At 33.7% G+C, this 72089-nt stretch overlaps 1 long non-coding RNA gene and 1 other non-coding gene across 3 annotated transcripts; both read right to left on the bottom strand.

The window, feature by feature from the left end:
* Positions 1-45618: 45618 nt before the first annotated feature.
* On the bottom strand, positions 45619-47447 carry LOC139864841 (uncharacterized). Of its 2 annotated transcripts, XR_011764512.1 has the most exons (5): positions 47389-47447; positions 46956-47219; positions 46661-46737; positions 46210-46353; positions 45619-45788 (listed from the first exon to the last, which is right to left on the bottom strand). It is a non-coding gene; the product is annotated as an uncharacterized lncRNA (long non-coding RNA). The 2 variants fall into 2 exon arrangements; XR_011764511.1 differs by having other exon boundaries at positions 46210-46737.
* A 23108-nt stretch (positions 47448-70555) lies between these two features.
* LOC139865479 (small nucleolar RNA R71) lies at positions 70556-70662 on the bottom strand. The gene has a single exon (XR_011764997.1). It is a non-coding gene; the product is annotated as a small nucleolar RNA R71 (small nucleolar RNA).
* Positions 70663-72089: the final 1427 nt, after the last annotated feature.

Here is a 72089-nt window from a genome sequence, read left to right as displayed (position 1 = left end):
TGATTATACTCGAGGTACAGAATGAGATGTTGAGTCATGAATTGTTGATGGTACTGGTATTGATGTTGATGGTACTGTTGGTGTCGTTGATGTTGCTGAAGTTGGTACGTTTTGCACTATATTTTTTAAGGCTACAACTCGGGCGCGTAGTTCGTTGACTTATTACTCAGGGATGATTGTCTGTAAGAATGGGCGAATGAATAATGTTTAGGATTTTAGATAGAATATAATCGTGGCGAGATATTCGGGAAATGAGGGTAAAAATGGTGTTTCGTACTGGTTCACCAGTAAGTACTTCGGGTTCTTCGTTAAGAGGTAAATTCGGTTGGCGAAAAGGATCGCCTTCTTCGCGTCTCCATTGATTAAGTCGACTACGAACCCATCAGATGAATTGGGGATGACTGATTGGTTGATTCATTCCGGTGACACTGTTTTCGGAGCTTGAGTGAAACTCTATGTCGGAATAGCTGTCGAAATAACTATCGGAATAGTTATCAGAATCTAAGGGACTCGAACTGGTTGAGGGACTCATCTCGTACGATCAGATGAAGGATTTTCGATAAGGAATAGAATAGGATGTAGATTAGTACCGTGCAATACATAATTTACATATGCATATATAATACTAAAATCCCATAAGTTACGGTGGAATCTACGGAATCTATCAGGCAAAGGTAACAATAACAGATACGCTAAGATATGAATTAGCAGATACGCTAAGATATGATTTTTTTTATACACTATTCATGTAATCATTGCAGTATGATGTGTCTAGACTAAGAATGATAAGCAAGTGATTCCCTAAGATTGATAAGCAGGTAATTTTCGACACGAAATGATAAGCAAAACTTTCGACATGCAGACACGGTCAAAGTCCAGACTCACTAACGCATCTAAATAACTATCAGTTAGACACACTAATGCAAGACCTGGTTCGCTAAGACCACCGCTCTGATACCAAATGTAGAGACCTATCCTAATCCATCCGGACGAAGTCCATATCGATTATAAACGATTCACAACAGTTGATTACATCGCGAGGTACTTGACCTCTATATGATACATTTTACAAACATTGCATTCGTTTTTGAAAAGACAATCTTTCATTACATAGAAAGTTGACGGCATGCATACCATTTCATAATATATCCAATCTATAAATGACTTAATAATAATCTTGATGAACTCAACGACTTGAATGCAACGTCTTTCAAAATATGTCATGATTGACTCCAAGTAATATCTCTAATATGAGCAAATGCACAGCGGAAGATTTCTTTCAAACCTGAGAATAAACATACTTTCAAGTGTCAACCAAAAGGTTGGTGAGGTCATTAGTTTATCATAAATAATCATTTCAGATAGTATAATAGACCACAAGATTTCATTTTCATAAACATCATTCTCGTATCAGGCGTTTCGCAAACTGCATAGAGATAAAAATCATTCATATGGATTGAACACCTGGTAACTGACGTTAACTTAATTAATAGAATATCCCCAAAATAGAACCTCTCGTCTGTATAATAATCTCGAAGTACTAAAGCATTCGTACCCCGAATGGGACTTGTCAAGGTCCATAGATCTATCTTTAGGATTCGCGTCAATCAGGGGCCATTTCCCAAAATTCTTAGGTTACCAGACTTGATGGGCGATATTCGGTTTAATAATCCAACCATAGAATGTAATTTTAAGTACTTGTGTCTATTTCGTAAAACATTTATAAAAGCAGCGCATGTATTCTCAGTTCCAAAAATATATATAGCAAAAGCATTTAAAAAGGGAGCAAATGAAACTCACAATACTGTATTTTGTAGTAAAAATACATATGACGACATTGAACAATGCAGGGTTGGCCTCGGATTCATGAACCTATATCATTTGTATATTCATTAATACATATAACCGTACTCAAACAATTTCATATACTATCTTTTTATATATTATTTATTTAATTTGTATATATTTATATATTTGTAAATGATTATTACTTATATAGTTATATATATAGTTATGTTGTATATATATTTAAAATGATTAATATCTATATATATATATATATATATATATATATATATATATATATATATATATATATATATATATATATATATATATATATATATATATATATATGGTTAGTATAATATCTAAAATTCATTAGTTTGTTATATATATAAGTATTTATGTAAATAATGTTAATATGTTTTACATATAGGTATATAAACTATTAGTACAATTATAATATATATGTTAGGTCAAAATATTATCTATAACAAAAATGATAGTTTTGAAAATTATGATTTAATAATAATAATAACTTTCTTGATAATGATAAAACTAATAATAATAACGATATTGTTAAAAAAATACTTATATTAATAATAGTAGTAATATAAATAATTACGAAAATGATATTAGTACTAATATTAGTGAAACTAATTATAACTTGTATTACTTTTATAATAACAATAATAATTATAATTCTAGACATAATTATAATAATAGTACTTAAAATGATAAGTTAGTAAACATAATAATAATATTATTCATAGTTGTGTCTATAATCATAATACTAATAATAAATGGTAACGTAAGTAATGATTTTATTATTAATACTTTTGTTGATAATAATAATAATAATACTAACAATTTTATAAAATGATACTAATAATAATATTTACAATGATAAATTGTATTATGCTCATAATATTGATAATAGTAATAAAAATGATCATAATTATAATAACAATAATACATATGTAATATTAGTAATAATAATATCAATAATACCAAGTAATAATAATAATATTAGTAATAATAGCAATTTTTAACAATACTAATTAATACTAGTAAGAACAATAACAATCATAACAATAATAATAATAATAACAATAACAATAACAATAACAATAATAATAATAATAATAATAATAATAATAATAATAATAATAATAATAATAATAATAATAATAATAATAATAATAATAATAATAATAATAATAATAATAATAATAATAATAATAATAATAATAATAATAATAATAATGGAAATGGGAATAAAAGATATACCCCAAAAAAAATGCACCCAACGGGACTCGAACCCAAGACCTCTCGTTAACCCGCACACCCATTAAACCATTCTGCTATCACTGCTTATCTGAATTAATCAAAGCTTTAATCTACTTATTCTGTTTTCTGCTTCTTACCATCTTCTTCTTCTCCATCGGCACAATTCAATCTAAATCCTTTCTAATCTTAATAACTATTACATGATCGAGTTTAGAACTTAATATCCAACATATAACTATCTACTAGTGATTAATTGATTTGAAAAAAAATAAAAAATAAAAGAAACAGCAGCTATGCTGTTCGACGGTATAAAACAAAAAAAAATTTGAATTTCGATTTTTATACTGATTTGGAAAATCGTTATAACATGAAACACGTTTTAAAACATCTATAGAAACTATTGGAATCGTTTATTTAACTTATATCATAACATAAACTTCGAATTCGTTCAAGAACAAATGTTTGACTTTTGAATTTAAAAACTTTGACTCCACAATTCGTCTTTGATTTCGCGAATTAAGGTTTCAGATTTTGTAGATAGTTTGATTGACTGAATTCTAACAACGCTACATTTCTAGATTTTGAAAAAATGATTCGAAATTGGGTTTTGTTAAAAACTTCACGTACAGGGGAAATAAAAAAAATAAAAAAAAATAACCTGTGTTCTTCATTTGTTTCACTCGCAAGTAAATAATGATAATTGATAATAGAGGTTGAAGGTGTTAATTCAATTTACAACTGATTGAATCGTATATAATGAATGTTTGAGTGTCAACATATGTTTACGAGTGAAACAGAAGGCAGGAAAAAAATATATAGAATTGATAGGGATATAACAAAATCACGCGTAGTTATCTGTCTTAAGGATTTTTATTTAATTATTATAAAAAATTAATAAACATATTAATAATTATAATACTACTAATATTATTAAAAATACTAGCTACAATAATAATAGTTGTAATAACAATAACAATACTTAATTCAAATAATAAAATGATAAAATTGTAATAATAATTATAAAAGTAATAATAATAATATCAATGTTAGTATAACATTTATATTTTAACTTGTACTTATGCTTAATCTATTAATGTTACATATTACTAATTATGTAAATATTATAATATATATTCTATAATAACATATATTAATATATTTCATATTTTTACATTTTAATATAAAAATATATTATTATATAATATGTGTTTGCATATTAATTACTCTATATATGCAAATATGAAAAAAATTATTAGTAGTGTTTTGTATATATAAGTATCATATATATATTTATTTACAATATTATGTTATTTCATAATAAAAATAAATATTATAATTTTGACATATAGTATTTATACATTTTATATATATACAATATACATATAATAATAATCATGTTTTAAATATCATGTCTTATTATGTAAATAATTATATTAAATATATTAAGACAAACAAACTCAAAGTATACGTTCAATACTTTGTTAACGTTGACAATTATGCTCGAAATCCTTTACATTCAATCAATATACTCTTTGTAATTAAATATACAGTTTTAAATAACAAGTTTTAATTATCTTAGGTTATCTTTCATAATAACTACATTATATAATAGTTTATTAATATATATAATTATTTATATATATATTTCAATTTACAACAGTTGTTCGTGAATCATCGGGAATGGTCAAAGGGTAAATGCATTCATGTAATCCGTTCCAAAGTTTTCGAGACTCAACATTACAGACTTTGCTTATCGTGTCGGAATTATAATAAGATTAAGTTTAAATTTGGTCGGAAATTCCCGGGTCGTCACAGCCGAACTCTTTCGGCTTTTTCTACCGGCTTGTCAACCCGGTGGACGCCGGATTGCGTCTTCCCCGAATAAAGTAGTATGATCGGGGTTTGGATCAACCCTTAAAGGTTGATCGTCCCCCAAAGTGATCGGTGCTTCGGGTAATGGACGCCTACAGGATGTCATTATGCCATCCAGGACAGAAAACTTCGGACACCTTCTGAGTACTTGCCCTGCTTTGTAATGCATAAACACGGCACTTTGATGCTTCCGATATTCATCATGCGCCGCTTCAATGATATCCGCATCATTAGCTCCACTTGGCCAATTTTTTTTTTAATTGGTTGTAAATACTAATAAAAACTTTGATATCTCTTGTCATTTTCATCCATTTCCCGGTTATTTGATCGATGTTTCTACTTCGATCGGTGACTTTATTATAGTTGGATACAACCGTAGTCCAAAACGAATCGACCGATTGTCAATTTCCAATTTTCAGATTTTCCGTCGCATCGAGCCAACGTTCGGCCAAAATTACTTCTTCTTCCGCAGTCCAATGCATTAATTGACGTTTCGGCTTTTCGCTTCCTTCGGCTACTTTAGCTTTTCCCTTTCTTTTAGCTTTTTGTTTTTCGGTCTCGGGTTGTGTTTAGGGTACGCTTTCAAGCGTCGGTTGTGTTATATGTTGTGACAAGTTGTATGGAACTTGTTGTTGTTGAGATTGTGAAAAGAATTGTTGTTGGGGGATAGGAAATTGTGGTTGTGTATAGTATGGATGCATGTTTTGATATTGTAATTGTTGTTGAAATGGTAGTGTCGGTGGTTGAACAAATTGTAATTGTTGTTGAAATGGTAGTTGTTGTGATTGGACAAATTGTTGTTGTTGAGAAAAACTAGTTTGGCTTGGAGACGAATTGCTAGCTTGGTTCGATGATGAATGATTCGATGACGGCATTGGATTGTTTAACATATGGTTAAAGAAATCGTTGTTATTTTGTTAAGACATTTTTTTTTGAAATGGAAGATTGGGAGTGTATAAAAGTGTTTGAGTTTAAATAAAGATTGAGAGTGTTGAGTGGGTTGAATGGTTTTGTTTGTGTAGTATGTATATGTATATATAGATAAGTAAATAAATATGTAAAAGAAAAAAAATAAAAAAAACAAAAAAATCAATTATGTAGCTGTGACGCCCCGTACTAAATCAACATGTACGGACCATCAACAACAGGATCATTACAAGGTCAAACACTATATGCGTTTTCAAAACAAGTTTGCATTCATGATAAAAGGTGACGTCATAACTAACGTCGAATGTTTTACATCAAAAGTAAGCTTCTATGAATAGAAGCAAAGATAATAGTGCGTGACCCTTAGGTCGTTACAAATCATAGTTTCAAAAGTAATAATGTTTATGAATGCAAGATAAACGTTCATGCGGTGACATCTCTAAAGCAGCGGGTGTCTACAGCAAGACTAGTATAACAGCGGAAGCGGCTAACCTTAAGTACCTGAGAAAAACATGCTTAAAAACGTCAACACAAAGGTTGGTGAGCTATAGTTTAAGTATAACAGTAATGTAAGGTAGGCCAAGAGATTTCAGTGCTACAAAGAGCGTTTCAAAACAGTATGATAAAGTATATGTTTAACCGTGGGCACTTGGTAAGTAACTTAATGTTTATAACCCCCTGAAAGTACACTTGGCGAGTGCGTATGTTTACGAAGTATTAAACACCCGTTAAATGCTAGCGCTACTAGCCCGAGTGGGGATGTCAAACCCTATGGATCCATATCTAAGATTCGCGTTCACCAGTTCAAAAACTAATGACTAAACGTTACCGAGCTAAAGGGAATGTTTATGCCGTTGTATAACCCACACATATATAAAGTTTAAGTACTTGTGCCTAGTATGTAAAATGTAAAATGCGCATGTATTCTCAGTTCCCAAAATAGTTAAAGTAAAAAGGGATGCTATAACTCACAGTGGTAAAGTAGTAGTAAAGTTGAGTCGGAAAGTAAGCAAGTATGTAGGTCCAGAAAGTCCTCAACCTAAGTTAAATGTTACTAAGTCAGTAAATCGTCTCAATAGGTTTAAATGTATGTAAATTAGGTCTTAAAGGTCATCATCATTCATCATCAAACAAAAGGTGTAAAGTAAGTTTCGTTCAATAAAAGAGTTTTAAACAAGAGTTGACTTGGATCAGTCACCACGGCCTCTATACCTACTGAAATGAGGTGAGACTAGTGGCCATGGCTCTGTATATGAGTCCTTTAGTTGTGGTAAAATTTACAGAAGCAAACTCGTCTTCGTTTGACCGTGGAGACGGTCTAAGTGCGAGTAGGTCAGAATTTTCAGCACAACGTTAAAAGGACATAGTGACGTTCGGAGGGCCATAGATCCTAAACCGTAACTCGGATTAAGACGAGTCTTAAACGAAAAATTATCTACTCGAACAGAGATATCTGAAAATTAACTTTACAGTAGCCCAAGTATTCTGATCAGTTCCAGAAAACAGTAAACAGTATATTTCGGTGGGTTCTTGGTGCTTGACGTTCATCACGGTTCTCATCCTTGATGCATATAGCTTCAAGTGTACAACTCGTTGATGTGTTTAAATCATCTTTACCAATTTTTGACCATCATAACACTAATGCAAGTCTAAGATATGTAGCACAACTCAATTAAGTGTTGTACGTAGTTTGATGAACCAAAGTTACATCAAGATCTTAGATCCGACACATACATGAACTATAAAAGTAATATTGAACTACAAACTTGAAAGTAAGCTAACTAATCAAGATCTTAAGTTGTAGAACATAGTTTTTAGTTAGATCTTGAAGATCCAAGACTCAAAAGTCTAGATCTAAAGTTATTAAGTTAAATCCTAAGTTATAACACTTGAATCTTTACTTTAATGAAATCATAAGTTATAAAACTTAGATTTTCATCTTGTAAAGAATATGTAAGCTTACAAGCTTTTGTTTATGACAAAATAAGTAGACCATAAGCTATAGAAACATAGATCTTTCATATGTAAGTGAAGTTGTAACTAGAAAGTTAAACTTCCATGTTCTTGAACTTATAAAGTTAGCTTTTTGTTCAAGAAAGTATGAGATCAAGATTAACTAGTAACACTTGACCAACAAAACCATAATCACGAATTTAAAGTGCTAGGAAATGAAGTAATAAACTAAATAAACAAGTAACTAGTTCATTGTTGTTCATACTTTAAAGATTTAAGCCAAAATCTTGATCTTTTAGAAAGTAAACTTTAAGTTTACAAACATGAATCACAAGTATGATTTTACAACATGAACTTTCAATCTTTCAAAGAATTAAGTGTTGAACCATAAACTAGTAAGTTTAGGTTCTTGTGTGTTCTTGTAAATACAAGATAATATGAAGAATTAAACTAGATAGTTTGATTCTTGTAACTAGTAAGTAACAACTAACAAAGACAAGTAACTAAACAACAACCAAGAACAAGTGATAAAACAAACAAACAATTGATGATGATAAGTTTGGGATTCGGTTTTTATGAAGAAAAAAGAAAGAAAAGAAACCTTGTTACTTACAAGAATTAGAGAGAAAAATGAGAGAAATGGAAGTATGAAATGAAGAGTATGTGAGAGTGAAATGATACTAGTGAATCAAGTAGTAAAAAAAAAAAGATTTGAACTCCCCCATTTACCAAGGTGGCCGACGGTTAGGGGTTCCAAGGGGGGAAGGAGAAAGTCCACAAGATCATGCATGTAATTGACTAAAAAAGGTGGTTATAAGGTTGCATGGTGTTGGAACATGGTGTAACTAAGTAAGTAACTAGATTCCTTCCACTTAATCAATCTAGTTAAGTCTTAAGCATAATTAACATAATGTTGGGCTCTTAATTAATCCATTTAGATAAGTAGGGTGGGCTTATAAGCCCATTAACACAAGCCCAAGTCCAACTAAACACTAATCCAAATAAAAGTCCATTAACACTAATAAAGGCCCAAGTAATCAACTAGTAAACTTAGTTAATTAAAATGATTAATAAAAATCAATCATGAATGTAAATAATATTTGAAAATATTATTCGTGTAATGTACGTGTGTCACAAAGACGTGTCGAGCAATTAAAAGTCAATCATGGTAACAAGTAAATGTATAACAATACATTTATTTAATCACAAGTATTAATAATAATAATTATTAATTAAACGTTGGAAAAACCAGGGTCGTTACATTACCCACCTGTTAAAGAAAATTTCGTCCTGAAATTTTAAGCTGAGGTAGATGGAGGAGTCGGGAAAAGGTGAGGATACTTCTGCATCATTTGATCCTCTCGTTCCCAGGTAAACTCAGGTCCTCATTTGGCATTCCATCGTACTCGGACGATCGGGATCTTGTTGCGTTTCAAAGTTTTGACCTCACGGTCCATAATTTCAACAGGCTCTTCCACAAAGTGGAGTTTGTCGTCAATCGTAAGTTCCTCCAATGGTATGATAAGTTCGGGTGAGCAAGACACTTCTTCAAGTTTGATACATGGAAGGTAGGATGAACTGAGCTTAATTGTGTTGGAAGATCCAAACGGTAAGCAACGGGTCCAACACGCTTCAAGATTTCAAAGGACCAATGTATCGTGGATTCAACTTTCCACGTTTTCCAAAACGAATCACACCTTTCCAAGGTGCAACCTTCAACATTACATAGTCACCCATGTTGAATTCAAAGTCTTTACGTTTAAGGTCGTCATAACTCTTTTGATGATCACGGGCCGTCTTAAGTCTAGCTTGAATCTGGGCAATCTTCTCTGTTGTTTCATGGACTACCTCGAGTCCGGTGATTTGCTTTTCGCCTACCTCGGCCCAACAAATAGGAGATTGTCATTTGCGTCCATACAACGCTTCAAAAGGTGCGGCATTAATACTCGAGTGATAACTGTTGTTGTAAGAAAATTCGACGAGTGGCAAATGCCTTTCCCAGGCCTTTCCGAAATCAATGACACATGCACGCAACATTTATTACAAGGTCTGAATCGTTCATTCACTTTGCCCGTCGGTCTGTGGGTGATAAGCAGTACTCATGTCGAGATGGGTTCCCATGGCTTCTTGTAAGGAACGCCAAAATCTGGAAGCGAAACGGGGATCGCAATCTGAGATGATTAATAAACGTACACCGTGATGAGATACAACCTCTTTGATGTATAGTTGAGCAAGTCTCTCCATCGTATCCGTTTCCTTCATAATCAAGAAATGTGCAGATTTGGTAAGACGGTCAACGATAACCCAAATGGTATCGTATCCGCCCACCGTCTTTGGTAGCTTAGTAATGAAATCCATTGTTATCCTTTCTCACTTCCATTGCGGGATTTCCGGTTGTTGAAGTAATCCAGAGGGCCTCTGATGTTCGGCCTTAACTTTCGAGCAAGTCAAACACTTACCAACATAAGTTCGGCCACCAATACTGTTCCTTAAGATCGTGGTACATTTTGCCTGCTCCAGGATGAATCGAATATCTCGACTTGTGGGCTTCATCAAGTATAAGGTTTCGTAGATCTCCATAACGGGGTACCCAAATTCTTCCGGCATAACATCGGAGTCCAGTATCCCTAACCTCGAATCGAGAAACAAGAATGTTCAAATGTTCATGAGATATATTCTCCTCCTTGAGAGCCTCATCTTGGGCTACTCGGATCTGGCTGTTGAGATTCGAATGAATGGTGATGTTCAGTGCCCGAACACGAAGAGGTGCCTTCCTCTCCTTTCGGCTTAAAGCGTCAGCTACAACATTGGCCTTGCCAGGATGATAACGAAGTTCACAATCGTAATCGTACAACGTCTCGATCCATCGACGCTGTCTCATGTTTAGTTGTTTCTGATCGAATATGTGATGGAGACTCTTATGATCGGTTCTCTTAGTTCCATAAAGATAGTGTCTCCACAATTTGAGCGCAAAGACAACGGCTTCAAGTTCGAGATCGTGAGTAGTGTAGTTCCGCTCGTGAATCTTCAATTAACGAGAAGCATAAGCGATAACCTTTGTGCGTTGCATCAGTACACAACCAAAACCACTTTTCGAAGCATCGCAATAAATAATGAAATCGTCACTGCCTTCAGGAAGAGATAAGATAGGTGCGGTGGTCAACTTCTTCTTTAAGGTTTGAAATGCTGATTCGTGTGCGGGTTCCCAAATGAACTTCTTCCCTTTGTGAGTCAACGCGGTCAAAGGACGCGCAATCAGAGAAAGACCTTCAATAAATCTTTGGTAGTAACCGGCGAGGCCTAAAAATTGGCGAATGTGAGTTGGAGTAGTGGGGGTTTCCCACTTGCTGATAGCTTCAATCTTGGTGGGATCAACTTTGATACCCTGGTAGCTCACAACATGACCCAAAAATTGGACTTCCTTCAACCAAAATTCACACTTGGAGAATTTGGCATAAAGTTGCTCTTATCTCAAGAGTTCAAGCACTAATCGAAGATGTTGCTCATGATCTTCTTCGCTCTTGGACTAGATGAGGATATCATCTATGAAGATGATAACGAACTTATCCAGGTATGGCTTGCAGACACGATTCATGAGATCCATGAACACGGCAGGTGCGTTGGTTAAACTGAATGGCATCACGAGAAACTCATAATGACCATAACGAGTTCTGAATGGAGTCTTCATTACATCACTTTCTTTTACCCTCAACTGGTGATAACTGGATGGCAAATCGATCTTCGAGTAAACGCTCGATCCTTGTAGTTGGTCAAAAAGATCGTCAATACGGGGAAGAGGATACCGATTCTTGATCGTCAATTTGTTGAGTTCACGGTAGTCGATACACATACGGAAGGATCCATCCTTCTTCTTCACAAACAAAACAGGTGCACCCCAAGGCGAGAAACTTGGTTGAATAAATCCACGGTCTAGCAGTTCTTGTAGTTGACTCTGTAATTCTTGCATCACGGAAGGTGCGAGTCTATAAGGTGCGCGAGCTACAGGTGCTGCTCCTGGCACTAAATCGATCTGAAACTCTACTGCTCTCGGCGGCGGTAATCCAGGCAATTCTTCAGGGAAGACATCGGAAAATTCGTTCATAATTCGAACGTCGTTCACATTCTTCACCTCAGTTTCTACCGTTTTCACATGTGCTAGCACAGCAAGACGTCCCTTCTTCATGATCTTTTGTGCTTTCACGCAACTAATGAGGTTCAGCTTCGAGGTACATCTCTCCCCATAAATAACCAGTGGCTCTCCCTCTCCGTGTGGTATACGAAGAGCTTTATCTCCACAGATAATGTTGGCCCTTATCTTGGTCAACCAATCCATGCCGACAATAACATCAAAGCTTCCCAACTTAATGGGTATCAGGTCAATCTCGAAATCCACACCAGCTATGTTGATAATGGCTCCTCGACTAATATGGTCAACTTTCTCAAGTTTTCCATTGGCTACCTCTACAAGCATACTCTCCTTTAAAGGAACTAACGACCAATTAATCTTATCGTAAAAGTGTCTACATACATAACTTCTATCGGCACCAGTATCAAATAGGACAGAAGCTAATAGATTGTTGATAGTGAATATACCTGTCACCAAGTAGGGGTTCTCACAGGCATCCCTTGCATTAACGTTGAAAGATCTTCCACGCGGTGGTTCGTCCTTTCGCTTGTTGGGGCACACATTTCTGAAATGGCCCGTTTGTCTGCATTCGTACCACTTTTTCGGTCCATTGGGGTTCGCCTTCACATTCAGGGTGGTGACCCTGCAGTCCTTACCAATATGTCCAGTCCGTTGCCACTTTTCACAAACAACATTACAATACCCGGTATGGTGCTTGTAGCACCGCTTGCATTGTGGTAGAGTACCTTTGTAGTTGGGGTTGGGGTTCCCACCGTTGTTGTTTCCTTTGAAACCCTCATGTCGCTTCGCTGAGTTTTGTTCATAGGCTCTACCCTTGCTGTTATCCCACTTTTGCTTATCACTACTACCCGCTTCAGACTTAGCCTTCTCCGGTTCATCGATGATGATTTGGTTCAATAAAGTATGCACCATGCACATCGCTTCCGGGACATTGGGTGGCTTAGACGAGGTGAAGTTTCCCTTAATGGACTTAGGAAGTCTCCAAAAATACCTTTCCATACGTTTGAACTCCGGGGTAACCATGGTAGGACACATCAGGGCTAGTTCCAAATACCTACGATTGTAACCATCGAGGTCATTTCCCACAACCTTCAACTGCATAAACTCAATCTCCATCTTCTGAATCTCGGTCCTAGGGCAATATTCCTCAATCAGGGCCCCTTTGAATTCCTCCCATGGGGTAGCAAACGCCTCATCGATACCCTTTGCTTGATCCAACGTGTTCCACCATGTTAGTGCGCCGTCAGACAGCGTACATGAAGCAAACTTGGTTTTATTCGCCTCTGAGCAGTTACTAACTCGAAACACAGATTCTAATTTCTCAAACCACCTAGTGAGACCAACTGGCCCCTCCGTCCCACTAAAGTTGTGGGGTTTGCAGCTTTGAAACTCTTTGTATGTGCATCCATTACGAATGGGCTGGATAACCGGTGGTGGTAGAGCGTGGAGGTTCCTTTCCGCTAAAGTTGCGGCGACCCGTTCATTGATCATCTCCTCGATTTGGGCTGCGGTGGGTGTGGATCATCCGTTGGCCATGATGTTCTAAACAAAAATTTTGACTCAAGTCAAAATCCAGCATTCAAATAGTAATAATACAGTATATGGTAACCAACATGGAATCAATACATCACATGTTTATTAAGTAATGCAACCAAGTACAAATACCACAGAATCATACAGTAACGTAAATAGAACATCGTGCAAGAATTTTAATAACGTAAAGTTCCATTCATTAATAATAATAAGTTGCATACATCTGTATAGGTTCGTACAATACATAAGTGAAACATAAAACTACAACTAGATTACATAATGAAATCTACTACAAAGGTCCTACGGTGATGGTGGGTGTAGGATGTCCAATACGTGGGACATCTGGTCCTCGAGCTCAGTTACCCGAGTACGAAGGATCTCCACCTCCCTTGTCAGTTTCTCGACAGTGGGATATGGTGGGGCAGGCGGTGCTGGAGGTGCAGGTGGTGCCGGTGGTGCAGATGTAGATGGTCCGGATCCAGATATAGAAAGTACATAACGGGGAGCCTTACGTATGAGTGGGTCAGCAGGGTACGGCACAAGCCGCTTTCGGGCGGTAACCCTACAACGCCGACCATATGCGTCAGTGAATGCTCGACCTCCATTAATCCCTGGAATGACGGTACCATCGAAACGGTACCGCTTCCTTGGCGGGGTGGAGGGTGGCTGTACAAGTGCATCATCAGGGTCCTCATCAGAATTATTGTCACTGGAGTCGTCTGAGAAGGTGTCGTCGGATAAAGAGTCTGCGGAGGATGGGTCGTCCGAATCATGTGGAGGTGGCTGCACGGGTGGCTGTACTGGCTCTCCTCAGGCGGCCATCATCTGTCGGTATCTGGCGGGTCCGATCGGTACGAGACATCCATCAGGAGCTCATCGGCACCAATGGTTATGCTCATTACGGACTGGACCTTCCCCAAGATCCGCGGGAATCACAGCACCACCGGGATGGTGCTGTGGCTCCGAGGGTCCGGGGGCAAGTGGAGCTGAATCTCCTGGAGGTCCTCGGCTCCGTCAGAGGTAACCACTGGGGCAGGTGCATGACTACTGGCACCAGAGGATGAAGCGCCAGGGTCACTGGTGGGTGTCGATGACGGCATCTAGGAATCGGCAACAACGGTCGGTGAAGTGGCTGATGAGTCTGTGTCGCTGTCCAAAATGATGACAGGTGGAATATCCGACATCTGAAGAAGGAAAAAGAACTTTTTCCACGTCAGTAAGTCATAAAGCAAGCACGTATTAGGCAAAGTAACTACGACAGTCTAGATCATGTGTAACAGTAAGTAGCATGGCAATGACGACAAGTATCATGCAATCGAAAGCAGATAATAGCATGCAGTAGTGAAATCATGTAATAGCATAGGACATATAGTAGTAAAAGTAAGCAGCAGCGTGCAGCAAGTTCTGCAGAAACAAGTAAACTAGCAAGTTGTAGATTAGTCCTATTAGTGAATCCTACTCGGGTCGGTCTTAGACTCACTAATGTAACCTAATTCCCTACAACCAATGATCTGATACCAAATGTGACGCCCCATACTAAATCAACATGTACGGACCATCAACAACAGGATCATTACAAGGTCAAACACTATATGCGTTTTCAAAACAAGTTTGCATTCATGATAAAAGGTGATGTCATAACTAACGTCGAATGTTTTACATCAAAAGTATGCTTCTATGAATAGAAGCAAAGATAATAGTGCGTAACCCTTAGGTCGTTACAAATCATAGTTTCAAAAGTAACAATGTTTATGAATGCAAGATAAACGTTCATGCAGTGACATCTCTAAAGCAGCGGGTGTCTACAGCAAGACTAGTATAACAGCGGAAGCGGCTAACCTTAAGCAGCTGAGAAAAACATGCTTAAAAACATCAACACAAAGGTTGGTGAGCTATAGTTTAAGTATAACAGTAATGTAAGGTAGGCCACGAGATTTCAGTGCTACAAAGAGCGTTTCAAAACAGTATGATAAAGTATATGTTTAACCGTGGGCACTTGGTAACTAACTTAACGTTTATAACCCCCTGAAAGTACACTTGGCGAGTGCGTATGTTTACGAAGTATTAAACACCCGTTAAATGCTAGCGCTACTAGCCCAAGTGGTGATGTCAAACCCTATGGATCCATATCTAAGATTCGCGTTCACCAGTTCAAAAACCAATGACTAAACGTTACCGAGCTAAAGGGAATGTTTATGCCGTTCTATAACCCACACATATATAAAGTTTAAGTACTCGTGCCTAGTATGTAAAACATAAAATGCGCATGTATTCTCAGTTCCCAAAATAGTTAAAGTAAAAAGGGATGCTATAACTCACAGTGGTAAAGTAGTAGTAAAGTTGAGTCGGAAAGTAAGCAAGTATGTAGGTCCGGAAAGTCCTCAACCTAAGTTAAATGTTACTAAGTCAGTAAATCATCTCAATAGGTTTAAATGTATGTAAATTAGGTCTTAAAGGTCATCATCATTCATCATCAAACAAAAGGTGTAAAGTAAGTTTCGTTCAATAAAAGAGTTTTAAACAAGGGTTGACTTGGATCAGTAACCACGGCCTCTATACCTACTGAAATGAGGTGAGACCAGTGGCCATGCCTCCGTATATGAGTTCTTTAGTTGTGGTAAAATTTACAGAAGCAAACTCATCTTCATTTGACCTTGGCGACGGTCTAAGTGCGAGTATGTCAGAATTTTCAGCACAACGTTAAAAGGACATAGTGACGTTCGGAGGGCCATAGATCCTAAACCGTAACTCGGATTAAGACGAGTCTTAAATAAAAAATTATCTACTCAAACAGAGATATCTGAAAATAAACTTTACAGTAGCCCAGGTATTCTGATCAGTTCCAGAAAACATTAAATAGTAGGTTCCGGTAGGTTCTTGGTGCTTGACGTTCATCACGGTTCTCATCCTTGATGCATATAGCTTCAAGTGTACAACTCGTTGATGTGTTTATATCATCTTTACCAAGTTTTGACCATCATAACATTAATGCAAGTCTAAGATATGTAGCATAACTCAATTAAGTATTGTAAGTAGTTTGATGAACCAAAGTTACATTAAGATCTTAGATCCGACACATACATGAACTATAAAAGTAATATTGAACTACAAACTTGAAAGTAAGCTACCTAATCAAGATCTTAAGTTGTAGAACATAGTTCTTAGTTAGATCTTGAAGATCCAAGACTCAAAAGTCTAGATCTAAAGTTATTAAGTTAAATCCTAAGTTATAACACTTGAACCTTTACTTTAATGAAACTATAAGTTATAAAACTTAGATTTTCATCTTGTAAAGTATATGTAAGCTTACAAGCATTTGTTTATGACAAAATAAGTAGACTATAAGCTATAGAAACTTAGATCTTTCATATGTATGTGAAGTTGTAACTAGAAAGTTAAACTTCCATGGTCTTGAACTTATAAAGTTAGCTTTTAGTTCAAGAAAGTATGAGATCAAGATTAACTAGTAACACTTGACCAACAAAACCATAATCACGAATTTAAAGTGCTAGGAAATGAAGTAATAAACTAAATAAACAAGTAACTAGTTCATTGTTGTTCATACTTTAAAGATTCAAGCCAAAATCTTGATCTTTAAGAAAGTAAACTTTAAGTTAACAAACATGAATCACAAGTATGATTTTACAACATGAACTTTCAATCTTTCAAAGAATTAAGTGTTGAACCATAAACTAGTAAGTTTAGGTTCTTGTGTGTTCTTGTAAATACAAGATAATATGAAGAATTAAACTAGATAGTTTGATTCTTGTAACTAGTAAGTAACAACTAACAAAGACAAGTAACTAAACAACAACCAAGAACAAGTGATAAAATAAACAAACAATTGATGATGATAAGTTTGGGATTCGGTTTTTATGAAGAAAAAAGAAAGAAAAGAAACCTTGTTACTTACAAGAATTAGAGAGAAAAATGAGAGAAATGGAAGTATGAAATGAAGAGTATGTGAGAGTGAAATGATACTAGTGAATCAAGTAGTAAAAAAAAAATTTGAACTCCCCCATTTACCAAGGTGGCCGACGGTTAGGGGTTCCAAAAGGAGGAAGGAGAAAGTCCACAAGATCATGCATGTAATTGACTCAAAAAGGTGGTTATAAGGTTGCATGGTGTTGGAACATGGTGTAACTAAGTAAGTAACTAGATTCCTTCCACTTAATCAATCTAGTTAAGTCTTAAGCATCATTAACATAATGTTGGGCTCTTAATTAATCCATTTAGATAAGTAGGGTGGGCTTATAAGCCCATTAACACAAGCCCAAGTCTAACTAAACACTAATCCAAATAAAAGTCCATTAACACTAATAAAGTCCAAGTAATCAACTAGTAAACTTAGTTAATTAAAATGATTAATAAAAATCAATCATGAATGTAAATAATATTTGAAAATATTATTCGTGTAATGTACGCGTGTCACAAAGACGTGTCGGGCAATTAAAAGTCAATCATAGTAACAAGTAAATGTATAACAATACATTCATTTAATCACAAGTATTAATAATAATAATTATTAATTAAACGTTGGAAAAACCAGGGTCGTTACAGTAGCCGTGTGGGGGGGAACAAAAAAAAATAGTGGGCCCCACAAAGAGCCGTTAGAAGAGGGTGAGGGGGTGGCTGGAGGGTGAGGTGGCGGTTCAGTGGTGGTGGGGGTGAGCCAGGTGGCGGTGGGTGGCGGGTCCACTCACGGACGATTACATGTGGCCTAACAAGTGGCCTAATGCCAAATCCGCCAAAGACCTGATGCGATAATATTATAATGTCAATTTTTAAGATATCGTACCATTCTAGTAATCATATTAGAAGACAATATCATCAATCGAGAAGTAAGACGATCACAATATATTTACCCAATTTCGAATCATAAGCTAAATAGAGGTCGCAAAATAACATGATTGTAATGTGTGATCCTTGAATCTACACCCACCAAATAAATCAGACAAATAATTGAAGGAATAGTAATCCCTCGAAAAGAGATATTAATGCGAGAGGGACAACGATCCAACACAACTCGCCAAACGAGGATGTTTAGTACGCAACTCTTTCTATATATCTATATACGTGACTTATTACACAACTCACTCGAGTTCTCTAATGAGTCGAATCGTTATAGATTGATTGTGGAGTACCCTCGTAAGATCCTCATCTCTATCTTTGTTATTCATGATAACTCAAACGCAATTAGATGTGTATCAGTTGTCACACTTAAATTTTGCATATATTATAATTTAATTTCTATTTTTTGGCAAAAGAAAATATTTCTTTTTTGTGTTTTTTGTTTATTTTAACCATGTAATGTAAAATTTAGTGTAATAACGCTAACTCTTTCTTAAAATAAAAATAATTTGCCATTTAAATTTTGTATTCACATGTTTATTTAATTATTTATTATAAATTATTAATTATTATTATTATTATTATTATTAAAAAAAAGAGAACCATTCCATTTAAAGTAATTACACACACCACTTTGAAATGAAACTCATTCCCTAAATTAGATGTGAGAGTATACACTTGCACTCTTCGTTTTTTAAAGATATTTTTGTGTAAATTTGCGAACCATACTCGTAAAGAAGATGTGACATAATGGTTTGTATAGTGAACTGTTTATTTTTATGTCTACATAATAACTTAATTATGTCTGCAACACTTAGTTGTCATTTATTTTTTATTCTGCATATCATATTATGTCTTATGTACTACGCTCCCGTAGATGTTTATACTGCAGGCTGTTTGTTTTTCTGAAGACAAAAGATAAAATAATGTCTTATTCTGTCTGCAAACTCGCAGACCTATAAATCTGCTTCTAAGTATTGCAGATAATATTAAGTTATTATGCAGACAAAAAGTTTTAACAGTCTTCACAGTCACATCTTATTTACAGATATGGTCTGCAGATCTTCAGACATAAACATTTGAAAAGACAAACAACACCTTAGAAATATTTTATGCACATATAATGTACTTATATAATATTACACTACACTTAGATTACATAGTATTTTCTTTAAAGAGTCAATTACATATATCCCCCTATTAAGAGCTTAAATTACATATATATCCAAGTAAAGAGTAAAATTTCAAATATACCCATTTCATTATAAAAAATAATAAAACTAATTAAACATAATCAAACTTCCAGTTTTGCCCATGTTTTGGCGGATAACACCAACAACTAACTTATTTCAATTACTTAGAACCAATATGCTCAGAATAAAGTTTTTCACAAAAATACCATTTGCAATTACCTAAGGCTGGTACCCCCTTATCACTTGAGTGTTTCTCCAGGAACAAACTCTATGAGATACGTAATATTAAATAGTGCTATGCGTAGTAGATTCCTTCTCAATTTTATTTTATTTTTTTTTATTTTTTTGGAACAGCAGATTCCATGTCTTTTTAGAAGGAAACTAGTGTACGAACCCTCGCTTCGCGCCGGGAGTTCAGTTTTCAATGTATTTTATTGCGTTTAGTTTGTAAAATTATTTCGTGGCTAACGATGATGTCGTTGAAGCGCAACTCGAGTCGAACTAAAAGGTAACCCGTGAAAGATTTAAATGTTATTTTAAATTAACAATATATGTGCATCTCCGCGTTTCGCTATTGAATTGTCGACTTTTAAAAATTTAACGCAAGATCAACGTGTATGAAAAGTACCCCAAATATTTAGCGTTTTTTAAAAAGCGTCCGTTTTGCGTATAGCTAGTGACATTGTGTTCCTAAAATTATTTCGAGTTTAACGATGGTGTCGGAAAAATTTGACTCGTTGCGAGCGAGAAGATATGGCCCGTTGAATATTTGGGTGGAGTTTATTTAAGTTTTTTATGAAAATGGTAATTTGACACTTTACCCCCTATATGAGGGGTCGATTTGTTTTTTTGGAGAGAGTGTGAAGGGTTTTGTTGTGCAAATGAAATTTAGTTAAATTAAAAAAAAGTCAAAAATGTCCTTGAGAACTATTCATTACCCTCTCTCTTTTACATATAGGTATAATATAATATAATATAATATAATATAATATAATATAATATAATATAATATAATATAGTATAGCATGAGATGCCACAACCAATCAACTCCAACAAAAACATCACATAAAAAATAGTTCCACTTTTACGGTACCCTCAATATAATCATCAATTAAGCAACAATCTATAATCAACCTCTCCATTAAACAGTAGATGTATCGAGTCACTAAACAATGCATTTATTCCATTTTCAAACAATTAAGCACTATCCTCTTCACTAATCAACCTCCTCTTCATTTCCATGTGCTGCCCGATTTCATTCACTTCTTTTATTTGAGACCTAAAAATAATTCATCCTTCTCTATCCTGTATATGACAAAAAATAACAAAGAAAAAAAAAATCTAAAACAAGAAATTATTTCATTAATTACCAAAGCAATAATACATAAGACTTAGTGGGACATATTATTATACAACACACACTCAATACATGATAGTAACACAGTTGTATAAACTGTACGCATCACAATGATTCACACAATACACAAATGAACGTATAATTATTTAAAAGTTCTACATGTACATGTAAGGGTTTAGTGAATAGGCCTATAGCAACTTGTGACGATCCTTCCAAATCCCTTTGGACGAATACATCATTCATTGATTTCATAGTGAGGTTTTGACCTCTATATGATACGTCTTGTAAACATTGCATTCTTTTGAAAAGGCACACCATAAATGAATATATAAATCCAAGGTTTTCGACGTCTGATGATTTCTACGTATAGACAATCACCGTATATAATAGTTTACAATACTACATCCGTTGACAATGCAGTCAAAATAAGATATATGGTGATGATTTTGTGAATGCAAAGTTTTCTTGAATAAAGCATCTATGACTCCATGCACATAGCTTGTATAACGTATAAGCAAACAGTGGAAGACTTCTAGAAACCTGAGAATAAACATGTTTAAAAGTGTCAACACAAAGGTTGGTGAGTTCGTAGTTTTAATGTTGCGCATAATCTGTATCTAAAGGTGGATCACAAAATTTCAGTTGTTTCATCCGAAATGTTTATCAAAATATTCTACGAAATTGAGCACCCTGGTAACTAAACTTAACGTATATATAATTTATACCCTTTGTATAATCATCTTAATAATACACGCAAACTAACGTGTACGCTTCTCAAATAGCATACGTCCGTTAAAAGGCTAGTGCTCTAGCTCGAACGGGGATATCAAGCCCTATGGATCCATATACTACTACTCGTGCCCACCAGTTCTTATAACTGGCAGTTACTAGTTACCAAAGCTAAGGGATTTTCGGTTCAAACTCAGTGTAGAATTTAGTATGTACTTGTATCCATTGTGTTTAAAATAAAGTGCATGTATTCTCAGCCCAAAAATATAGATTACAAAAGCAATTAAAAAGGGAGCAAATGAAACTCACCTTAGCAGCACATAAGGTCATTCACCAAAAAAGTGACCGAAACTCGGAATGCAAAATTAACTGTAGATCTCAACCTAGAGAACATATGTTGATCAATACATATCTAATAAGCTAGGTTGGGTCATAGTGTATCACAATCCTAATGCTCGAAACCGACATGTGAAAGTTAACAAAAGTCATTTCAAAAGTCAACCTGACCCAATATGATCTTTAAATCTATACATGTTTATTATATTAACATAGTATAAGTCATGATAGTTGAACGAATTTATAGTTTATCAAACTCAAAACATTATTTATTTCAAGAGTTATATTGTATTTGAATGATCATGGCAATTGGATATATTTTAACATTTCATATAGTTTCCCAATACTTGTAAAATCAGATTATAATGTTTATAAAGCTTTAAAACATGATAAGACAGTCAACTTTGACAATTATTCAACAAGACGAGACGTGTCTTATATAGAAATTCATTTACTCGATTAGTAATATCTAAAAATCCAATTTATCAATCTCATAGACAAGTTGTTTAAATATTAATTTACAGTTTCAAACACAATTTCAATTATCGTCATACATAATTCAGTTGACCATATCTTTTAATTTGTTCATCGAAATCACGCGATTTCTAAATGAAAAGTTAATAATTTTTCGCCACCTTTCCAAAAACATGCATATCATATACTTTATATCTGTAGGATGTGTATTAAATTCGTGATTCATTATACACTATAAAATGACGAAATTAAATATACAAGCATGCATAATCATATATACTCGAGCACTAGTCAGGGATACACTATTAATATATAAAAGATAAGATATAAATGCTTACGTATCAATATTGTGATTCAATATTGCAGAAAAGTACGTAGACGCAACGAAGATGATAAACACTAAATTGACCTCACGATCATACCCATGAACATTACCCATCACCTCCATAGCTATAACCCATAATTTCCTTAGCCCTATCCTACTCAAAAAATCCGTTTTTGAAATAACTCGCTCATGACTTCGTCGTAGTATTTTATGTAAATAATACTAATAATATTAATACCTAATACTCCTAACAATAATAATAATAATAATAATAATAATAATAATTTTATTATATAATGATATAGAGAGAGCAGAGGTAGATATAGATCAGTATGTGTGCTGTAAACCGAAATCGAGCAACTTTATATAGAAATGCTTGGTCCAAGCTTGCCATGCGATTGCATGGCCTTGAAGACCATCTCCCATGCAATTGCATGGAGTGATTTATACAGCTGCATTGCATTAACTCTTCAGTCGACACTCAATTGTTACATATGATAGATATGTTTATATATTATTTAATATATAATATATTTAATCTTTAGAATTAATTAAATATTATATTATATTTACGTGCGTAATAAAAATGTAATTTTTGTTCAAATGACTCGTATGCTGTCACTCGACTCATGTACCACTTTCGGTTTTTCGAACGCACTTTCGTACGTTTAGAAAACTAGCCTTTTACGTTATGCGACGTGTACCCTTATCAATAATTTGACTTACTTATCAAAAAAATTACCTTATAATAAATGTAACTTATAAAATTGAGCGTTGTGGTCATTTTCTTCTATAAATCAGTGACTCGTTGTTTGTCAAAATATATTATTTTAAATCAGGACGTTTTATGACTAAGTTAATATATATATATATATATATATATATATATATATATATATATATATATATATATATATATATATATATATATATATATATATATATATATATTTAGAATCGTAAATTTGTATGTAATATATATGCTTGAAATATTTATCTAATGATATAAAGATAAAGTTTAAATTTGTTCAAAAATTTTCGGGTCATCACAGTACCTACCCGTTAAAGAAATTTCGTCCCGAAATTTGATCGTGGTCGTCATGGCTAATCATAAAAATGTTTTTATGACGAATATAAGTTGGTATATAGATTTTTATCACTATTGAGTAATATAGATAAAACGATTCGATTACTTGAAGAGTACGAGTGAAGCTATCCTAAAAGGAATGAAATGAGAACTAAAGTTTTGTCTTAACTTTTGACGTTGTCTTGGTTGGATTCCGGAATTCAAGAGATTTAAAGAAAATATTCTAAATCTAAAAGATTTGATTCTTCGGCGAATAAGGAAATTAGGATCTCTCTAATTAAATGCGGAGATCTGCCTTGATTTCTCTATCAAATATTTCACTATAAATTAACTTCTTCCGGTTTGTCACTTTTACCATTCCTATACCTAATTCTCAAATTCAAAAGATTGTGAAAATGCTTAATCCAGTTCTGATCCTTATCCTTATCCTTACTATCGCAACAATCATTCTCTTTTTCCAACTTCCACCAGAGGAATCTGCTTACTTCTACTTTGCTCTTGGGGTTATAGTGCTTTTAATTCTCCCGTGTCTTTATGTTGCGATAAAAATTGATATTCACGGTTTGTAATTTATACGTTGTTATCGGGTTTTATATCTCCCCTTATATTTCAATGTCCCTACTTTTGTCTTCTATAATCATTGTCATCCACAGTTAATACTCCCTCCTATTTTCTACGATTTATATTCCAATTTCTATTTCGGAGCTTTGTCCCTTCGTTTCTTCTTCTTGCGATTAGGCATCTCTTGTAATGGTCCAGAATTCGCATATATAAATTTTGGAATGAACATTGTTAATGTTCTAGGAAGGAAATGGTAATTGCATGATTTTGATTTGTTAAATTACCAGAATACCCTGAAAAAAACCGAATCATCAAGAAATATTTTCTTGATATTTTAGAGGTTAAATAGAATAAAAAAGTCGTGTAACATGGCACATGATAATGTTATGATCTGTGAATCATCATATTTCATTTGGAAACTCGGCATGACTTACTGTAATATAATCACGTTGATCAAGTGTCATTATGTTATACTAACCCATGCTTCAATTCCCAACACTACTTCAGAATTCATTCATAGTTTATACTTAGATTTTACAGAAATTTCCAATATAATGTATTGCAGATAGCACGAAAAGGTATATAATTTCGGATGAGAATATTTATGAAAATATCTTCAGAAGTATCGAAGATATTTATGATGATATTTTGAAATTTCTAGGTTCGAAAGTTGACAAGGAAAAATTTTTTGCAAGATTTTAACATGACTTCGGAGCAGGATATTCTCTAAAGATTTCATCGGGCATTGAATCATTTGGATTCTTTGAAGGAAAGTTTAGTCTTTGTGATTTGTCCACGGCTTCCTTCATAGTTTCGCATAATCCGCTTTTTCAATTCCAAAACTTCTATTTTTCTGAGCTTTGCCAATACACTATTCTTTATCATTAAACTTTTGACTGTTAAGATCGTTTACAGTTTTTGCTGCTTCATCAGCATTTTTCAAAATTTCGAGAACTAAATCGTAGATTGGGGTGTTTTTCAGAAACTTCACATTTGAAATATATAAGTCTAGAAGATAGACGTTATATGCATATATATAACTGTTGGCGTAGAAATACTGCGAGATTCAAAATACTGATTGCTAATTCCTGGTAGTTGGTATGGCAATTATTGTTACAAGATGTGGATGAGTACTTGATAGGGTTTTAATGAATAGGTATAGTGATTCTTCGGAGAGGCTTTAAGATCAATGAAGTTGTTGGTAAGTTTACTGCTATTGTGGCGGAATAAAAAAAATTCCTCGGTAATAATGATGAAAGGGTAATCATCATAATAAGGCTTATTCGAATGAACAATTGAAGGTGATTTGCTGGAATAGTGTCAAAACTGTCTATTTTGAAAAGGGATTGAAAAGTTATTTTAGCTAATAAATGCCAAAAGGTATGACACGGATACGTGTTAAACCATGACTTTGGTTTCGAGGGTTTTTCAGGTACCAGACTGCGGTTAACATGTGGTTGGATCATCATCTCGATGATTCATTATTTGAAGTGTCTTCAGGAATTTCTAGGGATTTGAACATAGATTGTAATCGTTAATATTCATATGATGTTCTAGGATTTTGAATGATACAAATACTTTTCTGGGTTCTATGAATGGAAATGATGTTCTAGCATAGTTTTGAAGTCAAAGTATAGCTTCGAAAGATGGAGGAATCTAAGAATAATGTCTTTTGTTAAATCTTGACTTGGATTTTGATTTGTAAAAATCAAAATATGTAATCAAATTTGGATGAGGATGGTTATTTTGATTTTTATAAAAGAATATATATTGTTGTGAAAGTAGTGAGTATAGTTGATGATTTGTTGAATCAGAATCGAAGAATGTAACATATTAATTGTAAATTTATATATCTCTCAGGTATTACTTACCCGTTAAAATATTCTCCCCATTAACAGTTTGTACCAAAGAATTTTCTTAACTATAATCTTTATGAAAATATATCTATATATATATTTTCTTTAGATGTAATCATGGATTTAATGAGTTAACATAATATTAATCTCATCTGGTTTTCGACTTGGACTAGAATATATAATCTCTAAAACTTTTAGAAACTACATATTCTCTGCAAAATGTTTCTTTGATGAAGTTATGAATCAATACTTCATCGTTTGTTGTTGTTGGTATTCCTTGGTATTTACAGGGCGTATGACACTGGTGTTCGTGGGACGAATTGTAAAGTTGAGGTTTACGACGCGGTTATGGTTGGTGGTGGTAATGGTACTGTTGTTGTTGGTGGTACTGTTGACGCCGGTGATGCTGCTGGTGCTTGTAATCTTTGCACCGTATTCTCCAAAGTCACTACCCGAGCGCGAAGCTCGTTGACTTCTTCTACTACACCGGGATGATTGGCGGTTCGGACGAGTGGATGAATAAGATCCAGAATTTGAGATAGTATATAATCATGATGAGATACTCTGGAGATGAGAGAGAAAATGGTATTGCGAACAAGTTCGCCGGTAAGTGCTTCAGGTTCTTCACTAAGAGGGCAATGTGGTGGATGGAAGGGATCGCCTTCTTCTTGTCTCCAATGATTAAGTAGACTACGGACCCATCCCCAATTCATCCAGAATAGGTGATGGCTGATTGGTTGATCCATTCCAGTTACACTGTCTTCGGAGTTCAGGTGAATATTCATATCGGAATAGCTGTCGGAGTTTAAGGAATTTGAACTAGATACATGATCCATTTTGTGTAATCAGGGAAATGATTTTTGATATGAAATAGATTATAGGACTTAGATTTGGTATTCTTCAATACATAATTTACATATGTATATATAATACCAAAATCCCATAAATTACGGAGAAATTTTCGGAAGATGTCAGGAAAAGTTTAAAGTAATAGATACGCTAAGATATGAATTTTGTCGATACACTATCTATGCAGTAAATACAGTAAGACATGTCTAGACTTAGGAATGATCAGCAAGTAATTTCTGACAATAAATGGTAAGCAAAACTCGATAAAAACAGATACGGTCATAGTTCAGACTCACTAATGCATCCTAACAATTACCAGTTAAACACATTAATGCAAATTCTGGTTCCCTATGACCTCAAGCTCTGATACCAACTGTGACGATCCTTCCAAATCTCTTTGGACGAATACATCATTCATTGATTTCATAGTGAGGTTTTGACCTCTATATGATACGTTTTGTAAACATTGCATTCTTTTGAAAAGGCACACCATAAATGAATATATAAATCCAAGGTTTTCGACGTCTGATGATTTCTACGTATAGACAATCACCGTATATAATAGTTTACAATACTACATCCGTTGACAATGCAGTCAAAATAAGATATATGGTGATGATTTTGTGAATGCAAAGTTTTCTTGAATAAAGCATCTATGACTCCATGCACATAGCTTGTATAACGTATAAGCAAACAGTGGAAGACTTCTAGAAACCTGAGAATAAACATGTTTAAAAGTGTCAACACAAAGTGTGACGATCGCTCCAAATCCATATGGACGAACACGTCATTCATTGATTTCATTGCGAGGTATTTGACCTCTATGTGATACATTTTGTAACATTGTATTCGTTTGAAAAGGTATTTCATAAATGAATATATAAATTCCAGGTTTTTAACATCTGATGATTTTTACGTATAGACAATCACCATTTAATGGTTTACAATAATACATCTGTTGACAATACAGTCAAAATAAGATACATGGTAATGGTTTGGTGAATGCAAGTTTCTTGTATATAGCATGTATGACTCCAAGCACATATCTTGTATCACGTATAAGCAAACAGCGGAAGACTTCTAGAATCCTGAGAATAAACATGCTTCAAGTGTCAACACAAAGGTTGGTGAGTTCATAGTTTTAATATTACACATAATCCGTATATCAATGTGGATTACAAAAGTTCAGTTGTTTTATTTAAAACGTTTATCAATAGGTTTTACATAAAAGGTGGATCACAAGATTTCAGTTGTTTCATCCGAAACGTTTATCAATCGGTTCTACAAAATTGAGCACCCTGGTAACTAAACTTTAATGCTTATATTATTTGTACCCTTTGTATAATCATCTTAATAATACACGCAAACCAACGTGTACGCTTCTCAAATAGCATACGTCCGTTAAAAGGCTAGCGCTCTAGCTCGGACGGGGATATCAAGCCCTATGGATCCATATACTACTACTCGCGCCCACCAGTTCTTATAACCGGCAGTTACTAGTTACCAAAGCTAAGGGATTTTCGGTTCAAACTCGGTGTAGAATTTAGTATGTACTTGTATCCATTGCGTTTAAAATAAAGTGCATATATTCTCAGCCCAAAAATATAGATTGCAAAAGCAATTAAAAAGGGAGCAAATGAAACTCACACATATAAATATTGTATATCGGTTAATAAAACATTTGCATGTATTCTCAGCCCAAAAACGTAGAGAGTAAAAGGGATCTCATGAAACTCACAGTTAAATATTGATATACAATATTGTAGGAAAGCACGTAGACGCATCGGAGATGATAAACACGAGTTTTGATTCACAAAAAAATACCCCCGAACATTACCCATAACCTCCTTGGCAATAACCCATAATTTCCTTAGCTCTAGCTTGCTCGAAAACTCATTTTGAAAATTACTTGGACAGCACTCCGTCGTAATATTTTTTGTACATTATTATTTTTGTATCGCAAAAATAATAACACTAATAATAATAAAAAATAATAAGATTAATAATAATCTTATTAATAATAATAATAATAATAATAATAATAATAATAATAATAATAATAATAATAATAATAATAATAAATAATAAATAATATTACGGAGTATATATATATTTGTGTATGTGTGTGATTTAAATCGAGCGAAAACACTGAAATTTATAGATGTGGCCTGAAATCTGGAGTCATGCGACTCGCATGGAAATGGCCTTCTGGCCATGCGACTCGCATGAGGACCAGGGACAGCTCACATTGTTTTGGCTCCTAGCTTGTCGACATAATATAAAATAAATATAAATATATAAATAATTAATATAATTATTTATATATTATATTTTATTCTTGTGCATAGTAGACTAGATATTTTTGGTCCGTTGCGTCGGGCGTTTCTTCTTGACTCGGGTCCCGGTTCCGGATTTTCAGACGTCCTTGCGTACTATTTTATATCGTGTACTTTGCGTTCCGAAACTTGTACTCTTGTCATTTTTTAGACGTTCTTCATCAATAATTTGAACCTTTTTAATTGTATCTTGTACATTTGAGCATTTTGGACCTTTCCGTTTTCAATTCTTCGTTTTCGCCTTTTGTCTTCGCACTTATTAAATATAAACGAATATTACTTGAATATGGAACAATTACAACTAAAATCCTGTCTTTCTTGGGGGATAATGCTATGAAATATATGTTCCTTTTTAGCCTTATCAATAGCCTTAAATTATCCCTTAATTATATCACTCAAAGTGTATCTTAAACTTTCGAGTGTTTTGGTCATTTACTTCTATAAATCATCGTCTCGCTATTTGTTAAAATACATTTTTATAATAGCGTTTACTGTAGCAAAGTTACTGTAGCAAAGTCAAATTTTACTGTAGCAATTCACTGTAGCAAATAGTGATTTTCGAAAACACTGTAGCATTTTGAGTAATGTGGCAATTTGAAAACAGTGTAACAAATTAGTGTTTAACTGGTTCATCTTAAACGCTTTAGTTAACTTATCTAAATATCAATTGAATCAATAAACGAATGTTACTATCGTTTATTATATATATGTATATATCTTTTTAATATACATAAATCAGTTTTTAAATACACATTGGAAGTTATTTATAAATAAATTTTAATAATAAATATTTCAACTTATCATATACATTCAAATAGATATTTAAACCAATAAGTTTAATGTACGGTATCAAACAATTAATACATTGTTACCTTTTCATGTTATAGTATATATGTATCTATTTACATATAATTGTTCTCGAATCGTCGAAAATAACCGAAGGGTATTTAAATATATAAAAGTAGTTCAAAAATTTTGAGATTCAGTTTTACAGACTTTGCTTATCGTGTCGAAAATGTTAATCATACAAAGATTAAGTTTAAATTTGGTCAGAAATTTCCGGGTCATCACACAAAGGTTGGTGAGTTCATAGTTTTAATGTTGCGCATAATCTGTATCTAAAGGTGGATCACAAAATTTCAGTTGTTTCATCTGAAACGTTTATTAAAATATTCTACGAAATTGAGCACCCTGGTAACTAAACTTAACGTATATGTAATATATACCCTTTGTATAATCATCTTAATAATACACGCAAACCAACGTGTACGCTTCTCAAATAGCATACGTCCGTTAAAAGGCTAGTGCTCTAGCTCGGACGGGGATATCAAGCCCTATGGATCCATATACTACTACTCGCGCCCACCAGTTCTTATAACTGGCAGTTACTAGTTACCAAAGCTAAGGGATTTTCGGTTCAAACTCAGTGTAGAATTTAGTATGTACTTGTATCCATTGCGTTTAAAATAAAGTGCATGTATTCTCAGCCCAAAAATATAGATTGCAAAAGCAATTAAAAAGGGAGCAAATGAAACTCACCTTAGCATCACATAAGGTCATTCACCAAAAAGTGACCGAAACTCGGAATGCAAAATTAATCGTAGATCTCAACCTAGAGAACATATGTTGGTCAATACATGTCTAATAAGCTAGGTTGGGTCATAGTGTATCACAATCCTAATGCTCGAGACCGACATGTGAAAGTTAACAAAAGTCATTTCAAAAGTCAACCTGACCCAATATGATCTTTAAATCTATACATGTTTATTATATTAACGTAGTATAAGTCTTGATAGTTGAACGAATTTATAGTTTATCAAACTCAAAACATTATTTATTTCAAGAGTTATATTGTATTTGAATGATCATGGCAATTGGATATATTTTAACATTTCATATAGTTTCCCAATACTTGTAAAATCAAATTATAATGTTTATAAAGCTTTAAAACATGATAAGACAGTCAACTTTGACAATTATTCAACAAGACGAGACGTGTCTTATACAGAAATTCATTTACTCGATTAGTAATATCTAAAAATCCAATTTATCAATCTCATAGACAAGTTGTTTAAATATTAATTTACAGTTTCAAACACAATTTCGATTATCGTCATACATAATTCAGTTGACCATATCTTTTAATTCGTTCATCGAAATCACGCGTTTTCTAAATGAAAAGTTAATAATTTTTCACCACCTTTCCAAAAACATGCATATCATATACTTTATATCCGTAGGATGTGTATCAAATTCGTGATTCATTATACACTATAAAATGATGAAATTAAATATACAAGCATGCATAATCATATATACTCGAGCACTAGTCAGGGATACACTATTAATATATAAAAGATAAGATATAAATGCTTACGTATCAATATTGTGATTCAATATTGCAGAAAAGTACGTAGACTCAACGAAGATGATAAACACTAAATTGACCTCACGATCATACCCATGAACATTACCCATCACCTCCATAGCTATAACCCATAATTTCCTTAGCCCTATCCTACTCGAAAAATCCGTTTTTGAAATAACCCGCTCATGACTTCGTCGTAGTATTTTATGTAAATAATACTAATAATATTAATACCTGATACTCCTAACAATAATAATAATAATAATAATAATAACAATAATAATTATAATAATTATAATAATTATAATAATAATAATAATAATAATAATAATAATAATAATAATTATAATAATTATAATAATAATAATTTTATTATATAATGATATAGAGAGAGTAGAGGTAGATATAGATCAGTATGTGTGCTGTAAACCGAAATCGAGCAACTTTATATAGAAATGTTTGGTCCAAGCTTGCCATGCGATTGCATGGCCTTGAAGACCATCTCCCATGCAATCGCATGGAGTGGTTTATACAGCTGCATCGCATTAACTCTTCAATCGACACTCAATTGTTACATATGATAGATATGTTTATATATTATTTAATATATAATATATTTAATCTTTAGAATTAATTAAATATTATATTATATTTACGTGCGTAATAAAAATGTAATTTTTGTTCAAATGACTCGTATGTTGTCACTCGACTCATGTACCACTTTCGGTTTTTCGAACGCACTTTCGTACGTTTAGAAAACTAGCCTTTTACGTTATGCGACGTGTACCCTTATCAATAATTTGACTTACTTATCAAAAAAATTACCTTATAATAAATGTACCTTATAAAATTGAGCGTTGTGGTCATTTGCTTCTATAAATCAGTGACTCGTTGTTTTTCAAAATATATTACTTTAAATCAGGACGTTTTATGACTAAGTTAAAATATATATATATTTTTTATTTAGAATCGTAAATTTGTATGTAATATATATGTTTGAAATATTTATCTAATGATATAAAGATAAAGTTTAAATTTGTTCGGAAATTTTCGGGTCGTCACACAACTAATTAACATACCATAGCTGACAAAAAAAAATGTATATAGAAAAAGAATTTCTAACTAATGAATGGGTGACATATTCGGAGTGCTTTTCATTCTCGCCCGCTTTCACGAGGAGTTGTATTTTTTCCACATCTCCTATAATAACAAAACCCTTAGTATTACATATAATTTCAAGTTTGATTTTTGGAAATATAAATAAAATGAAAAAAGGAATTGATAAACCTTTTACTCGTCGATGGTTGATATGGATCATACCCTTCTTGAGGTGAATTTTTGCATGTCTTAACACGATGGCCATATTGGCCACATCGTGCACAGTGTTGTTTTCTTTTAGGCTCGTTAGATTATACGATTCTCTTTTTTTTTGGGCGTCCAGGTGGACATTTGATTATTGGTGGATAGATCTTATCATGTGTTGCTTTGGGCACCCATTCATCTTTTCCCGGCATCGGAGAAATATCTAGAGCATAAGCCTCTTTATACTTCTCAATTGTAAAATATTGATCAACATGTTTATCCTAATTATTATCCCTTATGCTACTAATGAAAGATGCTGCATGTTTACATGGAAGACCCTTCACCTGCCAAACTCGACAAGTGCATGTTCGCTCATTTAGTACAACCTCCCATTGTCTTCCCTTGAATTTCAATTCAGCTCGGTTATCGCTACTTCTAAGAACCTCATATTCACCCAAGTTCTACAAAATAGTATCTTTTCCTAGATGAGTTTTTAGCAAATCGAAAGACGCCTCCATATTTTAATTTCAACTTGTACTTGGATGTCACTTGCCTACAATGAAAATTAAAATGATCATAGAGCATTCCAACTCTATAAAAGAATAATATGTATATATATATATATATATATATATATATATATATATATATATATATATATATATATATATATATATATATATATTAAACAATACTCAATCACAGGTGATTCTGCCATGTTCTCCCATCTTGGTTCCAAATAATTATTAACACCTTGATGCATCTAAACATAAGCACACAATTACTCAGCATAAAAGTTGAACAACACAATTTACATGAGGTTTCTCATATCTATTTAATTCATTAATGGTCTAAATTAGATTTAAAAAAAAAACAATTGACGATTCCTCATTGTATTGTTTGCAAAAAAGTAATTATGATGTACTAAAATCAAATTAGTTATTAATTCTTTATTTTAATCACTTAATTTTCTAAATGCAGAAGAATTTATTCCATAACTTAATACAACAACAATAGATCAAAAGCATGTCACGAATTGGTAATCCAGCCCACTTTGTGGAAGCTGTATAAACAAACACGATCTATTACAAAACAATAGCCTTATCAATTACTAATTACTCCAACACAAATCAACAAGTTTTATATAAAATATAGGGATTCTAACCTTGAAATGCCTTTGATACGGAAGATGAAATCAGATGAATATAGTTGATATTGGAAGTTATTCGCTATATCTAGGATTGGTAGTCATTGGTGTCACCGGTTAAAACCCTTAAAAAATTTCTACTGGATGTCTTATTTTAATGGTGTCACCCAAAAAAATGTACACTGTCCAGTGGTGTCACTAGTTAAAATGCCAAAAAAATTCCACTACATCGCGTATTTCAGTGGTGTCCCGTGCCACCACTGGATACCATATAGGTACGCCCCTGGCTGGAGGGTTTGTCGATCAAAGAGGACCCGATGGTCATTATCAAGATTTTTAGGTTTTGTAGAACACGAGTATTGGCTGGATGGATATATATGAGTAATTTAAGGGTTTATATAGGGTATATGAGATATTTTCTAATTTAATTGGACATATACGTGATTACATCTCTATCATTTACAAAGCATGAAACTTATTTCTGAGTTGTATTTACAAAGCATGAAACTTATTTTTGAGTTGTAACATCAAGGATTAACCTCCTAATCAATTTACACGTGTAAATCCCAAAATTAATCAAAATTAATTAGCTTAATCACACAAAAATTACACGTGTCCCAATGATAATACTCATTAACCCACCAGTTTCAATTGAGCGATTAATATGGCGGCAGTTTCATCCTTAATTTCACAACTGCACCACGATCACACACACAATCACGCCTCTTATTCAGATTCTTTCATAAACTCTTTCCTTCATCTTGATTTTGAATGGGTTATCATCATCAGCTGATTTTGTTTTTTTTAAAAACAGGGTTTCTCTCTTGCAATTTTTGGCGACATTTGAAGCTTCTCATCAAATTTATCCATCCACGAACGATTTGTATAAGAATTAGGGTTTCATATGGCGTTTGAAACCCTAATCATTTACGCCATCAGGGCATCAGGTATGATTTTCTTTTTTCATAGAATCAAATCGCAATTTGGATCAAAAGTTAGGGTTATAGAATATGTCAATTTGATTGTCAATATGGATTATAAAATATAAGGTTTTTATTACTTTTTAGTATGGATTATAAATTATGTCAATTTGGTTACATGTACGCCTGTTCAATTCTGATTTAGATATTCATACATCATCATCGTTGAAGGATTTATACATCATCATCAGGGAGTTAGCAACTTTTTTAGTATTATTTCAAGTTATTACTTTAATTTCTAGCAATTGCTGTGCACCAAATTATATCATAATTCACAACATCAGTCAAACCCCTATGCTAAAGTGGAATTAGTATTTCTATATAAATAAGGTTTTTACAATGTCTACAAGGTGTTTGATAATTTGTCTGATGTTAAGGTGTTTGATATTTTTCTGGATATCATTTGATAAAATCAATAATTAGGTTTAAAATATACAAATTCGGTTGATTGATATTTTATAGTTTGATTTCAAATTCTGTTACCCTTTTGATATTTTATAGTTTGCAATGCTCTTAGATTCGCGATTTGCAAATGATTTTGGGAGTTCTAACAACGGGCTCGATTTCCAAGACGACAGCTGTGAACAGGATGTGTCGCTCTCTGAATTGTTGTCACTCATACAAAATGGCAACAAATGCTCCTTTAAAGATAAGCAGGTCATGAATTTGGAACAATCAATGAGTCAGACTAACGTTAATGATGATGAGAGCTTTACAACAGTTCGCCCTGAATTCTTCGTACCTGTCAATCTCAAGCTGACCCAAATACGGAAAATGTTATGGGACAAGGGACTGCTTCTAGAAGACTTAGTCTGCTGATTGATTCATCATCTGGCTCATCAGTGTCCGAGGTAAGTTTTTATAAAATTAAAATATAAACTTTTGCATTTGGTCGAACAGTTTTTTTTATTAACATTGTGGTTCTGTTTATATATGCTGGTCTGTGACTACATGGTAAACCCATGGCTGCTTTGTATGATGTACTACATTGTGTACAATTAAAATGTTAGTTTCTTTTTACCTTTTAATTGGTTTTCAAATTCCATGATTCGCAGGTTTTTTTTGCTAGCGTAGTTTAAAAAAGGTGTAGAAGTAGATGCACCTGGTCTCCTTTTTCATTTAGCCTTAAAGAGCTAAAGTTTCTTTTCTTATGGTGTAGCAAAAGTTGTTGAATATTTACATGAAAAGAGTCATGCTCCAGAGTATTTTTTTTCTATTATATTGCCTGCAAGTTTGGGTAAAAGACTAAAGGATCAAAACGTGTTTCGTCCGAAATGGGTTATTTCGTAGAAAGAGTCGAAATAAATTGGCCTCGGTTGACCCACATACACTTCTCTTTTTAGTTTTCAGGTGAACTTATATTGTTGATTATTATTATAATATGAATATGATATGATAATATGATAATTACTTTAATAATTTATATATTAGAAGTAATTATTTTAAATAGAAGAAAGGAAGAAGAGACAAGCGTTTATGGTATGAGGTTTGGTTGTAATGAATTTCTACTGTTTTTCTAATTTTTAAAATTATGATATCTTGGCAACAGTAGTTGATACATGTTAATATATGTGTTGTATTTACTGTGTACAAATTCGAAACTCTAACTTCAGTTTAGTACTTACAGTTGTATGAATTTTCATTTGTCCAAACTTTATACTCTTCTTCTTTGGTTAGATTGTTTTAGGAGACCAGTTACCTGTATATCTTAGAGCAACAATTGTTCAAGTCGATAAACATGGCCTGTAATTTATACTTTGTGATTTATACCAATTGTTCAATTCGACAACTTTTGGGTCCTGCTTTTGGGTCTTGCTTTGTATTTGTAATGATAATGGGTTGAAAATCATTATATGTTCTCTAATATTTGCATGTTTTTTTTTGTTTTTTTTTTCATGTTAAATGCAGCAACCAAGTTGGGAGCACAGAACATCCAATCTGGCATAAGTGATATGGCTATGCCTTGAGGAATAACATGAACTGACGCTTTTTAGTTTAAAGCGTGACGTAATACATTAACATGAACTGTTTTGACCTGTTACAAGGAATAACCAATTTTGACGTTTTACTGACCCACCCGTAGTGCCATCTTAGGAATCATTGTTTTTAAATCCATGTGTTTTTTTACACTGTAGTAGCAAACTAGAAATACGCCCAACCCACTTCATTGGGTCAGTAAATGGATCGCGAAAAAAATATATATAATTTTTTTTTTCGTTGGCTCAAATTAAGTTGTAATGTTATTAGAAAATAAGGTTACCAAATACATGTAAATCTCCTGTTTTTAAAATAATTCTGTTTTGGGTACATTTAGTAGCATGTTTTAAGTTATAAAGATGATGTAGCTGTTTTTGTTACATCTTTAGATTTGCTACTCATTTTTGGATGCTTCCTTAGGTACTTCAATCATAAATTTGTTCTATCAGTTCACATCAACAACAACAGTCCCAATGGTGTTCAATAAAATTGGAATCGTTCCAGGGTAACTTCTATTATTTTTGCAATTAATAATTCAGAGATCTATTGTTATTTGGTAATGCTATTATTGTAAATTTATCAATGGTTTTTTTATTAGTATTAGGTTCACTGTTGGTTATCATTGATGAATTAACACATTGTGAGTTGGACCCATATTAAGGTGTTAAGGTAGCATTATAGAACAAGGTTCACGTGTGTAATTGCCGCAATTTGTGCATTTGCCCATCAATCGAATGGATCACCTTAACAGTCGATGAATGTTTGTTTGAGCTATTCACCCTTCATTGTGGTAGAAATATGTGTATTTGGTAGGCAACACTTTGGCAGATTTTGGCTTTATGGGTTAGGTCATCATCACAGTCAAGGTCATCGCCACTGTTGTGTGAGGTATACATGGTCTGATGATGTTACTACTAGCCTATATGCATTACTTAATATGCTTTCAATTTACTCATATAATATAAATGTCTTAATATGGTTTGCATTTTTGTAGCATATAATCATTTGTATTGATTGCTGATAGGTTCAAATGGGAGGTAATGGTTCTTGCATATAGCATCCAAGTATTGTGGATGTTTCCATTGGAAAGGTGTTCATATACGCCTTATTCGCAAAGTCTATTCTTGCTTCCTCTGTTGGTTTTCGGCATGTTGTGATTAAATTTTTACCGGAACAACGGCTAGGCGTATTCATAACCATTGGATACTTACCATAAACATTACTTCAAAATGAAGATGATAAGACTGTTTTTCTCTATCTCATTGACATTTAATTGTTTTATTTAAACTATATTAATTTTTTTAGTCACATGGAGCAAGTACAACAAACTTGATGTTTTTGACTATAAACAATTGGTTGTTTGTAATTATATTCATTAAAAGCGTTCACGTCATTAATCGGTATCAATACTAAGTTTTTCTCATTTTCAGTGTGGTTAAGTATTGTTTTTGTTTTTGATCGATGGTTGATTAATTGGTTAGTTGCATTGAATTAGGTTTTGACTAATGTATTGATTTAGCTATAATTTATGTGTTTGTGCTGTATTTGTCAAAGTTTTTATGTGAAATATGTTGCAAGTATACAAGCAAATTTTTATCATATACACTCCATGGAGATTTTGTCGTGTATTAGTTCTTCGTCACCACTTCCAGTTCAAATTTTATTTGTGATTCCATGTATTGAGATAGTTTGATTAGTTTAGTTGGAATACGATTTGCATTGGCATAAATGCATTATCGTTTCCTTATGTTGATTTTCGCTTAAACGGAATGTACTACAATTAAGCCTTCAAGAGTTTGATGTTTATTGAATCAATTAAGGACCGGTATTTGGGTGCAGTTCACGTAAGATTCTAATTGATTCAATACACATTAACTGATGTCGCATGCTAACGGATCGGGTACAATACATACTAACGGACCGGGTACAAATTCTTGATGCACAAATTCATACTAACGGACCAGGTACACATTCTTTATGCACACCATGTGTTCGAGTAGTTATCCGAATGTTGAGAGGTTAATTTGTTATACTAAAAGTTTATTTGAACAAATTCTTTAATTGTGGCTTTAGCAATTTAGTGCTGCAAAGTGTGCTTTTGATTGTTGCTCTAATTTGTGACTTCGATATGATACGTTTCCTCCACAAAATTGATTTGTTCACCATGAACTTCATGAATGACAAATTTTATTTATCTTTTCATATGAATTTAGGGTTCATAGAATCGAGTGTGAAAGTGATAACGATTTGTTATCTTTTATTGATATGATACTGTTTTTTTATGTTAATTGTTCAATCTACTCCGTTGAATATTAAATTTATCGAGTCTATTATAATCATAGAAATACAGTGTTTGATATATAACGTATACGTTTCCAGTTTGTTTGATTAAGAGTCGCCGTGCAACGCACGGGCTCTTAAAGGCTAGTAGCTTAATATGATAAAAAACTCTTTAAAGAACTCCGTTTTGATACTTTTTTTTTTTTTTTTGAAATTTTAAGTAAATAAATTAAATAAACATAACATATAATTATATCATGATATTAATTATTTTATAAAACATGTAAATATAATATATCTCCATCTCTATATCTACTATGAATTAAAGCTTAATAGATAATTTATTTAATTTACGATTAATTTTTAACCAAAAGTCTTTAAAAAGTTCTTGAGTTTATACTGCAATAACAACTAATTACAAATAACATAATATTACACTACACTTAAATTACATAGTATTTAAAAAACTCCGTTTTGATACTTTTTTTTTTTTTGAAATTTTAAGTAAATAAATTAAATAAACATAACATATAATTATATCATGATATTAATTATTTTATAAAACATGTAAATATAATATATCTCTATCTCTATATCTATATCTACTATGAATTAAAGCTTAACTAGTTTAATACCCGCAATCTTGCGGGATCAAGACAGAAAATATATATTTAAGTAGAACTTTATGATATTAGATATATAATACTTTATGTATTTATGCACTATTGAAGATGACGTATTCGTATAGCTTATATAGCTTACTAGGTTTTTGAGCCCGTGCGTTGCACGGGTGTGTAAAAAATCGTGCAAAAAATGTAATTTGAAATTGGTATGTAAACAACGATACTAAAAAATAGGAAAAGTAAAATAATTATTTAAGAGCCCGTAGTGTTGACAAATATTAAAAAAAATTGAGTTTAAGAGCCCGTAATGTTGATAAATTTTAAAAGTGGTGTTAGTAGTTTAACGTCTATAATTTTTTTATTTCTCACCATCAATATTTTTTTAGTTATGCGTAAATTATATAATACGTAATATTTAAAGAAAATATGAGTACGTAGTATACTCCTTTATGAATAAAGTAGAGGCAAATAGATTTTATCACATTATTCTTTTTATCACATTATATAAATGTAATTTGCAATTGGTATGTAAACAACGATACTAAAAAATAGAAAAAGTAAAAGAATTATTTAAGAGCCCGTGGTATTGACGAATATTAAAAAAAAAATTGAGTTTAAGAGCCCGTGATGTTGACAAATTTTAAAAGTGAGACAAAATTTAAAAGTGGTGTTAGTAATTTAACGTCTATAATTTTTTTATTTCTCACCAACAATATTTTTTTAATTATACGTAAATCATATACTACGTAATATTTAAAGAAAATATGAGTACGTAGTATAAATAAAGTAGAGGCAAATAGATTTCATCACATTATTTTTTTTCATTTATGAAAGTGGACAATTAATTTAGAATATTGTAATATAAAATATATAATATAAAAATATGTAATACTGAGCGGTAAAGACATCCGAGTAATAGGACAAATAAGTCTATTACGCATCATAGATTTGCATTTTCTAAATATCAATTTCCTAATATGATAAAATTACATACGGGAGTATTATATACTGAGTATACGGAGTTACGTATCTTATGATACATATGTATCATACAGAGTAATTTTTTTAAACCGATAATTATTAATTTATATAATATAATAATATATATAATCTATACATATAACATATACATATAACAATCCATAAATAACTTTCAACCACAATCAAGAATAACTTTTTCGTTTATTTATATGTATAGATATGGAGATAAAATGAGTAGGACACTGCAAAAGGTCAATTTAACAATGCCTAGCAAATATTTGTGAATGAAAACAAAATTGATTTAAAAAGATAACTCTAATGTAGGAACATCCATAGCAACATCCATTGCTTTCTAGATGTTTTTTAATCATCATTTTGCGACAATTCGCAATTGAATTCTACAAGTAAGAAATGGACATGGTTGAACAAATATTATTTTGAAAGAAACAATGAAAAGACCGATTAAACAACATCAACCAGCCACTGCAATATCTTCACATGTATCTATTTGAGCCTTGCTACATATAATAGGAGACCACTGATAATGGACCATTAGAAGATAAGTAAATGTGGCTTTTATGATTCTTTTATAGTGGCTTTTCTGATTCTTTTATAGTACTGGTTATTGAGCCGAGAACAAGTTTGTGTTTTTTTTCATCTACTCCAACCAGCAAAGATAGTCCAGTAAATCAACTGACTATTATAAAAGAATACCCAACAAAGTTTGATACTATTATAAAAGCATGGAGATTCCGGCGGAATTGAAATTGAATTTAGACACGCGTCGTGTCTAAATTCAATTCCAATTACGCCGGTATCCCATTGGATTCCATGAGCCAAACGAGGACCAAAAGTAGTATCATTGATTCCTATCAAAGAAATGTAAAATATGACTGAAAAAATTAACTTTATGTAGTAGTTTGCAAACTAACCTCCCTATGCACAGAAAAATCGCCGGTTCATTGAAAATCAAAATAACGTCAACACGTTCTCTTCAAATGGTGTCACCCCTTATTGATTTTTGGAAGCTTTAAACCAAGATTCACCAATTTTCTACATGGGTCTATTTCTTCCTCCAGAGGTTCTGTAAGAGAAACCTTGATGGTATCACCAAGACCATCCTCTACCAGACAAGTTTACGCACGATTACATGATTACAAAAGGTTTCTTCCTCCAGAGGTTCTGTAAGAGAAACCTTGATGGGACACACGTGCATTTACAAAAGGGTCTCAAATGAATTACTAAAGGACTTGATCTCATAGTAGAATAAAAACATATACATGAGGCGTAAGCACATCACTACTGATATCAGCATTTACACCTTTAAAAAAATAAAATTATGTCAATATCCATGATTTGGTTAATAGTAAGTATATATTAGTTGCTTGTATTGGTAAAAACTAATATCTAAATATATGTATGTAACATACCTGAATACAAACTTGTGTTGATTCCAACAGTAGGGATGTTGGAAGATACATGGTGTTCGGATAATGTGTACATAAAAAAAGACCACACATACATATATATACATATATACTAATTATAACAACACCACCCATTTAACATACCACACATATACTGATTAGTATGACTGGGTTGGACATATAGTATGACTGGGTTGGACATATATACAACTAGAAAAAAGTGGTGCGCGCTTCGGTTTGTTGATGTCATTTTTGTTTACGTTTATTGTACGGTGTTGGATATGCAATTGTTATAGCATAATTACGTACATATGATCATGCACTGATCATATACTATGATCATTGAGCGATCATATACTGATCATTCATTGATAATGTACTTTATCTAGTGGAATGATATAGTTTATCAACAAATAGTATCTGACCTAGTGGGTTGATGATATTTATACAAAAGATGAGCGGAGAAGCATAACATGAGTTCACAGGGGCGGAGCTTTATTAGGGCAGGAGGAGGCCCTCGCCTCTTCAAGAGTTTCAGTAAGTGGTGGTATTTTGTAGCCCTTTGAGTTACGGACGTTTGGGCTTTTGAATCAACTAAATCGGAGTCCGTATGAAGAAGATATGATGAAAATGGCAAAGTCGCGTAGATTTTATTTTCATCAACAATTTACCTTGTTCTTTCATATCTCTTGGGAATTTATACCTTGAAATCAATTTTAAAACTAAAGTTTAAGAAGTTAACTTAGATGATGTACAATTAAGATTGATATTGTCACCTAAAATGTGTATAAAATATTCAATTTTTCCACTAAAGTTAGCGTTTTTCTTGCTAAAAAACATATCACACTTACACAAAATTTGGCACCTCCAACTCCAACGTTCAAGCTCCACCACTGAGAGTGCATGGCCAGTTTTCTTGTCATTTCTTGGAACAAAAGTGTTGCATATTCGTTTTGTTGAGGTCACCGCTCCTCATATTAGACTATTACTTATTTAATATAAATGAATTAATTCGTCTAGTAATCAACTTTTACTCTTTTATTTGATAAATGGTAAATGTCAGTTATAGTACTATATTTGAAATTAAACTTAAACAAATACTCCCTCCGTCCCTAAATTATTGTCCAGTATTCTATTTTGGAATGTCCCAAATTAATTGTCTACTTCCATAAATAGAAAGGAAAGGAGATATTTCATTGGTGGATCTGGAGAGAGAAGATATTTCATTGGTGGAGAAATAAAGTTAGTGAAATTTCCTAAAACTGTGTGTTTTTTGTCTGGAGACAATTAATCTGAGACGGAGGGAGTAGATGATTATAGTTAGTTGTCATTTTGTTGTAAGTAATAATAAATCTATTATTTCAAAATATATTAGATGGAAGAGTCATAGTGAGAAAAACTTATAACTAAAATGCATGTTTATTTAGATCGACGAATAATAAAAAAAATCATAACAAATTTTTCATTACTATGTTTTAGCCCTTTTGAGTAGATACAAAGTAAGATTATAAGAGTTTTTGTGAATATAGCTTTAAGGGCAATACTTAAAATATTAAGACATGCTTTATATCCTTCTATCTTCTTGATAACCACTTCTAATAACTACTTTACTAACTTTAATGTACCATTATTTATTTAAACTTCATTTAATTTCTTAAGCATAGACTATGGCTTAATGGCTAGAAAAACTCAAATTATATTACACAACTTCTAAAATGAGGAGGTTATTTAATAAATTAAAAGGAGTTGAGGACTAAATTAGTCGGATCTATAATATTAGGAGGTATCAAAAGAAACGTTTTATAAAAAAACCCGAGTCATCTTCTTCCCATCTCTGTACCTGCAAAAACATTGGTTAACACAAAATCTAACCTCAAGCTTTTAAATCTTCATTGTAACCTCATAAATTATGTCTAAATTATATAAAGCATACATTCTTATGCTGCAAATTAGCATGTAACTGAATTAATTCGTTTAAAAATCAACTTTTACAAATCTAAAGATTTCAGAATTTCGAATCTTGTGATGTCCCCTCATGGTTGATGCTCAGGGCGCTTTTTTTGGTTGGCTAGCTTCTGGTTCTTCTAAGGTTATAGTTGTTAGTGATGTTTGCTATGAGTATGATATTTATATTTATTTATTGTTATGTGATAATATCACAAGTTTTAGGGGGATGATTCTCACACACACTTTTTTGATCCTCACACACCAATTGAGTATTATTAGAAGACTAAAAGGTTAAAATAGGTGTGTGAGGATCAAAAAAGTGTGTGTGAGAATCATCCCCAAGTTTTATGGGTTTTTTTTAAACAAATAATAATAATAATACATGTACCATACCAAACCATACAACACGTGGGGCCCATTTACACCTAAAGGTTCACTTAAATCATAAGGTCAAAACGATATTTTGGGCAGAAAATTTCTAAAGGAAACTACATCCAACACCTTTTGTTGTTATATTATAGGATAATATAACCGTAAGGAATAATTCATGAAAATAGAAAAGATAAATAGTTGGTTAAATGTAAGTATTCAAAACCATGATCTTCGACCCAAATCAAAATCATGGAATTGCAAAAAAAGGGTATCAACATACCTCTATAATAAAGCTAATAAGCCAGCAAACTAAAAAATACATGAAGTTCTTGATATGAACTACACTTATTTTCTTTACTCCATTTATATTACTTATACAAGCTATAACATTATCAAGTAACGATATATACATATATATATACATATATATATATATATATATATATATATATATATATATATATATATATATATATATATATATATATATATACAAATAGATCGATGTTTGCTGCAAAATTAATATAAATTTGGGATGGGAAAATGGATTAGTACCTCAAATGGACCAACAAAAAAAGGAGTGTTAGTATTGCATTGAACTCAGCTGCCCACTTTGAAGGTGAAAACAATATCTTGAACTCGGTTGCCCACTTTCAAGAATATCACATACATCGCAGGTCATACCTTATAACATAGAATCAAAATGAATTTATATATGATCTAATTATAATAATCAAAAAGTGCAAAACACGTCAGTTTTATAAACAGATCATACCTTATAACATAGAATCAAAATGAATTTATATATGATCTAATTATAATAATCAAAAAGTGCAAAACACGTCAGTTTTATAAACAGATCATACCTTATAACATACAATCAAAATGAAGAGCCTTTTGAACGTTGTGGAACCAACTTAGAGCCTCTTCAGTCAAATAAAAACCATTAAAATAGCGATCAAAATAAAATGACAAAAATTATTGCACTAAGAATTCAGAACAAAATGGCAAACTTTAGTATGAGTCGAACGATTTGGGTCTGGTAGAGCCGATCTACAAAAACTTTTACGTCTGATATTTTTGAACATTGCAAACAATTAAAAAGTAATTTTGTACCATTACATAAGAATGATTAGTAAACTTAATTGCAGCAAACGATTCGAGGTTCCAGACATTTTCAATAGACTTTGGATAGTGTTCAACCCATTTTCATTTTAGTCGAATCTTTTGAGTTCACACATTTAACAGAAAAACCATGACCCATATCAAATAATTTATATTAAATTAAATGGGTAAATATTATCTTCTATAGTTATGAATTTAGTCCATTCAAATGCAGAAATTTACTTTGACGACTATATTTGATCCACCAACAACTGTATAGAGACTATCAGCTTTCTTCGCAACCACAAATTGAATAGAAGGAAATCTCCCACAGTCTCGGATATCGTAACTCCGTATTTATCTAGATCTCCTGTTGTATAAATAAACCTGCAAATTTTATTTGTTGACAAATATTTAACATGAGTCTTTTACTAATGAAATTATACCAAACATATCCTTCAATACGTAAAAGTATGGGTCACATTTAATGATTTTAATAAAATCTCAATTGATCTTGTTAATTTTTTGTAATGTACAGTCAAGAGATATCCCATGTCGAGCAGCTTCTTGACAAGGCCAATGGTGGTTTCACGTGAAATGTATTTAAGGCTAATTTATATTTCTGATCAGAAGATTAACAGATCATTTAGATAATCACTATTATACCAAATTACTCTCTACAAACAATGCATACCGACTTTTGCAACATGTTAACGGACAGCTCCCTAGTATGTATGATATCAACAGCACAACAATTCTTTAATCAGAACCCTATTAGAAAATCATAAGAAAATAACAATATATTTTCAGAATAGCGATTGCATTAAAAATTAACACCGATCCCTAATCAAACGCACTGCAAAATATGTCATTAATTTTATTAAATTACAATTACAATACTCTATTAAGTTGAACGGTTTATGATCCTGTACAATGTGGATAATAATTCATCAACAATCGGTAACTCATCGAATTTAATAATCACATACCTCATATAAAGCATCACTTTTTGGATATTGAATGATCTGAATAATCCGAGTCATACTTCGGAATCATCAGAAACAGTTTTCATATGAATGGTTGAACCAACGATGTTCAATAAGGAGAAATTGATAAGAACCGCTGCGTCGACGACGACAATTCATATAGCGCTTTCTGAACAAATTACAATTAGGAACCCCAGAATGGCTTTGGTATTTAGGTATCGGATGAATATGAAGATTTTATTAGTAACTGAACAGCAGTTATAGAAACTGCAATTTTGAATTTCAAGTAAGATAAATGAGAACATAGCAAAAAGCGTACCACAAATATAATTTAATTGATAACGCGAACATAGCAAAAAACATAGATAATTAACAAAGTTTCTTCTTAATTATAAAACTAATAGAAGAATGGTTCCAGAATTAATTTTTTCATTACCTGATTTTGATGTTGGAACTTGATTTTGAGTGACAAATGAAATTCGTTGAGGAAGGTTGGAATTGATTAAGGCGTTTAATTCGATTTCTTTTTCGTAGCAGGTTTGGCGTTCGATGTAACGTTAGCAGCGATCGTATAATTAAGGCGTTTAATTCGATTTCTTGGTTGGAATTGATTGATGGTGATGAGGCGATTGATATTAGGGTTCTAGAGAGAATAATTGGGTGTGTGTTTAACTGACAGAGCGGTTAATGAGATGAATAAGAGAATTCCGTATTCAATTAGCACAGATTACAAGCGGTTATATAAAACAGTTTTTGAATATCAGTTTTCTTGTTGAACGATCGATGGTTTCTCTGTGAGTTGGTAGATGGGTATTTTAGGGAAGACACTTAATTTTGACATCTCTTCAGAGAGAGTATTCTGTAGTAAGATAAATGCTGGTCATTGGATCTACCCAAAATAATCTATATTAAGGGTGGGGATTTATTTATTTAATGGGTTTTTTTTTTTGAAATCTGAGGTAAATAATGTTTTGCTTTAATATATAGAGTAGAAGTAGAAGAGTAGATTAGGGTGTCATTTATTCTTAATTTTGTCTATAAGCTTCCGCATAATCAATAGATCCAGAAGCATAAGCATTACAAAATTTATTGTTCTTACAACCATCTGATTGACGTGGTTCATTATCAATTAAAGAAAAACTTATTAGAATTATAGATCTTGGCGCCGTTGAATCGAAATTGCCTTGTCAACTAAAAGAAAGCTTGAATTCATCACATATAATGTTGTTCAACCTGATATTGATCATATTTAAGCGAGTGGCGGATCTTGAGCAATATTAGTGGAAGGGCCGAATTTTTTATAAAACTTGATGTAGATGTTACTAGGGATTACTTGTTGAAGCTTTGACACACTTACTATCTTGATTTGTGTTGTGTGTCTTGTCATCGGGCTTCCTCTTATAAAATGAAAGAATTGATTGTTGTGTTGCCATAGCAGATCCTATTTAAAAGAAACAGTGCAAGCCAAATCAGATAAATCATAATTTTTAAATCTAAAGATATCCATTAAATTTTTAATATGTTTAGAAAATTTGTATTCAAACTACTGTAAATACTGTATCTATTCAATCTACAAGGATTCAATAACAATGGCTTTTTCTCTCTCTCTCTCGCTACAGTAATTCTCCCCGTTCACACTACATCTAACATCTACATCGGAGATCTTTTTTTTTTTTTTCTTCTTCTTCATAGATCATCTCCGGCGGGCGCAAACGCCGGTAGATCTTTATTCGGTGATCTCTGGCGGGCATAAACGCCTAACACCATGGTGGGCAACACTCGATTTGTACCTCTAAAAGATGGGTGGAAAACCAAGACTAGACGCAGCAAAAAACATTCTTATCGAAAACTTGACATCAATTTTCAGAAACGATCGGAGAACGAGTATCAATCGTTCTATGTTACTAATTTTCCGGAACATGCCGATGTTCCGGCCTTATGGAAGGTGTTTGATGGCTATGGTCTCCTGGTAGACGTTTTCATAGCGAAGAAGAGAGCAAAATCCGGTAAACGATTTGGCTTCATTAGATTCATGGGAGTTAAGCATGTGCTTGGTATGGAAAATAGGCTTGCAGACGTATGGATGGGGAACTTTCACCTCTACGTGCAAGCTTCTAAATCTGACAGCTCAAAAATTACCAAGTACGTTCCAAAGCGGGTTACACCGGTTGTGGGTTGTAATGAAGATACGACACCAAAAGTTGTTAACGAGAACTCTATTCCTAAGATTCTCAAGAATCCAGAAAAAAAGAAGGTGGATATAGTAGACGAGAACTCTTATGTTTCCAAGGCGTCGGGTTCTGATTCTAATGCTAGACAAATGAAATTCACTTTTGACGACTGTGATCTCGTGACGGTCAAAGAAGATGACCACTTACTCATGGTTAAGGTAAAAGATTTTATTACACTCTACTCGATTTATCGTCTTTGTTTAGCCGAGGGATTTAGTGATTTTAAGATTCAATATGTGGGTGGATATTGGATTTGGTTGCAATTTACTTCGGCCGCCAGTCTTATTGCCTTCAAATGCAATTTTAACTTGATGTCCCTATTCGCTTATGTAAAAGAAGCAACGGATGGGTTCATTGTTGATGAGCGCATTATATGGGTTGAAATCTCGGGGTTACCTACATGTGCTTGGGGGTCTAACGCGTTCAAAAAGGTTGCATCATGTGTAGGACGTTTTCTTTTTTTTGAAGCAAATTGCAATCTGCCATTGTCAGTGGGTCGTGCATGTGTTGCTACACATGACAAAAAAGTTATCTCCAGGTCTGAGGTATTCGACATTAATGGGGTTGACGTGGAGGTTCAATTCAAAGAAGTTGGTACGTGGACGTTCAACATTGATACAACGTTAGACGTTTCTAATGAGAAATCGGTTGAATCAGAGAAGGAGGACTTGTTTAGTGTCAATTCAGATTCAGATTCGATACATAATTCTGACCCGTTTCAAGAATTCGCTGGGGTCAACATTAGAGAACAATCTGTCGATAATGTCTCGGTTAATAATGATGGTGATGGCACGCAATCAGATTCACAGCATCCTGTTACTACTAAACCTATTCGGTGTAATAGTTTTAGTTATACTTGCCCTCCTGGATTTACTACCCTACATGATGAGCGTCAAAATTATGTAGAGTCTGGAACATCAGTTGACTGTTTGAATCAACAGATTTATGGTAGTGCGTTTAATAATGAGTTTGACGATTTAGCGGAGGTAGGAGATATGCTTGGTTATAATTTAAAAAGATGTGGTTTAGTTGTGGATCGTGCTCATACTACTAGTTTCCAATGAAGGTTATTTCTGTTAATAGTTGCGGGTCGAAACTATTCCATAAAAGGATATGGTTACGCGAGTTATGTCTTTCTTTTAATGTTCAATTCCTCGGGCTTCAAGAATCAAAGATGACTCGGCTTCGAATTGCTCGTTTACGTTCTATTTGGGGCAATCATAATTTTGATTTTGCGTTAAGTTTGGCTCGTGGTTTCTCAGGTGGTATTATCTCCTTATGGGATCCTAATGCATTCGTTAGAAGTGCCATATGGACCGATGATCATTTTGTCATTGTTAAGGGTTTATGGATTCGAGAACACATTGAAGTGTTTATGGTGAATGTCTACGCCCCACAACATTTAAATGATAAAATTCTTTTGTGGAACAAGTTAACAGAATTTATGTCTTCGAATGTTGGGGAGTACATTTTTTTCGGTGATTGGAACGCGGTTAGATATGAAGCGGAACGAAATGGCACCGTTTTCTGTCCTTTAGATGCAAGTGCTTTTAATCATTTTATTGACTCAAATGCTCTCTATGAAGTTCCTCTAGGTGGTCTTCAATTCACTTGGAGAAATAAATCAGGTACTCAGTTTAGTAAACTTGATAGATTTCTTATTACTAATAATGTTCTTGAAGGTGTAACCGATCTAAAAGGTGAAGTCATGGCTCGCGGCTTATCCGATCATTCTCCCATTTCGTTAATGCAAGATAAAGTTGATTTTGGTCCGACATATTTTAAAGTGTTTGATTCATGGTTCGAAAGGCGTGACTTTGATGATGTCGTTAAGAACGGATGGGCTGAATTTTCATCTGTTTCGAATCTTAATGTTGTTTCTAAGATGAGGATGTTGAAACAAAAGTTAAAGGCATGGATTATTTCTTCTAGATCCTTCGAAGCAACTCGTCTTAAGGTTATTTCGGATCAAATTCAGGCCCTTGATGTTACCATTGACGCTGGTAGTGCTAGTTCTGATTCTGTGGAACTAAGGAATTGTCTGTTTAAAGAAAAAGTTGATATTTCCCATTTTGTTTCCCTCGATTCTCTCCAGAAAGCAAATGTTAAATGGGATGTTGAGGGAGACGAAAACTCCAAGTTTTTTCATCGGATGCTAAAGTTAAAACGTCGTCAACAACACATTCAGGGTTTAATGGTGGACGGTAATTGGATTGCAGACCCAACGTCGATTAAAAATTTGTTTCATGACTTTTTTAAACAGAAATTTGGCTCGTGTGGTTCCGAGGCTGTTTTTAACTCGATTCAACCTCATTATATTCTCACACCCGAAGACGTTAATTTTTTAGAACAATCCTTTGATGATGAGGAAATCAAACGTGCAGTTTGGGATTGTGGTAGTTCTAAAGCCCCTGGACCAGATGGGTTTTCGTTTCGGTTCATCAAACATTTTTGGGACATCTTGAATCATGATATTTGTCAAGGCATCCGTGAGTTTTTCTTGACATCAATTATGCCATCGGGGGCGAATTCCGCCTTTTTCTCTTTAATTCCGAAAGTGTGCAACCCGATTACTTTCAATGATTTTCGACCGATCTCACTTGTCGGCTTCTTTTATAAAATTGTAACGAAACTCCTCTCTATTCGTCTTGCACACGTGATCGATAAGATAATTAGCCCAGTTCAATCGGCGTTCATAGCGGGTCGTCAGATTCTTGACGGTCCGTTAATGCTAAGTGAGATTATGTCTTGGTACAAAAAATCGAATAGAAAGATGTTACTCCTTAAAGTTGACTTCGAAAAGGCGTACGATTCAGTGAACTGGGATTACCTCATGTTCATGCTCTCTTCTTTAGGTTTCGGTCCTACTTGGTGCGGTTGGATCATCGGTTGTTTGAATACGGCTAGAACGTCCGTGCTTGTTAATGGTTCTCCGACTTGTGAATTCCCGATTAAAAGAGGTTTAAGGCAAGGTGATCCTCTTAGCCCGTTTCTTTTCATCATCGTTATGGAAGGTTTACATCTAGCTCTGCATCGGGCCATGGAGGTTAATTATATTCGTGGTATTAGAGTGGGTTCTAGTGATGTCCGTTTATCACACTTCTTATACGCAGACGACGTCATTATTTTCTCTGAATGGGGTAGTCGTGAACTTAATCACATACTTTGTATTCTCAAGGTATTTTACTTAGTTTCGGGTTTAAGGATTAATATTTCTAAATCTCACATTTTCGGTGTTGGTGTCGTTGATAGCGAAGTTAACGCTTTTGCGAGTATTGCAGGCTGCCGTACGGGCTCTTTTCCCACTAATTATTTGGGTATTCCTATAGGTAATAACATGAAGTTAGTGGCTAAATGGGACTCGTTGGTTGAGAAATTCCGCTCAAAACTATCCACTTGGAAGGCTTCTTTGATTTCGGCAGGTGGTAGACTTACGCTCTTAAAATCGGTTATGGGAAGTCTCGGGATTTACTTTATGTCCGTTTTCAAATGTCCGGAAATGATTTTCAAACGGCTCGAATCGATACGCTCAAGATTTTTTTGGGGCGGTAGTAATAACTCAACAAAAAAAATGGCATGGGTGAAATGGAATACAATTTTATCTTCTTTCGCTAATGGAGGGTTAAATGTTGGAAGTTTAAAAGCATTTAATCTTGCGTTAATCTTGAAGTGGCGTTGGCGATATTTGTTTAAACCGGATGATTTTTGGGTTTCTATCGTTAAGGCCATTCATGGAGATGTTTTTGAGCGAACGACTGTAAATGGTTCTTGGTCGAACATCGTGGATACTTGCTCTAAAGTTATTTCAGATAATTTGTTACCTGCAAACTACATTCGTTTGGAAATTGGAAATGGTCAAAAAGTGAGATTCTGGCACGATTTATGGACCGGGAGCACGAGTCTCGCTACACGTTATAATAGGTTATTTCATCTCGATACGAACCAGAATGATGTTGTTGCTAATAAGTTGGTTAATGGGTCGTGGCAATGGGTTTGGGCTAGAGAGAACATTGGCAGTCGTAACTCATCCCGGCTAGATGGTCTACGGAACGAAATTCAAAACGTTTCTCTTTCTGACCGAGATGATTCGTGGCGTTTCGACATCAGTTCGGATGGCCTTTTTTCAGTTAATATTGCGAGAAAGGCCATGGATTTGGTTTTGCTTTCTTCCACAAACATCCCGACAGTTTGGTACAAGTTCATACCTCGAAAGGTTAACATTTTCTTATGGCGATTTCGTATTGACTCTTTACCTCTACGTTGGAATCTATCCGCGAAAGGTCTCGAATTAAACTCGATCGTCTGTCCCGTTTGCAATAATGGTATAGAGATGAGGTCTCATTTGTTCTTCGGCTGCAGCTTAGCTTCGGAGTTATGGCATAAAGTTCGAGTTTGGTTGGACTGTAATATGCCCTTTTTCTATTCGTGGGTCGAAGTAGTTAGTTGGATCGAGAGCTTGAGGTCGACTTCAAGTTCTAAACATAAGATCGTCGCGGTTACGGCTACTCTTTTATGGGTCATTTGGAGATTTAGAAACGGTATTGTTTTTAATGAGCATATTAGTAGAAATAGTCTTTTTGATGTTACTAGATTATTTTCTTTTCGTTGGCTTAAGAATAGAGGCCATGTTGTTTCTAATTGGAACACATGGTTGTCTTTTCCTTTGTAATTTTTCCTTTAGCGTCTTGCTGAGGAACGTTGTTTGGTTATATATTATTTTGGCCGTTAAAAAAAAAAAAAATAACAATGGCTTTTTTTTTCTTAATAGGGACTGAGGGACATCAATTAATCATCTACAAATGTACATCAATTCCTCAATTATTAATTATTAATTTACTGTACCTAAAAACTAAAAGCAACAAATTGAATGACTAAAAGCAACATATAATCATAAATTTACACTCCCTTTTTAAATAATGACTAGTTTAATACCCCGCGAATTCGCGGGATTAAATAAGTAATTTGCAAAATAGATTTAATTAAATTGAATGATGTAATAAATCATTTCACAAGTAGTTTAAAAGTAATTTGTATTTTACATGCAAGGAAAGGACTATGATTAAGATAATTTATAAAGATAAAAAAAGAAGCAAAATAAGAACGATAAAACCATTGTATAAATCAACCATGTTTAATTCAGAAGAAATTAATACCGGAATAATAATAAACTGAATGGACAGGAGGAGTCAATAGAGGTCGATTAGACCCACTAATTTTCCTTGTTGAAACATAGAACTGTTACAAATATATGACTAAACGTCTTCTGGTAACATTGCCATCTTTAATGAATTTTGATATAACTGAATAATACATTCATGGAACAATATGTATCAAATAATGTATAAAAGATGGCAATGCCTTACAATACACATATAGAAAAGGTTAATGTAACATAAGTACATAACTACAGCTATGAATAAAATAGTTCAAGTGGCTGAAAGGCATCTATTTTACAAACACATCAAAAACACATCCTTTTATGATCATAAGCATTCTGTATTAATAATTCTGTAATAATATTTTTGCATTGTACAATTGTTTATAAATTCAAATTATTTATAAAAGATGTATTTGAAGGTCGCTTAGGTCCAAGTTGGTCGCATTATATCCACTATTCTTAACCTACTCATTTTGTCACCTCTACGTTTGTAAATAAAAAAAGAAAAAAAAAAAAGAAAAAAAAAGAAGAGCATAATCAATGTATTACATCTTACATTAAATTCTTGAGAACTTGCTGACTCTCACTGATTAGTGTGAAATAGAGCATTTGTTTTGTCATGAGGAGTCATCCTGAAAATATCTTATACATCTCACATCTGCAGACTGCAAGTAAAAGAGCATTTATCATCAACACAAGATAGTACATCGAACCCAAATCGTAGCGGTAATATGGTCTGGTAGTCAAAATTTATGTCTGACTTCATGAATCAATAAACGAAAAGTACCAAATGCCATTTAGTGTCATTTAGGGCCTAAAAAGAAAACACTAAACTTGTGCATATCATGTTCTTCAAAGCCGTTAACGTGTAGAAAGAATTAGAATGCCCTTGCGACCTTTTGACCTGTTCCACTTTCACCTCTAACAAAGACACATTAAATTTGAGAGGTCAAATGAATTACTAATGTATTATTACATATCCATTGAATAAAAAAGCTGACCTTAGATGGTTGGAGTTCCTTGATAGCATTGCAACGAATATCCAATGCCCGAAAGTAATGATATCGAAATTATGTATATGTCCCCTTCATAGTATTTAAGATCGCCAAAGTTACTTAAAGAAATAAAAGTGCTTGCATGTCATCTGACGAAAAAACAATCAGATCCAAAGCTCTGCAAAAGATTTAAACAAATAAGGAGTATTAATTTAATGACATGGAAGTAGATTGACTTAAAATATCTCAGTTAACCTGCATATCATAGCATGAATGATTATTCCGTCAAATATAACATGAAATTGACTAATTGTGGGGGAAATAGGAAAGAAATATCACCTTTCTAAGACAAGAGCGGCATTCTTCACTGCATAAGTCCCAAAAGTATGGCCTGGATTCGGGGAGCAATTGCACTTAAGTAGATTGAATCTATATACAGCAACACTCAATGGTTTCAGCAATCGAACTGAAAGCTTAATACTTACAGAATATTGTCGATGCACCAAAAAAAAAAAAAAAAAAAAAAAACATATCCAACAATTATACATGTCACCACACCCTATATTATGTGTAAATATAGAAGATTAACATAAACATAAATTAACATAATTGTCTAGAAACTTAAATATAATCGTTCATTTTCTCAAAAACTTCAAAATTCTTATTTAAAATATTAAATTGTTTATCAACTTTGACATTGGCTATATTTGGACCGACTAAATACAACTTTGACCAACTAAATCCAATTTTGACTCACTGACTGATATCAACCGATTAACTAAATGGATTTTGAAAAATCTAATTGACAAGCTTCCTAAAACAGATCAATTTGGATTTTTACACCATTGCTATTGAGATTTAGACTACAAAACTCATAAATTTGCAAACCTGTTGTTTTCAGGGGATTTGTTGTACAACTTCGCATGTGAAGTGTCATATATAACTGTTTTTGTAGACAACATAAGATATTTTTTCCCATTCACTTTGCTTAGTGAAAAAAACAGCGCATCATAGTGTTAAAGAATTTTTCATTATCAAAACACAAAAAAGAAAACATATTGTTCATTTCTAATGTTATAAAAAACAAATGATACCTTTTCACCATTGTCAATAAGAACTCTATTGCAAAGAAGTAAAGCTCCTCATTAGAGGCTTTGTCATCACTGATTTTCGATCTCTTGATTATTTCTTGACACTCAATCGCCATCTGTTTTGCCATGTCGTTATCCGCATCAAAATTCAAGAGTTCTCGTTCATTGTTATCGTCATTAAGCCCCTTATTTTCTTTACAATCTCTCTGCAGACAATTGCATGATCATGTTATAGCGTATTCGTGCATTATTTAATAGTTAGAGAAAACATAAAACAAATATACTGGATTTTAAACAAAGAAATGGGATTAAACTCTACGTCTTCAACAAAAACGCCACCACTGCCACAGTAATAACGCGAAATGCTCTCAAGTGAAACATCAAAATCAAAACTTTCCTTTTTATTCCAAAACCGAAACAATTCAACCATCAACCATCAAACATTCGTGTGAGTTTTAATTATTATAACATGTTGTGAAAAGCGTTTCGTCTAGATATGTCGGGAAGTGGGAGATCTTTAATTGAAATTTGACAAAACCAGACAGAAGCTGTTGGAGCTTGTGCTCGCCGCGCACCTTAGGGTGCTGCGCGCCGCGCACCTATGCTATTATAAAAAAAAATTATTCGCGTATTCGGTTGGATATTGGGTTGGGTTGTTACAAGTGGTATCAGAGCATGGTCTAAGGGATTTAGGCGACTTGAGATAGGTGCCTAGACTTACACTTTATTGTATATGCGCTTTATGCGGGACTTGTAGGAGACGGGTCGGACCGGGAATTGGTTAGTGCCTAGGTTTAGGTGAACTAACTATGCGCTAATTGTTTTGTGTTGTATTTGCAATCTTCAAGCTAGATAGACGTTGTACTAGCAAGTTAATGCGACGTGCTCGCGTAACAATGATTAGCTACCATTGTTACGGGTTCAAATCGTGTCAAACGAGCGATGTACGACGATTGTTGAGCAAGATGGGGCGGTGAGGTGTATATGTATATATTTGTGTCTTGTCCTCTCGTTTCATTATTTAATTTATTTCCGTTTTATAGTATGAAGACGAGAAACAGACCCGAAAACCATGACGGAGGTACGAGTGAGGATGCCGAGTTCACAGCCAAGGTTGAGGCCATCTTTAAACGTCAAAAAGCAGAGTTTCTCGAAGACGTTAAGAAGATGTTTCTAGATTCAATTGACGAGCAAGTAGTCAATATGGTTAAGGAACAAGTTAAGCTTGTTCTACAAGAAGATAATGTGAGAAGACGGGACTTTTTCTATAAGAGTTTCAAGGATTCTCAACCTCCCACCTTTGATGGTGAACGAGACCCTCTTAAGAGTGCTCGTTGGATCTCCGATATGGAGGGGGCTTTTCGTACATGTGAATACCCTCTCGATAAAAAGATGAGGTATGGTTGTAGCATGTTAGGGGGCGATGCTAAATTGTGGTGGGACGCGAAGATCCAACTTTATGGTGAAGATCAATGTATGGATTTCACTTGGGAAGTGTAGTGACCCAAACTTTTCCATGTTATATATTAAATGAAAACTATATTTGTATGATTAAATGTTTTCAACATGTTAAGCAATCAAACTTGTTAAGACTTGATTATTTGAAATGTGCTTCATATAGACAATTGACCACCCAAGTTGACCGGCGATTCACGAACGTTAAAAATTTGTAAAAACTATATGATGATATATATATGGATATATATATGGTTAACATGAGATTATGATAAGTAAGTATCTCACTAAGTATATTAACAATGAGTGATATACATAAAAATGAGTTTATTGAATTAAGAAACTCGCAAACAATATATATAACTATTATCATTATAACAACGTCTTACTAAATACATATGAATCATATTAAAATATTGATACACTATGTTTAACATGATAAAATGATAATTAAGTATATCATTAAGTGTGTTAACAATGAACTACATATGTAAAACAAGACTACTAACTTAAGAATTTCGAAACGAGGCATATATGTAACGATTATCGTTGTAACGACATTTTAATGTATATATATCATATTAAGATATATTCATACATTATAATATCATGATAATGTAATAATTTAACATCTCATTTAAGTATAATAACAATGGATTAATTACATTTAACAAGATCGTTAACTTAAAGGTCTTAAAACAATACTTACATGTAATGACTAACGGTGACTTAACGACTCAGTTAAAATGTATATACATGTAGTGTATTAAGATGTATTAATACACTTTTCAAAGACTTCAAGACATATATCAAAGTATTTCTACTTAGCAAAAATGCTCAAAATTACATTCTCATTCGTTTTCATCAACAATTCTACTCGTGTACACCCGTATTTGTACTCGTACAATACACAGCTTCTAGATGTATTTACTATTGGTATATACACCTTTAATTATTCATTATTAGCAGCCATCTTAGAGTCAAAAACATGTGGAACTATTATTTAACAACTTGTATGACTAATGAGATAAAAACAAACTTAAGGATCTTTTTTTTTTCTTTGTAACAAGTAATTTCGTTTTTATGATTTCACCCCATTTTTCCATTCCATTTTCTCATACTTACACTCCAAATTCTCTCTCAAAATACTCCTAACATCATACTTGATCATCTCCAAGCATTTTCACCATCTTTTAGCTTCAATTACAAGCTTTAATCATCATAAAAACAACCATTCAAGAACACTTCAAGAAATCTTGCTAGCTTACTTCCAATCTTGCAAATCCATTTCAAGTGATCATCCAATCTCAAGAAATCTTTCTTATTTATAGTAAGATATCTTTCTAATTCAAGGTAATACTCATATTCAAACTTTGATTCAATTTCTATAACTATAACAATCTTATTTCGAGTGGAAACCTTACTTGAACTTGTTTTCGTGTCATGATTCTGCTTCAAGAACTTTCAAGCCATCCAAGGATCCTTTGAAGCTAGATCCATTTTTCTCTTTTCCAGTAGGTTTATCCACAAAACTTGAGGTAGTAATGATGTTCATAACATCATTCATTCATACATATAAAGATATCTTATTCGAAGGTTTAAACTTGTAATCACTAGAACATAGTTTAGTTAATTCTAAACTTGTTCGCAAACAGAAGTTAATCCTTCTAACTTGACTTTTAAAATCAACTAAACAAATGTTCTATATCTATATGGTATGCTAACTTAATGATTTAAAACCTAGAAACACGATGAACACCGTAAAATCGGACATACGCCGTCGTAGTAACACCGCGGGCTGTTTTGGGTTAGTTAATTAAAAAATATGATAAACTTTGATATAAAAGTTGTTCTTCTGGGAAAATGATTTTTCTTATGAACATGAAACTATATCCAAAAATCATGGTTAAACTCAAAGTGGAAGTATGTTTTTCAAAATAGTCATCAAGATGTCGTTCTTTCGACGGAAATGACTACCTCTTTAGTAAATGACATGTAACCTATATTTCTGACTATAAACTTATACTTTTTCTGCTTAGATTCATAAACTTAAGTTCAATATGAAACCATAGCAATTTTATTCACTCAAAACGGATTTAAAACGAAGAAGTTATGGGTAAAACAAGATTGAATAATTTTGCTTGTTGTAGCTACGTGAAAATTGGTAACAAATCTATATCAATCATATCCTAGCTAACTTATATTGTATTATACATGTATTCTAATATATTATGTAATCTTGGGATACCATAGACACGTATGCAAATGTTTTGACATATCATATCGACCCATGTATATATATTATTTGGAACAACCATAGACACTCTATATGCAGTAATGTTGGAGTTAGATATACAGGGTTGAGGTTGATTCTAAAAATATATATACTTTGAGTTGTGATCTAGCCTGAGACGTGTATATACTGGGTCGTAGATTGATTCAAGATAATATATATCAATTTATTTCTGTACATCAAACTATGGACAACTAGTTGTAGGTTACTAACGAGGACAGCTGACTTAATACACTTAAATCATTAAAACGCAATAAAAAGTGTTGTGAATATATTTCGATCATACTTTGATATATACGTACATATTTGTTATAGGTTCGTGAATCGACCAGTGGCCAAGTCTTACATCTCGACGAAGTAAAAATCTGTGAAAGTGAGTTATAGTCCCATTTTTTAACATCTAATATTTTTGGGATGAGAATACATGCAGTTTTATAAATGTTTTACAAAATAGACACAAGTATGCGAAACTACATTCTATGGTTGGATTATTAAATCGAATATCGCCCTTCAAGTCTGGTAGCCTAAGAATTAGGGAAACGACCCCTAATTGACGCGAATCCTAAAGATAGATCTATTGGGCTTAACAACCCCCATTCAGGTTATAGATGGTTTAGTACTTCGAGATTATTTTACAGACAAGAGGTTCTATTTTGGGGATATTCTATGCATTAAGTTAATGTCGGTTACCAGGTGTTCAACATATGAATGATTTTTATGCACTTGCGAGTGTAATGATATTTATGAAAAATGAGAAATCTCGTGGTCTATTATTATGATTTGATAATATATAGGTTAAACCTATAACTCACCAAAATTTTTGTTGACGTTTTAAGCATGTTTATTCTCAGGTGATTATTAAGAGCTTCCGCTGTTGCATACTAAAATAAGGACAAGATTTGGAGTCCATGCTTGTATGATATTGTGTAAAAACTGCATTCAAGAAACTTACTTTGATGTAATATATTTTTATTGTAAACCATTATGTAATGGTCGTGTGTAAACGGTATATTTTAGATTATCATTATTTGATAATCTACGTAATGCTTTTTAAACCTTTATCGATAAAATAAAGGTTATGGTTGTTATAAAAATGAATGCAGTCTTTGAAAAACGTCTCATATAGAGGTCAAAACCTCGCGACGAAATCAATTAATATGGAACATTTATAATCAATATGAACGGGACATTTCAGGAAGAGTTCAAGGTGGAGTTTTTCAATGAGAACTGAACTTCGGCCGATCTTACTAGACTTAAGGACGAGTTGCGTGCCTTGAGGCAAGGGTCGATGGATTTGAACACTCTCAAATCCGTTTTCTTGTCAAAGACCCAATTTTGGCCGGAGTATGTCGGGAATGATAAAATGTTGAAGGAAGACTTCTATCGAATCTTGAATGACAACTATTAAGATAAGATTAGTGTAAACGTGGTGAAAAGCTTTGATGAGTTGTTTGATATGGCCAAAGGTTTTGAGTCGCCCGCCTTGAGAAAGAGTGGCTTCACTTTTGGCAAAAGGAAGTTCGAAGCTACTAGTCATTCCAACAAGAAGAGTAAAGGTGCAACCCAGAGTGTTGGTAGTGTGAAGAAAGGGGCTTCCGGAGCTTTTCCTTATTCTTGTCATAATTGTGGACGAAGGGGGCATATGGCCCGTGATTGTATCAAACCATCTACTACAACAAAACTCACTTGTTATAATTGTGGTAAATAAGGGCACCGAAGGCCGGGGTGTCCTGATTTAAACACCGATCATGTTATTAAGTTAGAGAAGGCGGCGTGTATGGCTAGGGGACGAAACTATTTGATGACCAATGATGAGGCCAAGCAATCCAACGAAGTTGTCTCAGGTACTTTAATGTTTAACTCTAATCCGGCAAGGATACTTTTTGATAATGGTGCTAATTTGTCGTTCGTGACTCCAAGTTTCTTGTCTAAGCTTGATAAACCACTAGCTAAGTTAAGTCATCCGGTAGAAGTTGAAATAGTGGATGGTAAGACGGTGCTAGGGGTTGATGTTTGTAATGATTGTGATATTGTGTTTGGTTCCGAAACGTTTAAAATTGATCTTATCCCGATGACCTTGGGTGAATTTGATATTGTCGTTGGTATGGATTATCTATTTCGCTATAGAGCCGATTTTAAATGCCATGAAAAATCTATTCGTGTGAAGACCCCAAGTGGGGGAGAGTTAATAATTCATGGCGAGAGACGAAGAAGACATGTGTCATTATGCACTTATGCACGGGCACGTCGTTTTCTTGTTAGTGGTGACATGGATTTTCTTTCTCATGTAGTTGATACTCGTGAAGAGCCACCATCCATTCATGAAATTCCGGTGGTTAGTGAATTCGAAGATGTTTTTCCGGATGAATTACCGGGTGTTCCGGCGGAAAGACAAGTTGAATTTCGCATTGAGTTGGTTCCGGGGGCTACTCCCATTGCTAAAACTCCTTATCGTTTAGCACTAACGAAAATGCAAGAGTTGTTAAATCAAACCCAAGAGTTGCTTGAAAAGGGTTTTATTCGACCGAGTGCTTCACCATGGGGTGCTCCGGTTTTATTCGTGAAGAAGAAGGATGGTAGTATGCGGATGTGCATTAATTATCGTGAGTTGAACAAGGTGACAATCAAGAATCCTTATCCATTGCCTCGGATTGGCAATTTGTTTGATCAACTCCAAGGCGCGACTTACTTTTCTAAAATCAACTTACGGTCCGACTATCACCAAATGCGGGTCCGTGAGGAAGATATTGATAAAACGGCCTTTCGAACGCGTTATGGGTATTTTGAGTTTATAGTTATGCCTTTTGGTCTTACGAATGCACCGGCGGCATTCATGGATCTTATGAACCGAGTGTGCCAACCTATGTTGGACAAGTCGGTGATTGTGTTCATTGACGACATACTTGTCTATTCGAAGAGTATGAAGGAACATGAACATCATTTGCGTGGTGTGTTGAAGACGTTGCGGAAGGAGAAGTTGTATGCAAAATTCTCCAAATGTGAATTTTGGCTAAGGGAAGTTCAATTCCTTGGTCATATTGTGAACAAAGATGGTATTCAAGTAGATTCGGGGAAGATTGAGACGGTAAAGAGTTGGGGACGACCGACTACGCCTACGAAAATCCGAAGTTTTTTCGGATTGGCTGGTTATTATCGTCGGTTTATCCAAGACTTTTCTAAAATCGCTTCTCCTTTGACGAAGTTGACGAGGAAGAACGTGAGATTTAATTGGGAGAACAAGCAAGAAATTGCTTTTAATTATTAAAAGAGAAGTTATGTCAAGCTCCGGTGTTAGTGTTGCCGGAAGGGGTAGAAGACATGACGGTTTATTGTGATGCGTCTTTAAATGGGATCGGTTGTGTTCTAATGCAACGAGGTAAAGTCATCGCGTATGCCTCTCGACAATTAAAGGAACACGAAACGAGATATCCGACTCATGATCTTGAGTTGGCGGCGGTTGTGCATGCGTTGAAAATTTGGCGCCATTACTTGTATGGTGTCAAGTGTACGATTTATTCGGATCACAAGAACTTAAAACATCTTTTTGATCAACGAGATTTGAATTATCGTCAATGTAGATGGATGGATGTGGTGAAAGACTATGATTGTGAAATACTTTATCATCCGGGTAAGGCGAATGTGGTCGCGGATGCGTTAAGTCGGAAGAGTCAACATCCGGCAATACGAGTCGGGCCGTTACGCATGATTATTACTAACGATTTTCTTGTAAAGCTCAGTGAGATTCAAATTGAAGCTTTTGTTAACAATAAGCATGAGGAACGAATCATGGGGCAAACGGAGTCTATTACTTTAGGTCCGCATGGTTTGTTGTCTTTTCAAGGACGAGTATGGGTGCCTAGAATGGGAGATTTCCGACGAGTGCTACTTGATGAAGCACATAAGTCAAAGTATTCCATTCACCCGGGCGCGACGAAAATGTATCTTGATTTGAGGAAAGAGTATTGGTGGCCGGGAATGAAACGTGATGTTGTTAAGTATGTTGACCAATGCGTCACGTGTTTGCAAGTTAAAGCCGAACACCAAAAGCCGTATGGTAAGCTACGACCGTTATAAATTCCGAAATAGAAATGAGAGCACATTACCATGGATTTCATCACAAAGTTACAAAAGACGGCGAGAATCCAATTTGACTCGATTTGGGTAATAGTTGATCGATTGACGAAAAGTGCATTGTTTCTTCCCATTCGGGAAGCGATATCGTCGGAGACTTTGGCTAAGTTGTTTATCAAGGAGGTGATATCGAGACACGGGGTTCCTATATCTATTATTTCGGATCGAGATACTCGTTTCACATCTCGGTTTTGGGAAAAGTTTCATGAAGATATGGGTACACAATTGAAATTGAGCACGTCGTACCATCCTCAAACGGACGGTCAAACCGAACGTACGAACCAAACATTAGAGGATATGTTATTGGTGTGTATCATTGATTTCGGTGGTAGTTGGGATGAGCATTTGTCCTTGGTGGAATTCTCGTACAATAATAGCTATCATACTAGTATCGGGATGCCACCTTATGAGATGCTTAATGGGCGGAGGTGTCGAACTCCGATTTGTTGGGGCGAAGTGGGTCAAAGAGAAATCGAGAGTACCGATTTGGTTTTAGAGATGAATAGCAAGATTGATATGATTCAGACTCATTTGAAAAAGGCCCAAGATAGACAAAAATCTTATGCCGATAAGCGCAGATGACAAATTGAGTTCCAAGAAGGCGACATGGTAATGCTTAAAGTTTCGCCATGGAAAGGTGTTATTCGGTTTCAAAAACGGGGAAAGTTAGCTCCTCGATTTATTGGTCCTTTTAAAATTTTAGCTCGTGTTGGTGAGGTTGCGTACCGTTTGGAATTACCCGAAGAGCTTGCGGGGATCCATAATAAATTTCATGTTTCCCACCTCCGTAAGTGTCTTGCGGATGATTCTTCATGGGTGCCATTAGACGAGATTGAGCTAAACAATAAGTTAGAGTATATTGAGGAGCCGATTGCTATACTCGTTGAGAAGGTCAAAAGGTTGAGAAATAAAGAGGTGAGAACTTTTAAAGTTCAATGGCGTCGTAGTATAGGTTTCGAGTTTACTTGGGAGCCCGAAGAATTTGTGTTGGTTTATCTTCCCTCTTGTCATGCGGCTTGGATCGCGAGGATGCGCTCCGATTCAAGTGGGGGAGAGTTATAAGACCCGAATATTTTATTGTACAGCAGTGTAAATATGGTACATAGAGTGTGGGTATCAGTGTGCAGTTAAACAGAAGTTAGAAACCGCCCAGACCATTGTGCGCGCCGCGCAGGGTTATGTGTGCGCACCGCGCACTAGCCCTGTGCACATTTTTCTGCTTTTTAATTAAAAGTTAAATGAAGGGTATTGTGGTCTTTTCACATGGGGACGAGTTCAAAGCTGTAAAATGGCCAGTTGTGTGGTGGATGAAACACTTTAAACATTTCCACAACGACTTCATCTCTCCAATTAAAGGTTCTAGAGTGAGAAACCCATTTGAGTGAGAGAAAGCTCAAATCAAGGAGGAAGAAGTTGATTTCGGGTCAAACCGCGTGTGTTAAAGTTATTCATCTAATCACAAGCTACGTTGTGATTGTGGTGGTAAGCTCTAACTTTGATTTCCTTATTTTAAATCGTTTAAGGGTTAGGGTTTGGGTTAGTGATGAACATAAAACCCATATTTGGTGATTTTGGGTGTTCTTGGGTAAGATTGGGTCATGAAGACCTAAGGATGACTAACTAATAATGCTAAAAACGAACATATATTTCATAGTATTATCCTTCAAGAAAGACAAGCTTTTGGTTGCAATTGTTCTATTTACAAGTGATATTCGTTTAAATAATAAAAGGTGAAGATAAAAGACAGATTCGACGATTTGAAGATGCAAATGACCAAAATGCTAAAAAGTACAAAGTACAATCCAAGTGGTTCAATTTATTGATGAGAAACGTCTAAAAGTTACAAGAGTACAAGCCGTGAAACGCAAAGTACAAGATATTAAATCGTACGAAAGGACGTTCGAAAATCTGGAACCGGGACATGAACCAACTGTCAACGCACAAGTCAACGGACCTAAAATTATAAGTCAACGATGCACAAGAATATAATATAATATATATAATTATATTAAATTATATATATTAAATTATATATATTAAAAAATACGAGCAGCCCACGTTTTTAATGCATGGTGACCAGTGGAAGGTGGCCATGCGATCGCATGGCCTGGAGGCTTTAAATCAATGCGATCGCATGGATCACTGTACATGGCCAAGTCCTATAAATAGTAGCGAATTCGACGAGTTTATGTACACCATATTCAATCAATTACTCTCTATCTCTCAATATATATTTATATTTATATTTTATAATTATAATTTTAATATTAAGTTAATAATAATAAGGTTATAATGACGAATGTTTTAAGTTTGTAAGTCGAATTTCTGTCCGTGTAACACTACGCGATTAATACTCATTGTAAGTTATGTTCAACCTTTTTAAATTAATGTGTAACATTCGTGTTACATCTGTCCCACATCGGTTGGAGAGGGGAACGAAGCATGCCTTATAAGGGTGTGGAGACCTTTCCTAGCATGACGCGTTTTGGGACCACAAGCGCAGCAGATCTCATTAGAACTCTGCAGTTAAGCGTGCTCAGGTAAGGGCACTACCAGGATGGGTGACCTCCTGGGAAAGTGTTCGTCGTGTGTGGTCGCCAAGAAAAATTCGTGAGCAACCTACGGGGGAGACAAGGGTACGTCCCTATCTCTGTAAAGCGGACAATATCATGCTACGGGGAACATTTTACCTGGGGTGTGACAGATGGTATCAGAGCCAGGCCCCGGACCAACGTGCACAGCGGGGACGCTGTGTCCCATTAGGGGGGAGAATTGTAACATCCGTGTTACATCCGTCCCACATCGGTTGGGGAGGGGAACGAAGCATGCCTTATAAGGGTGTGGAGACCTTTTCTAGCATGACGCGTTTTGGGACCACAAGCGCAGTAGATCTCATTAGAACTCTGCAGTTAAGCGTGCTCAAGCAAGGGCACTATCAGGATGGGTGACCTCCTGGGAAAGTGTTCGTCGTGTGTGGTCTCCAAGAAAAATCCGTGAGCAACCTACGGGGGAGATAAGGGTACGTCCCTATCTCTGCAAAGCGAACAATATCATGCTACGGGGAACGTTTTACCTGGGGTGTGACATAATGTCTCGTAGCTAAGTTATTATTATGTTTATTTAAGCCGAAGTAATCGTGATGTTGGACTAAATATTAAGACTGGGTTATTGGGCTTTGGACCATAATTGGGGTTTGGACAAAAGACCGATACTTGTGGAAATTGGATTATAGGCTATTAATGGGATTTATATTAATTAAATGATATCTCGTTGATTTAATATAGAGATTTATAATTTGACGTATTTATATATAACCACATACGCTTGAATGGGTACGGTGGGTGGGATATTTATAAATACTAATAATTATTCATTTGACCGGACACGGGGATGGATTAATAGTCACTGGACTCATTAAAATAGGGGTGGATTACATTCAAGGGTAATTGGTGTAATTGTTAACAAAGTATTAAAATCTTTGATTACACGCAATCGATAACCTGGTATATTCATTAAACAAAGTATTAAGACCTTGTTACAGTTCAAATCCCCAATTAGTTGGAATATTTGACTTCGAGTATAAGGATAATTTGACGAAGACTTTCGCACTTTATAATTATGACCGATGGACTATTATGGACAAAACCAGAAGGACATATCGAATAATTCAGGACAAAGGACAATTAACTCATGGTAATAAATTAAAATCAACACGTCAAACATCATGATTACGGAAGTTTAAATAAGCATAATTCATTTATTTTATATCTCATCGCACTTTATTTATCGTCATTTTATTTATCGTACTTTAAATTATTGCACTTTTAATTATCGCACTTTTATTTTATCGCATTTTTATTTATCGTCATTTACTTTACGCTTTAAATTAAGTTAATATTTTGCATTAGGACTTAAAATCGACAAACCAGTCATTAAACGGTAAAACCCCCTTTTATAATAATAATAATAATAATACTTATATATATATATATATATATATATATATATACAAATACAGTTTAAAATAAAAATATAGCGTTAAATTCAGCTGTATCTCTGTGGAACGAACCGGACTTACTAAAAACTACACTACTCTACGATTAGGTACACTGCCTATAAGTGTTGTAGCAAAGTTTAGGTATATCCATTCAATAAATAAATAAATAACTTGTGTAAAACTGTAGCGTATTTAATAGTATTTCGTAGTAAAATATAATCTATTTCGTACTACCCCTCGCACACATCAAGTATTTTTGGCGCCGCTGCCGGGGAACATGACACCGAAAGCGAAACGCTATATATATAAAAAAAAAATATTAGTTTTTAATCTATTTTTGTAAAAAATATATATATAAGTTTTAAAGAAAAAAACTAATAAATAATTTTTTTATATAAGTTGTATTTAAATTAGTTTCTTTCTATAAATATAAATAAAAAAATACATATTTTTATTTTTAGTTTTTATAATTTAAGTTTTAATTAATATAAGTTTTGTAATATTAAAACTAGAAAAAAAATAAAAAAAAATAAAGAAAAGAAGTATTCGGGCCCGAAACTGTAGCAGCCCAACAACAAAGGCCTGGTATTCGAAGCCATGCGACCGCATGGATATTAAGACTTCGGATCATGCGATCGCATGATCTGACTTAACAGGTTTGATCCTTAACTTAATCGAATTAGGGTTAGGTTTAATTTATAATTAATTAGTAATTAGGGTTTAATTTAATAATAATTAGTTTTAGTTTTATTATTTAATTTGTAATATTAAGTTTTAATTAGTTTTATTAAATATAAAATTAATACTTTTATAAAATAATAATATAAAAATAATATTTTTGTAAAATTGTATTTTTATCAACTTAGTTTATTTTTGTATTTTGTACTTTTATTTATAATCGTTTAATTTGTAATTTGTATTTTTATCGTCCGTAATTAGTTCGTAACTTAGTATTTTGCCATAGTTATTTATATTTCTAGATTTTTATGCTTTGCCATAAAATCCTTTAAGTGCTTTTTCTTTAGATTAAGATTTAGGCGCTTTAGAATTTTACGACGTCGCTTATCATTTTAGTTTTAAATAGATTTTAGTGCCTTTTTAAGTAATTGCCGTTTTTGATTTAGAATTCCTTTTAAGCTTTAATATCTTTAGACGCAAGTTTTAATATTTAGTTTTTAGACTTTTAAGTTTTGACGGTCTACTTTCTTATTATTATTTTTCGACGGTTTGTTTTTCGACTTTTTGTTTTTCGACGCGCTTTTTCTTTCTCATTTCGATGACCTAGTTTTTAGGACATAGAATTTTCTTTTTATCTTCTTTAAATTTCGACGAAAAAATTATTTTAAGCGGTTAAATTGATAGACATCCAAAATTTTCTGGTTCGTAGTGATAGTTGGATTTGTTAGTGGCGAGTTGTGGGCTTTCGATTTAAAGGGTCCTGGCTACCTGTTGCATCTATTGGCTATTCGAAACGTGGGCAAAATCAGAAAAGTCTATTAATTTGATAACTTATATAATTTTTATCTTTATAAATAATAGCATATTCAGTGAATGCACCTAGCAAAACGTTAACCACCTTTCATACGTTCACCTCCTGTAACTCGATCAAGACATCTAGCCAATATTGTTGTCGTTGATTTTTCTTTAGAATCATCATCAAGTCGACGAAGTACTCCAATTCAAATTTCCGATAATCCATTTTTTGAACCCGACCTCACAATTGAGAACCCGGAGGATATTCAAGGACAATTCAGAGATCCTGAACCACTAATCATTCCTCCTGAACCACAAATTACTCATCCAGAGATTGTCGAGAAAGAAACCATTAAATCAGAATCCCCTAGTGATTCAAATTCAACAAATTCAATCATGGAAAATCAGGAACCTCTAAGTATGGAAGATCGAATGAGAGCTACACGCACTGGCCAAGGTCATGCATTACTCAACCGGATATTAATGCGCCAGATTATGAAATCAAAGGACAAATCCTACACATGGTAACTAATCAATGCCAATTTAGTGGTACGCCGAAGGAAGATCCAAACGAACATCTTCGTACCTTTAATAGGATCTGTACTCTATTCAAAATCAGAGAAGTTGAGGATGAACAGATCTATCTCATGTTATTTCCCCGGACTTTAAAAGGAGAAGCCAAAGATTGGTTAGAATCGTTACCTGAAGGAGCGATTGACACATGGGATGTTTTAGTTGAAAAATTTCTTAAAAGATTCTTTCCGGCATCTAAAGCTGTGAGACTTCAATGAGAAATTGTTACGTTCACACAAAAGCCAAATGAAACTTTATATGAGGCGTGGACAAGATTCGGAAAGTTGTTGAGAGGATGTCCTCAACATGGTTTAGACACTTATCAAATAGTACAAATATTCTACCAAAGATGCGACATTACTACACGAAAAGACATCGACATAGCAGCTGGTGGTTCCATTATGAAGAAAACCGCAACTGAAGCTTACAAAATTATTAATAACACAGCCTCCCACTCACATGAGTGGCATCAAGAAAAAGACATCCTTAGATCATCTAAAGCGGCTGGAGCCGATTCTAGCCATGACTTTGATTTCATTTCCGCAAAGTTAGATGCTTTCGAGAGACAAATGGAAAAGATGACTAAAGATATTCACGCAATACGAATTAGTTGTGAGTAGTGTGGAGGACCACATTTGACAAAAGATTGTCTCAGTATTGAACAAACAATGGAATAAAGAGAGAATGTTTCATATATGAACCAAAGGCCTGGAAATAATTATTAAAATAATTATCAACCGCCAAGACCAAACTACAATCAAAATCAGAATTATAACCAAAATGTTCCATACAACAACCAAGAAGGTCCTAGCAATCAACAAGTATCTAACAATACTTACAACCAGCAAAGACCTATTTTTCCAAATAAACCACCACAAACCGATGATAAAAAGCCAAATTTAGAAGATATGATGTCAAAGCTAGTTGAATCTCAAACGCAGTTTTTCACATCTCAGAAACAAACTAATGAACAAAATGCTCAAGCATTTAGAAAACAACAAGCTTCTATTCAAAATCTGGAACAAGAAGTGAGCAACCTAGCAAGGTTGATAGGTGAAAGAAAACCGGGGAGTCTACCTAGTGATACAAATGCTAATTCCCAGAATGAAACAGCTAAAGCCATTACCACAAGAAGTGGTATTACACTTAAACCACCTGAAATGCCTGTAATTTCTGATGAAGCTATTCTCACTACACATGCACCATAGCCTGAGCAAGAGAAGGAAACAGAACCGGTAGTTGAAAAGGTTAATAAAGATAACACAGTTAAGGCAAAGCCTTATGTTAAACCATACCAACCACCGCTTTCTTACCCGAGTAAAATGAGAAAAGAAAGACTTGAAGCCGAGCAATCCAAATTCTTAGATATGTTTAAACAAATAAATGTCAATCTTCCTTTCATTGATGTGATTTCAGGAATGCCAAGATATGCTAAATTCCTGAAAGATCTAATCACAAATAGAAAGAAAATGGAAGAACTCTTGGCTGTTACAATGAATGCTAATTGTTCTGCAGTGCTGTTGAATAAACTACCAGAAAAACTCTCAGATCCAGAAAGTTTCACAATTCCATGTTTTCTGGGTAGTCTTAATTCAATAGAAGCATTGGCAGACTTAGATACTAGTATGAATTTAATGCCGTATTCACTATACGTTAAACTAGACCTTGGAGAATTGAAACCAGCACGAATAAGCATACAACTAGCTGATCGATCAGTAAAATATCCTAGAGGGATAATGG

The sequence above is a fragment of the Rutidosis leptorrhynchoides genome, chromosome 8, assembly GCF_046630445.1.
Source record: "Rutidosis leptorrhynchoides isolate AG116_Rl617_1_P2 chromosome 8, CSIRO_AGI_Rlap_v1, whole genome shotgun sequence".
Lineage (NCBI taxonomy): Eukaryota > Viridiplantae > Streptophyta > Magnoliopsida > Asterales > Asteraceae > Rutidosis > Rutidosis leptorrhynchoides.
This window is presented reverse-complemented; position numbering and strand designations above follow the sequence as displayed.